The 52,576-nt window shown below is 31.7% G+C and overlaps 2 protein-coding genes across 2 annotated transcripts; one reads left to right on the top strand and one right to left on the bottom strand.

Moving 5' to 3' along the window:
• Positions 1 to 3,865: 3,865 nt before the first annotated feature.
• Positions 3,866 to 10,083, bottom strand: LOC143067730 (A-kinase anchor protein 14-like). Its single transcript, XM_076241215.1, has 5 exons — positions 9,977 to 10,083; positions 7,759 to 8,029; positions 7,000 to 7,179; positions 5,087 to 5,139; positions 3,866 to 4,270 (listed from the first exon to the last, which is right to left on the bottom strand). The coding sequence occupies exons 2-5, from the start codon at positions 8,017 to 8,019 to the stop codon at positions 4,186 to 4,188; spliced, it is 579 nt and encodes a 192-aa protein (XP_076097330.1). The 5' UTR covers positions 8,020 to 8,029; positions 9,977 to 10,083; the 3' UTR covers positions 3,866 to 4,185.
• A 68-nt stretch (positions 10,084 to 10,151) lies between these two features.
• Positions 10,152 to 41,204, top strand: LOC143067728 (cell division cycle protein 16 homolog). The gene is made up of 16 exons (XM_076241213.1): positions 10,152 to 10,294; positions 11,902 to 11,956; positions 18,654 to 18,751; positions 19,072 to 19,110; positions 23,046 to 23,162; positions 26,555 to 26,714; positions 27,327 to 27,421; positions 28,152 to 28,285; positions 28,702 to 28,781; positions 30,561 to 30,610; positions 31,207 to 31,277; positions 32,035 to 32,313; positions 32,817 to 32,942; positions 34,537 to 34,672; positions 34,875 to 34,965; positions 41,008 to 41,204. The coding sequence occupies exons 1-16, from the start codon at positions 10,190 to 10,192 to the stop codon at positions 41,148 to 41,150; spliced, it is 1,779 nt and encodes a 592-aa protein (XP_076097328.1). The 5' UTR covers positions 10,152 to 10,189; the 3' UTR covers positions 41,151 to 41,204.
• Positions 41,205 to 52,576: the final 11,372 nt, after the last annotated feature.

Below are 52,576 nucleotides of genomic sequence, written 5' to 3' on the forward strand. Positions count from 1 at the left end.
ATACAGGCATTTTCTATAAAATATTTCAGAAAAGATACAATTTTATCACAAGTTTCATAATTTGTAAAACTTGACAATAGTACTGTATTATATTTTTTTTTATAACAGTTTACTTTTTAAACACAAACAAATATAGAAATAAATTTAATATCTAGACTCAGACATTTTCTTCAGAAAATATGAAATTTGGACTTTGGTATGCATTTATTTTTCTGAATTTATTTATTTAAATATTTATTAATATATTATAGTTTTGTCATGGACTTGCACTTGTGATAAACAAACACTAGCCATAATAATAAGATTTTTTGTGAGTAGATTTTTTTCTTCAAATGATTTTTTGTACAAAAATAAAAATGAATTTATATTGTGGAATTAAGTATTATCTCAGCAAGTTGTTACCAAAAATAACTACTTATTTATAATTATATATATCATTCTCCAGTTATAACAGAATTATTTGTGTCTATCTTTGTTATACAACATGTCTGATACTCAGTAGTATGTATCATTGTGTGATATTGTCAACTGTAGGATGTTTTTTGGGAATACCTCTAACAACTTGAGGGTGTAGAATACTGCCAATACAGATGAACATATTGTTAAAAACATTTACCGGTAGCTTTGCTCACAACTCATACATGAATTTGATTTAGAAGTTACATAAAATAAAAATATTTTGTAATCTTTCCTATGTATATTATTATGAACTTTCGTCTTTCAAAATATTTATTTTTCATTTGTAATCATATATATTGGGAAGTGCTACAAAGATATGGAATGAGTTTAAAAGCACAAAATTAAAATCATTCAGCTGATATGCATTATGCTGTAGCCTATATTTATCAATCCATATCTGTGTTTTATTCTTTCATATGTTTGTCTTTATAAATTTTAATAAAACAAATTTTCTACATGTATTTTTCTCATTTTTTGTCTTCTTACATTGATGGAAAAAGTTTGGTATATATCTTTAAAGAAGAACCTTGCACAGAGTCCCTTCAAATTAACAACAACAAGATAGTTCATATCATGTATTAGTCACGGGATTATAGGTTGATAATACTATTGTAAATAAAAAGAACAATATCTCACTGTCCCTGCTGATGCACAAATTTTATCTGTAAAAGGGCAATAACTCTGATATAATTTTGTTTAGTTCATATAGAAATGTTCATGATCTTAAAAACATGTAGCCATGAAATTGCTTACATTTTCAATAATTTTCTTAAAATTTCTGTTTCTCAAACAGCACAACTCCTGCAAGTATAGTTGACCAAACTATTTATGGTACTGTTTTAAGACCTTCAGCAACCTTTGAAATGAATTTCACAAAAAATCTGACAAATAATGAGGTGTGTGGTATTCTTATAATACAATTACATTCCAAAAGAACAACATATTTGATGTGCACCAATTTTTGAGCTTGTCCAAGAAATTTCTGATAAAAATCTTAGTTGTTAAGCCTTTAGAAGACTAGGCAAAACAGTCCTATATAGAGGGGTGGATGTCTGGTATTTCTACAACATGCATTCTGAAAGTATATCAAGGGTTACTCATGTTCCCATTTTTACCATGCATAATTTTGTGAATAATTGATGGACAGAAAAGAATAATTTACTTGATCTGAAACTTATTAGCACATGTCTCACTATTATATAGAAAAAGAGGTCATTATGCTCACTACCGGTAGCTACAATAAGAGAAGGGGAACTTTTTTTCCAACAATTTATTTTGTCCCAAGTCAGGAGCCTGTAAATGAGTTTTTTGTGTTTTTTTTCTATAGTTGTAATGTTCTATGTCATTTGGTGTCTGGTGGAGTGTTGTCTCTTTGGCATCATACCACATCTTCTGTTATTTTAAATGTTATCCCAACAATCATTCATTAAACCAAATTCAACTGATACAGGGTAGCTGAAAATATTAAGACTTGGACAAATAGTTTACACCCTTGTTATCTCTAGGTCTTCCATTTTGAAACTTTTGGCGCAGTCAAGACAAAAGCCTAAGACAAGTGGCAGATAAAAAATATCAATAACTTGAAACTACAAAGGATGTACTTTTATTAACATTTATTTGATTTTGGTTTCTATGTTATTACTCAGTTATTTGTGACATAAAGAAGAACAAGTGCATGGTTCCAAGAAAAAAAGAAGAGCAAACAACTTGAATCCTATTAAGGGTATACGATACAGTTACAGGGGAGGTAATGATGTTGCTAACGTAAAATGTTATTTTCGCAACGTCAAACTATGACATATCGTGAAAAGATGCATTTTTCGACTTTTTTTTATCATTCAAACTGATTTAATTTGAAAACGAGTGCATGGACCCCTATTTTTTAAAACGATATTTTATTTCATTTTGCAGGGAGATTATGTGGACCAAATTTTATAAAACTGTAAATAGAGGATTTTTTTTAATTTTGATAAATATACAGCAAAAAAAACCGATTTTTTTCTTAATTCATAACCATTTGATAAATATGAGTTATTTCTGAATAAAAAAAATGCATAATTTTTTAGGATACTTATAAAATACAAAAAAATACAAATTATCTAACAGACAACAATTTGTGTTTATCTTTTTAAACAAAACAGTTATGGCTTTCTTTCGAAAGGAAAAATATGGCCACAAATTCGAATTTTGAGCAAATATACAAAATTTCGACCTCATTTAACTCAAAAAGTAGCACATGAAGGTATATTTTTGATTAAATATTTGATTTGAGCAGGCAAAAACTAGCCTATATGGAAATTTTCATCAAACTGTAAATACAGGATCAAAACTGTATGGTATGCCCTTAAGGGAAGTGACATGGCTTTTTATGGCCCTGCAACAAAGTTGTTAAAAAAGGGTTAAAAAATTCTTCATTCAAGGGCATTTCCAACTGTAAAGAGTGACAGTTTACCAACTATATCAGCAAACTTTAACTAGTTAATGAATGAATCTTGCCTTGCTTATCATTCGTCTTGATAAAAATGTAAAATATGCAAAAATGAGAAAATAGACCATCATACAACTCACTTAAGCAGAAAACTTAAAATTGAAAATTACTAATTTATTTTAGTATTCTTTTCTTTCATTTTTGCTTACGTGATTTGTCTATATGCCTTTTTGTGTTTCTTTGATGAATATGATGTGACTCTGTACTTCCTATCATTGTGTTATTGTCTTATTGTGCTATTGTATTTTTTTGAATTCCTGTCTTTCATTTTTGCTAATGTGCTTTGACTATATGCCTTTTTGTGCTTCTTTATTACATATGTGTTTGTTTTTATAGTGATTAAGATTATAAAAAAATGTTGACTGCTGTATCGCTATTTTGACATGTTTACCTATTATGTCCGTTTGTTTTGATCAAACGTTGTTGTCAATATAATAGATTTTGATGTGAATGTTATACCAGTGAGAGGTTTAGCTAGCTATAAAAACGAGGTTGAATCCACCATTTTCTACATTAAAAAATGCCTGTACCAAGTCAGGAATATGACATTTGTTATCCATTTGTTTGAAGAGTTTGAGCTTTTGATTTTGTCATTATATTATGGACTTTCTGTTTTGGATTTCCCTCTGAGTTCGGTATTTTTGTAATTTTACCTTTTGATAGTGATAGTAAAGAGATTGGTAGTTTTTAGTGTCAAAAGAAACACAACACTTCTGTCTATTTCCCATTCAATAAAAAATCAAAACCATCTGATGCTCCTTGGAAATGCCCAATTATTGAAAGATTTTGTAAATTACTTGCATACAGATTATTTCTGGTATTTTCAGAGCTTTGAGGTCCTAACATTAGAACTTCTATTCACTCTCAATATATACCAAATTATGAATCATCAGCAAACTTTCTAATTGATAAATCATGTTGTTTAAAAATAATTTATTTATTCAAATATCAATAAATACAATAAATATATCTTCCTTCATGATTGAGTGATATTGTGTTTTTTTCTTATCAAACCATCTGCTTCAAAAATTAAAATATGCTGCTTATGCACAGATATAAAAGAATAGCTTTAAAAATAAAATAAAAAAAACATAACATCCCAAATTATTTTTGACATGATTTATATAAAGATAAAAAGAAGATTCATCTTATCACAGACATTAGTTTTGTTGTTCATAACATTTATTTATCTGATCACTTGTAAATTGACTAAAGAACCGTCTCCTGACTGGAATGAATTAGAACTCCACCATCTGCATCATCATCACTTTGTTTTCTATAATATCTTTTAACCATTTCTCTCTAAATCGGGACTGTCCTGGTCTGAAATGTCAAGTTTATTATATTATTTCTAAATATTCTAAAAAACAAAGGTCAATTTTAGTTTTAAGTATAAAAGACTTATCAGTATTTCACTTACAATAGCAATATGCTTAAGTGAAGTGTCAAAGGCTTGTCAGTCCATATATGACATTTTGCTAATTGTATCAGATCACATTAAAAATCTATTTTGTTAGTTTCCTAACAATTGAAATACAAAAACAATTTTCAGACCTTGAATTCCCTCAATTTTTTAATCATTTATACATTTTATGCAAAAATGCATGACTTATGCCTATTGGTGTATTTTTTCCTCAAAATTTTAAGGTCCTTTATGAAAACAAATATAACAGGCTATTATTTGAACTTGGAATTATTTTAATTATGGAATTTGCATAATTTCTTGTGCTGGAAATTTTTTAATGAATTCCATGTTTATTCTGTACTGAAATGTTCTGTGCTGCGCACAACACTTTATATTACAAAGAAGATAGTACATTTTCAATAAAATGTACTGTGCCACGCACAACACTATCTATACAAAATACATTGTATGGAAAGTGTTGTGATCCGCTCAAAACATTATAATACATTTTTTTACCAAATAAACATGGAATTTATTCAAAAATTCAAGCACAAGAAATTATGCAAATTCCATAATTAGAAATAATTCCAAGTTCAAATAATAGCCTGTTATATGTTATTTGGTATTCAGTAGACTTGTGTCTTGTGGACATTTGAAATATGTTATTTTATAGCATTCAGAATTCAAGGGCCAAAAAAAGTTGGCTTTATCATAACTTTACAATTTATACTTACTTGTGAACTAACTTGTGTGTCTCATAAACATAGTATGTATCAACTGGGTAATGCTAGAAAAAGAAGATAATTTATCAATAAGAGCAAATAAAAGCTTTCTTAAATAGTCAGGGAAGAAAATAAATATAAAACATACATGATCAATAGGCAGGATTATAACATTTTACTTTATTCCAATGTTATTATCATAACTCTAAAATCTCTTACATTGATTTTTTTTAATGTTCTTAAAAGTAATGTCAGGTTCAATTTGCTAAAACTCTTTAGATTTTGCCAAGTTACACATAAAATAACCAAAACAAAAGCAGAAGAAAAACATTTGCCATCTCAACATACATGTAAGAATATTCTTTTATTAGTGTTCAAACTGTGTGCCTGAAATAATATGTTGACTGACAGACACTGAAATGGTGTTTGTGAATTGGCAATTATCTGAATCTGAATTACATTTTGACATGGGAGTATTATATTGACAGGAACTACAACGATTAATTAGCATTTATTTATAACCCGGGTAGCCCTGTAGAAAAGATATGGAAACTGTTTAATTAGTACGCTGTCATTAATTTTTTTTGTATTACCTGTCGGAAAACACCTTTACTTATTTCAATCACGTCGGTAGACCTATATTTGTGAACAACTTATTTAAACAAATCGACTGATGCATAAAAAATGAAAATCGGCCCAGAATGAATTTTTCTACAACGATTTGAAATAGTGAGTGACATTATTTTATTAGTTTGTGGGTGAAGTTTAAATCGTGATTAAGGTGTGTTCCGGTTACCGCAGGTTAACAATAAATATATTTGATAAATATTAAAACTGTAAAGTTTAGAGTAATATATATGTTTAAGTTACTAAATAATCCTGGAAAGTACAAATTTCCAGTTTAAAATACGAAAATTAATCGAAAATACCAATCAACTAAATAAGCAGAAGAAAACAGAGATCTAACTACGTTATATAGCTATATATATAATACATTTCTGTTCCCTAAAATATGTTATCACTATCCGACAAAATGAGACTGGTCAATATTATTGAACAGTCGCACAAGAATTTGTATAATGTCACTATACAAATCCTTGAGTCGCAGTACTAAAAAAAATTTCAACACATCAGGGTTCAGCTGAACATTCGTATATACCAACCAATGATCTTACCCTGGATTTAGAGCGAAGCTTAATAATTCCTACATTTATCTAAAATCTGTTTGATCTTTTGATTTTATCAGAACCATCATTAAAAATCGTCTTAAATATGCAGGAAATGTGTGCCACTCAGTGGAGTAAACAGTAGTTATTATATAATCACAACTTGCGATATATATTACATATAGTCCAATTTATAGACAATAGAAAAATAAATCATTAAAAATGGGGCATTTATTCAATAAATTTGGTACAAATTTCCATCGTTGATGTGTTTCTCTATAGAATTAATGAGCACTCGCATTAATCCATCAATTACTAAATCGGCACACATATGCAGATGTAAGGTAACGGAATCTGTCGAGGTTTGCCGATTGCTGTTTCCTAAGAATTTATCACAACTTTCGATTTCTTCTTTAATTTCCGTAATTCCAAAAGCTACCGAGAATGGCAATATTGTAGGGCACCACACGCTGGTATGTAATATTATAACGTGCCATGTTTCAAGCTAATTAACATGTCATTAAATTGCGCACGGCATTGCAGATGAAACGTTTGAAGTCGGGTCGTAGTAGTTCCTGTCAATATAATACTTCCATGATTTTAATAAGAAAATAACAATAACCTGTTTTTTCCAGAATTTAAAAACAAAATGAGTTTACATGTTTAACATACAGTTACATATTTAATTGTTAATTTATCAAATTATCTCCCTTATAATAAAATTCTAGATTGAAATGGTTATACAGATAGCTATTTTACCTTAGGTTTAATTTTTGATACAACAAATGAAAAATAAACTGAAGCTGTTGCTCTTGGAATTGGTTTTCTTCTTGTTGGTATGCTCCATCGTACTCTGAATCTGTATCGTGAATCAAAATCGTACTCTTCTGCTCCCAAAAAGTCTATACAATATAACCAACTTACATCATACTGCCATGTCTACAAAAATAATAACCCAAGAATGTAATACATATCAAAATGTAAGTTTACATCCAGGTAAACTATACTGTAGACTAATAAATATCAGAATGTATTTTGTTATCAAATGTCTCAATTGTTTCTTAATGGATAGATAGAGAAAAGTTAACTGGTTTTATTATTAACTATTAATAGAGGAATACATGTGCTTATCATACAAATGAGGGAAATTTAATTAAGAAATAATCCTTCCTGAATTGGATAAAAACCATACTGAAGTCATACTGAACTCTCAATTACATTAATAGAGACAACTTAACCTTCACCTAAATGTATTGAAGTATTTTTTCTACAAGTGAATGAAGTGATCAATTATTTTTTTGTCATTTGTGGTATTACTATATTATTCAAATTCTACTGGCTATACTGATCATACTCATACATTAGAAAAAATATTTTTCATGCAATTTTAGACTTAGTTTAACAGCAAAAAGTTGAATTAGAAAAATTTCGTTTTCAAAATTACACTTATAAGAGGAAATAATTACATGACAAAAAAACAATTATTCTAAAACGTTTGTTTACATCTACGGTTTCTACCTTTATATATTCATGCATTTTTTCTTCTGCTTTTGCAACAGAATAATCTCCTATGGTAAGCCATTTAATATTTTCTACAACAAAATTTTCATCCCTGACAAATGTATTTTCTGGACTTGTTTCAGATTGTTGTATAATTGATTCAAATGTCTTTTCTCTTTCTGTAAGAGCTATTCCAGTCTCTAGTCGTTTAATAGAAGCCTCTATTACATCATCAACCAACTTTTTTGCTTGATCGGCATATGCTTCTTCTGCGGACATGGTTTATGTACTACAAAAAAACAAAACAGTGTTATGTCCATGCATTGATACTGCAGCTGACTGAGTAACAATGAGTCAAAAATCTTTGAAAGTACTAGATCAAGATTATTGGGATCCAAATGAAACTTTTAAAACAGTCATCTCTTGGTCAAGGTATTTAAACTTTTGTCAGTTCAATTGTCGTGAATTGTGTGATAAGATTTGTATAGAAAATACTATACAAATCCTTAATTAAATACAATAGCTATTATTCTCTATGTAGTTAATTTACTGGAACCCATAAGGCTAATATGGCTGTATACAGTATTACACATCAAATTTTATTCTAGAGTACAGACAAAACATAAACTAGAAAAGTTTTAAAGCATGACAAGAACTAGATGATTTAATCTTAAATGGTTTTTGTGTTTCAGAAAATAATAAACTTTTCTGGATTTTAAGTTTTTTTTTTTTCATTTCCACAGAAAGAGCCAAAAATATTACGTTTGGAAACATATTTGGGATACTCCCAGATAAGGATTTAATCAACATACATGTGTAAGCCTTTAAGTGATAGACCAGGGTTTGGGCAAAATTACTGACAAATGTTACCATTCTTAATTCTAATGCAACATCATTTGTTACATTTAATTTGATTGGATGACCAATTCTCATGGCATCAATTCACAATTGATGTTGCGAAAATGTATGTGCAAGTGCAAAAGACGTATGGCAGCGTTTAAATATAAGAAGATGTGGTATGAGTTTTTTTGTCAATGGAACCATTTAAATGCATGATTTGAGGTTGTTTATTGTCAGTTTCATTAGAATAGAGATGACAATATTGTATTAAGCTAAATTTGCGACCATTAATCATGAATCTCTTCTTTATTTAATTCAAATCATAAACGAATATAAAGGACCGAGACGACAAAGGCCAAACTAGTTCATGGCTGAAACGTCTCCAAACCATGAAACGGCAACATTTAGATGAATCCGGGTACGTCCGCCCTGATTTCGGTTCGCCCTAGTTACTGTTCACCCTAGTTCCGTTTCGCCCTGAGACCGTTTGCCCTGATACCTGCTCACCCTGATTTTTATTTTTTATTATAGTGTTGTGTTGTGTGTATTTAATTGAATATGTTGAAGTCCGTCTACAATTTCACCGAATATTTACGATGTATTATGTTGTCTACAGCTAGCTGCTCAGTGGCGGATCCAGCCATTTTAAAAAGGGGGGGTTCCCAACACAAAGTAATGGGGGGGTTCCAACTATAAGCTCCCATTCAAATGCATTGATCGGCCAAAAAAAAGGGGGGGTTCCAACCCCTGGAACCCCACCCTGGATCCGCCACTGCTGCTACTAGGTTATAAGTTCCTGTAAATTTCAGGACTACAAGATATTGTGACTTCAAGGTATTGAGAACAAAGTTAGTATCTGTATGAAATTACGTTACTAGGAAATTAGTTTTTATGAATTTCGATCAAAATGTTATTTTTATTATTATTCCATCAAAGACAATTCATATACCAATCAGTGATATCAAAGATTTCAAATTATACCTAATCAGCAATCAAAATTCAATCAACAGTACTTAAAAGTAATTATAAAATAAAGTGTAACAATGCAGCCAAGAATTTTATTTAATTAATATTCTGTATTTAACTTTTAATAGATATACATAAATTTGAATATATATAAATATATATTTCTTTCATTAATGTAACATATAAATATCATAAATGAAAATAGGGCGAACGAACCCAGGGCTAACAGATTACCAGGGCGAACAAACTCAGTGCGAACGAACCTAGGGCGAACATGTAATCAGGGCAAACGGTCCCAAAACCCATTTAGATTTACCATTTTGAATGTGTTAAAACTGTTTTAAAACCTCATTTACAAACATCTTTCATTGGAAAACAAACTGATTGGTAGTTTTCATTAATATGATTGTTACATTCAAATGTACGCTACCTGGAAATTAAGAGTTTTCAATCTAAAAGGTTTAACAATTATTGACTTTTTTCACAAAATAGTGTCCTTCATATTGTTTACGTTTCCATGTAAAATCTAAAAATATTGACCAATTATTTTGAAGCTTTCAAAACTAGAAGTTGTAATTTCCGTCGTATCATTTAGACGTCTTTTTATTGGATTATTTGACCGGAAGTAAAACAGATAACAAGTATGGCGGGTGATGAAGTGAAAATTGAAACTTCAGAAAAGCAACCTCCACCTTGCAACTATAACCTCCCGAAGCTGAGAGAAAGAGTAAAACAGTATATCGACAAGGTACTGTTGAATATATCCATACATTTTTATTTTTACATTCATCATTGGCAGTGATTTTGTCCCCATTCAAATACTAAAGTTCGACAAAAATGTCTGTTTATGTTTACATCTCGAGAATTACTCTGATATATTACCCAACTATTTTTGTATAGATACCTTCTTACGACTATATCAAAGAAAAAAGTAAACATTTTAATTAAGGTTCATTTGAACCCTTTGTCTAAAATGGCCGTATTTTCACCTCAAAATTTACTCTGAGTACAGACAAACCTGTGCATCTGTAAAAAAATTCAGACATAGCATGCCCTAGATAATCAAATTTCAAATGTGTTTAATGCTTAAGAAAAATAAAAACTTACCAAGATTTTTGCAGTGCACTTTTTTTCATTCCCCCAGAAGGTGCCAAAATAAACTAAGTTGGGAAACAGGTTTGAGAACTTCTCCACAGGTAATAATTGAAGTGAGCGTTTTTAATTGACATGGACATTAGATGGACAATAGATACCTGACAATAATTGATGATTTAAACTGTGTACCTGAGTGGATCGTATCAAGAGAAACTCAACTGTTTGTTAATTTTATCATCTTCTGCAGGGACGAAAAAAAGTGCACGGAAAAATCCAGTTAAGTAATGAATTTTCTGAATCATACAATGTATTTGAATTCTATTTATCTAGGGCATGCACAGGTTTGTTTGTACACAGAGTAAATTTTGAGGTGAAAATACGGCCGTTTTAGCCATAGGGTCCACATGAACCTTAAGGAAAGTTCATAATCATATAAAAATCAAAATGTAGGTGTACAGGTTGGTCTGTACTGTAGCGTAAACAAAACATTTTTGAAAATAGGTTGTAATGAATCTTGATGTGCAAGAATGAAGTTTGAAGTGCTACATAATGGTAAAATCTTACTGCTCCACTGACAGTATCATGATGGTCCGTTCCAACCCCAATGCTCTGTCAATTCATTCCAACTATTAAAAGCACATCATTTAACCCAATGAACTATTACAATTACATTATTATGTTTATTTTAGTACTTTACACATATAAAATCATGATATATAAAATGTACAATAAATAAAAAAAAAGAAAATTATTTCTATGATTTATTATAAAAGATTTCTTTTTGGCCTGGACGGATTCTGACCATGATCTAAACAAAAACTTTAATATAAAGAGACATATTCATTAGAAAAAAAAAAAAAAACAGTAACAAAAATTGTTAAGTCCCAGTTATACATTGTAATAAACAAAATCAGGCAAACCAAATTGACTGACCTGAAACATGTGGAATAAATTGGCTTGGAATTATTGACTAGCATTCCCACTGATGCTACATGTAAGTACATGTAATCCCCCATAGACCATGCAGACTAATTCTACAAAAAAAAATGTCAAAGAAAAAGTAGGGGGTTTGTTCTCATTTGTCTAAATGCTTGTATCATAATTAATCATTATAGAAACTTAGATCTGGTATAAAGGGAGCATATTTTCATTGACACAAGTTTTTGTTGTCAAATAAATAAAAAAATTGCTAGAAAATTAAGGAAAAGATTTAGTTACATAAATTATTGTCAAATTCTAGATTGCAATTTATGTTTTCAGCATCATTATGACTCCGCTTTATTTTGGGCTGACAAGATTGTTTCCCTATCAAACGGTAAGGCATAATTAAAGATATTGGAAAATACATGTACATTTGTACATGCTAGTTTTTTTTTATTGATATCTAAAAATTTTCTCTGTCTGGTATTCTCCACAGAGGTTCTTATTTATGAATATTGCAAGATGCCACTAGAAATATTTCACAAAGCAGAAAAATAACACAGGTTTCTGGAAAAATTCAATGAGCATATATATAACAGATATATACTTAAGGCCTAAATTAAAATATTGTTCGTTTGCTGTCAGCCGACCGACCCAAAAAAATCGCCGCAACCCAAATAATTTTATTGCATTTTTGAAAACATTTTTTTTATTCCGGAATTTTGTCGGTTGTGGTTTAGAATCGTGTGCTGATTTCTGGGTTACATCATTTGGCAATCCTCAGTAGAATCCGCTACTCTCCTTCTATCTATGACCGAGTTCACTTGAAACTCTCGAGTTAACTTTACTTACTCGAGTTTCAACAAAACGATTTTACTTGAACCACTCGAGTTAACCCCTTGTACCCTGGTTCCAACCCTCACCGAGCAAGGGTTAAACTCGAGAAACTCTTGAATGACGTCAAACCAATGAGAATATTTTATTTTTTATGCTTGGTCAGGGCCTTATCCTAGAGTTACTTAGAGTTGTTCCTAATATCAACTCTGGTGCGTTCACGTGATAATCTATTAACTTTGAAGCCTATTGAGGAGTTCCAAGTGAACTCGGCCTATTAGATGAGGGTACAGAATCGGCCGAGTTGAGACGAATGGGGTTACATGCAGTTTTGATTTCCGATAGTACATTGAAATGTTTTTAAGGTATACAGTTTAATATTAATTTACAAATAGAACAACACGACATGGAGGTCAAGGCATGGAAATTGCATTATGTGCCAGTGTTGAGAGGAAAGAAATGGCACTTACTCAAAAACATTTATAAAAAACAAAATAATCAAATCATCAGTAGAACAGACATGGACGTCATTGACTGTGATAGGAACCACAGAAATTAGTGCAGAAGTTGATACCGCCATAGAAACAGGACATTTGACGCTCAAACTTCATTCAAATACAGGAACAGAAACATTTGAAGCCAACCCTGACGATTTTGTAGGGACTGCCTACGAATTTGACAAAAACTTAAAATATGTTAAATATTGTTGATGTACATGTAACTGAATCTAGTACATCTTCATCTTGTGTCCAAGAGTCAGATCGGTCTTCAATTGCAGGCCCTAGTGCATTTGACAGGTTGACAAATAGAAGCACCAAGCAGTCACAGAAAAAAACCCAGAGATTTACAAGTATTAAAATTTAATATATTTTTATACGACCGCAAAAATTTTAATTTTCGTCGTATATTGCTATCACGTTGGCGTCGTCGTCCTACGTCGTCGTCCTGCGTCGTCGTCGTCCGAATACTTTTAGTTTCCGCACTCTAACTTGAGTAAAAGTGAATAGAAATCTATGAAATTTTGACACAAGGTTTATGACCACAAAAGGAAGGTTGGGATTGATTTTGGGAGTTTTGGTTCCTACAGTTTAGGAATTAGGGGCCAAAAAAGGGCCCAAATAAGCATTATTCTTGGTTTTCGCACCATAACTTAAGTGTAAGTAAATAGAAATCTATGAAATTTAAACACAAGGTTTATGACCATAAATGGAAGGTTGGGTTTGATTTTGGGAGTTTTGGTCCCAACAGTTTAGGAATAAGGGGCCCAAAGGGTCCAAAATTGAACTTTGTTTGATTTCATCAAAAATTGAATAATTGGGGTTCTTTGATATGCCGAATCTAACTGGGTATGTAGATTCTTAATTTTTGGTCCCGTTTTCAAATTGGTCTACATTAAGGTCCAAAGGGTCCAAAATTAAACTTAGTTTGATTTTAACAAAAATTGAATCCTTGGGGTTCTTTGATATGCTGAATCTAAAAATGTGCTCAGATTTTTTATTATTGGCCCAGTTGTCAAGTTGGTCCAAATCGGGGTCCAAAATTAAACTTTGTTTGATTTCATCAAAAATTGAATAATTGGGGTTCTTTGATATGCCAAATCTAACTGTGTATGTAGATTCTTAATTTTTGGTCCCGTTATCAAATTGGTCTACATTAAAGTCCAAATGGTCCAAAATTAAACTAAGTTTGATTTTAACAAAAATTGAATTCTTGGGCTTTTTTGATATGCTGAATCTAAACATGTACTTAGATTTTTATACGCCGCAAAAATTTTAATTTTTTGTCGTATATTGCTATCACGTTGGCGTCGTCGTCGTCCAAATACTTTTAGTTTTCGTACTTTAACTTTAGTAAAAATGAATAGAAATTGATGAAATTTTGACACAAGGTTTATGACCACAAAAGGAAGGTTGGGATTGATTTTGGGAGTTTTGGTCCCAACATTTTAGGAATTAGAGGCCAAAAAGGGCCCAAATAAGCATTTTCTTGGTTTTCGCACTATAACTTTAGTTTAAGTGAATAGAAATCTATGAAATTTTGACATAAGGTTTATGACCACAAAAGGAAGGTTGGGATTGATTTTGGGAGTTTTGGTTCCAAATGTTTAGGAATTAGGGGCCAAAAAAGGGCCAAATAAGCATTATTCTTGGTTTTCGCACAATAACTTTAGTATAAGTAAATAGATATCAGTGAAATTTAAACACAAGGTTTATGACCACAAAAGGAAGGTTGGGATTGATTTTGGGAGTTGAGGTCCCAACAGTTTAGGAATTAGGGGCCAAAAAGGTGCCCAAATAAGCATTATTCTTGGTTTTCGCACCATAACTTAAGTATAAGTAAATAGAAATCTATGAAATTTAAACACAAGGTTTATGACCATAAAAGGAAGGTTGGGTTTGATTTTGGGAGTTTTGGTCCCAACAGTTTAGGAATAAGGGGCCCAAAGGGTCCAAAATTGAACTTTGTTTGATTTCATCAAAAATTGAATAATTGGGGTTCTTTGATATGCTAAATCTAACTGTGTATGTAGATTCTTAATTTTTGGTCCCGTTTTCAAATTGGTCTACATTAAGGTCCAAAGGGTCCAAAATTAAACTTAGTTTGATTTTAACAAAAATTGAATCCTTGGGGTTCTTTAATATGTTGAATCTAAAAATGAACTTAGATTTTGATTATTGGCCCAGTTTTCAAGTTGGTCCAAATCGGGGTCCAAAATTAAACTTTGTTTGATTTCATCAAAAATTGAATAATTGGGGTTCTTTGATATGCCAAATCTAACTGTGTATGTAGATTCTTAATTTTTGGTCCCGTTTTCAAATTGGTCTACATTAAAGTCCAAAGGGTCCAAAATTAAACTAAATTTGATTTTAACAAAAATTGAATTCTTGGGCTTTTTTGATGTGCTGAATCTAAACATGTACTTAGATTTTTGTTTATGGGCTGGTTCAAATCAGGATTCAAAATTATTATATTAAGTATTGTGCAATAGCAAGAAATTTTCAATTGCACAGTATTCAGCAATAGCAAGAAATCTTCAATTGCACTGTATTGTGCAATAGCAAGAAATTTTCAATCGCTCAGTATTGCGCAATAGCTAGAAATCTTCAATTGCACAGTATTGTGCAATAGCAAATATTTTCAATTGCACAGTATTGCGCAATAGCCAGAAATATCTAATTGCACAATATTGTGCAATAGCAAGAAATTTTCAATTGATTGGAGTTATCTTTCTTTGTCCACAATAGTAGTTGAGTCAACTTAAATCATTGTTTTATACAATATATATTCACTTTTACTACCAACTGATAAATTAAAACAATCTTTACCATTCAGTGATAACAAGCACCTTTTGTTACATTTTAATATTTTATGATGTATTTAAATGAGTAGTTATTGTTTCAAACTCCATTAGAAATTTGAATTGAGATCAGTTTTGGTAAAAGGGAAAGGGGGATGTGAAAAAAAAAATGGGGGGGGGGGGGGGGGGGTTAAATTTTTCTCATTTCAGATTTCATAAATAAAAAGAAAATTTCTTCAAACATTTTTTTGAGAGGATTAATATTCAACAGCATAGTGAATTGCTCAAAGGCAAAAAAAATTTTTTAAGTTCATTAGACCACATTCATTCTGTGTCAGAAACCTATGCTGTGTCAACTATTTAATCACAATCCAAATTTAGAGCTGTATCCAGCTTGAATGTTGTGTCCATACTTGCCCCAACCGTTCAGGGTTCAACCTCTGCGTTCGTATAAAGCTGTGCCCTGCGGAGCATCTGGTTGATTATGGGCCCAGTTTTCAAGTTGGTTCAAATCAGGATCAAAAATTATTATATTAAGTTTTGTGCAATAGCAAGAAATTTTCAATTGCACAGTATTCACCAATAGCAAGAAATCTTCAATTGCACAATATTGTGCAATAGCAAGAAATTTTCAATTGCACAGTATTGCGCAATAGCAAGAAATCTTCAATTGCACAGTATTGTGCAATAGCAAATATTTTCAATTACTCAGTATTGCGCAATAGCAAGAAATATCTAATTGCAATTTCAATTGGAGTTATCTTTCTTTGTCCAGAATAGTAGTTGAATCAACTTAAATCTTTGTTTTATACAATACAGATATATGATTAATATTTCAATTGGAGTTATCTTTCTTTGTCCAGAATAGTAGTTGAATCAACTTAAATCATTGTTTTATACAAAATACAATGTATATTCACTTTTTCTTCCAACTGATAAATTAAAACAATCTTTACCATTCAGTGATAACAAGCACTTTATTTTACATTTTAATATTTTATGATGTATTTAAATGAGTAGTTATTGTTGCAAACTCCATTAGAAATTTGAATTGAGATCAGTTTTGGAAAAAGGGAAAGGGGGATGTGAAAACAAATGGGGGTGGGGGGGTTAAATTTTTCTCATTTCAGGTTTCATAAATAAAAAGAAAATTTCTTCAAACATTTTTTTGAGAGGATTAATATTCAACAGCATAGTGAATTGCTCAAAGGCAAAAAAAATATTTTAAGTTCATTAGACCACATTCATTCTGTGTCAGAAACCTATGCTGTGTCAACTATTTAATCACAATCCAAATTTAGAGCTGAATCCAGCTTGAATGTTGTGTCCATACTTGCCCCAACCGTTCAGGGTTCAACCTCTGCGGTCGTATAAAGCTGCGCCCTGTGGAGCATCTGGTTTCACAATGGAGTATGTTCCTTTAGGATAAGGGGAACTGTCCAGCTTCATTGTTTCTATAAACCAGGCTGTAGTCTCCCTAAGTTGAGTCACTTTATATACCAAGGCTCCCACTTTCTATGGCATTTTATAGTGACACAGGGGCCAGTAACATGCAATGTTTTGTTTGGACAAGCCCTGAGAATGTATATTTTTAAAAGGATACATACTTAGGGATCGGTCCAAGAAAACGTTGTATGTAAATACCAGGCCCTGTGCATCTAGTCGCTTAATTCACATTTCCCTTTCCATAGTATGTTGGCAAGAAAGCAATTTTTGGCTATAAACAAATACTAGTACTTGTGAAGATTGCAAAAAATAAATTGTCTGACACCTTATATATTTTTGAATACACGTATGTATTCTATCAGTCCATTCAATAGCAAGTCTCGTAAAAGAAGACGTGTGTGTTCATGTTTTTCTGCAATGTTCATAAAAGGTTATTCAATATTTAATGTGCAAGTATACTAACTGGGAACCCCCAGTTTCTCTGGTGCTAAGAGTGACTGGTTAATGATCCATATGCATTCAATACACCAAGCACTCACCATGCAGTTGTATTACTAAGCCAGAAAGCACACTACAGAGGGTGATTAAGGATTAAAAGGTGCATATATGATAGCAGTGAATATATCTAGCAGAACACAATGAAGAAAAAAAAGAGCAGATATACACATATAAAAGAATATATAAGAGGTGAAGGTTATAGCAAGTGACACATAAATGCATGCATATGCAGAGATAAAAGATGTACGAGGCTCCCTACATTCATACTATTATATAAACATCCAAAATATTTTTCCAGAAAAAAAATAAAATAATTTACCTACCTACCTACCCACAAAAAAAATTCTGGGTAGGAGAATGGCAAACAAACAATATTTTAATTTAGGCCTAAAGATTTCTAAGCGACATTGGGTTACATTTTAATTTACAGTCATAATTTTGTTGATGCTGTGACTGCCTTTAACATACATGTATATACACTATTTTATTATACGTAATTTTGTTGATGCTGTGACTGCCTTTAACATACATGTATATACACTATTTTATTATACATAATTTTATTGTTATTTGCTAAATTTTGCTTTGGTCTTATTTTGTGGTACTTTTTCTTATAACACTATTTGAGTGAATTGGTTTTTTTCTCAGATTAGATTGAGGCGTATGACTTTATGAGCCTACTTTAATATTTGTTAGTATTTAATGTATGGTGTATGTTTGTTAGTAACAATTTTCTTTTGAACATGTTTTTGTACCATCACAAATTATTTGAATAATTAATATTACCAGCATTATTGATTGATTGTTGCTTGCTTACCATGCAGTATGATGCAGTGACGATGTAAAAATCTGTGCATTTCCATAACACTTTAGGATGTAAAGCAATAAATATTTAGTAATGTTAGAATAAACATCCCCAAACACACCTAAAAAATATGATGACCCTTCCAATAAAAGTCACACAAACATTTGTGAGGTCTTAAGTTTGTCAGTTGAAACACATTTTTTATTACAGGCAATGTTGATGATATATACTGGTATGCACAAACATTATACCTGACAGGACAGTATCACAGAGCTTCAAGATTACTCAGGAACAAAAAATTAGATAAGGTATTCATACTATTAGCTCATTCCTTTAGGTGATGGTAAATATATTTAAACTGAACAATCACGAGTTTAACTGGTGGCATGAAACTAAGTTAGCTTTTGAGAGCGCCTCACAATAAGAGTTATTTGTTCTCAGCAAGATACACTACCTATGCCCATGATGCCTTTCAGCATGACATACAATTAAAAAGGTTGTATACTTTATTTGAGTGATTTTGGATAATAGGACATCTTTATGAGAAGAATAGATCATTAAAGTATGTGTGATAAATTTAAATACCGGTACATACATTTAATACTGATATTGACTTTCTTTTTTTCAGACAAATACCTCATGTCGCCATTTAGCAGCCTTATGTCATGTAAGTCTATCTCAATAAACTTTTATATGCATTAATCATTTGTAAAATGGTTTTAAATGTCATTTTAATTTAATGGTATGCTCCATCTCAGAGAGCTCATTAATTACACATCCAACAGACTCCAACTTGTACCAATTTAACTTGAAAATACACCTTTGAACAAAGCACTTATTGATTTTGGAATAGAAGGACATTGTCACAGTGCAAATAAACAGACTGACAAATTTGAAAATATTCCTTTTTAGCTCACCTGGCCTGAAGGGCCAAGTGAGCTTTTCCCATCACTTGGCGTCCGGCGTCCGGCGTCCGTCGTCGTCCGTCGTCTGTCGTCCGTCGTCGTCCGTCGTCGTTAACTTTTACAAAAATCTTCTCCTCTGAAACTACTGGGCCAAATTAAACCAAACTTGGTTACAATCATCATTGGGGTATCTAGTTTAAAGAATGTGTGGCGTGACCCGGCCAACCAACCAAGATGGCCGCCATGGCTAAAAATAGAACATAGGGGTAAAATGCAGTTTTTGGCTTATAACTCAAAAACCAAAGCATTTAGAGCAAATCTGACATGGGGTAAAATTGTTTATCAGGTCAAGATCTATCTGCCCTCAAATTTTCAAATGAATGCAACAACCCGTTATTGGGTTGCTGCCCCTGAACTGGTAATTTTTGGGAATTTTTGCTGTTTTTGGCTATTATCTTGAATATTATTATAGATAGAGATAAACTGTAAACAGCAATAATGTTCAGCAAAATAAGATTTACAAATAAGTCAACATGACCAAAATGGTCAGTTGACCCCTTTAGGAGTTATTGACCTTTATAGTCAATTTTTAACCATTTTTCGTAAATCTTAGTAATCTTTTACAAAAATCTTCTCCTCTGAAACTACTGGGCCAAATTAATCCAAACTTGGCCATAATTATCTTTGGGATATCTAGTTTAAAAAATGTGTGGCGTGACCCGTCAAACCAACCAAGATGGCCGCCATGGCTAAAAATAGAACATAGGGGTAAAATGCAGTTTTTGGCTTATAACTCAAAAACCAAAGCATTTAGAGCAAATCTGACAATGGGTAAAATTGTTTATCAGGTCAAGATCTATCTGCCCTCAAATTTTCAGATGAATCGGACAACCTGTTGTTGGGTTGCTGCCCCTAAATTGGTAATTTTAAGGAAATTTTACTGTTTTGGGTTATTATCTTGAATATTATTATAGATAGAGATAAACTTTAAACAGCAATAATGTACAGCAAAGTAAGATTTACAAATAAGTCAACATGACTGAAATGGTCAATTGACCCCCTAAGGAGTTATTGTCCTTTATAGTCAATTTTTAACAATTTTCATAAAATTTGTAAATTTTTACAAACATTTTTTACTGAAACTACTGGGCCAAGTTCATTATAGATAGAGATAATTGTAAGCAGCAAGAATGTTCAGTAAAGTAAGATGTACAAACACATTATCATCACCAAAACACAATTTCGTCATGAATCCATCTTCTTCCTTTGAATAATATTCACATAGACCAAGGTGAGCGACACAGGCTCTTTAGAGCCTCTAGTTTGATGATACCTTTTGAGTTATAAATCACATCTTAACAAGTCTTTAGTCATTGTTGGTAGATAGTGTGCCTGGAAGATCATAACTATCTCTATTGTTTTAGCAAAGAAGCATTTAATAAACCGAAAATTGGACTAAAGGAGTAGGTTCATTAAGACCCCTTTTTGGTCCCAAAATATAGCAGTTTTAGAAAATTGTGAAAATGTTATCTTTAAGCTATATTTTGGAAAGTAAAATGCTTCTGCTACATAAATATGAGCTGTTATTGACAATAAAATGCACAAATATAGCGTTCTAGCATCATTAAATTGTGCTAAATTACTGAAACCTTCAAAATTTCAGCATTTTGGTTAATTTTTAGACGGTTTCCGTCTAAAATGAAAGTGGCCACATTCGTGTTCATTTATAATATTGAAATGTAAGTTGTATTTGATGATAATACAAAACATATATAAAGGTTGAGGATGAACACAAATGCGGCTACTTTCATTTTTGACAAAAAACATCTGAAAAGTGACGTTTCAAAAAACATCTAAAAAGTGACGTTTTTTGGCATATTCGATAGATTTTTCATATTTAAGCTTGAATCAGAGCGTTTTTGATGAAAGAAGACTTCAAGTCTTCTGAAGGCCAATGGTGCCGACTTTAAAATTATTGAATTCTCCATATGCCGCATTCGTTTCTGTGTATTACAATTTCATAACAACTTTTGATTCCTGATACCGATTTTTACACATGATTAAGCATCTGAATCATTTAATTTATAAATTAGGAAATCACTATCATTAATATATACCCTTTTATTTATGTAAATTATTAGATTTCATCTCATCTACATGAACGTTATTTGTTTACTTGTAACCGGATGTTTTTACTGTAGATATTTGAAGTATGCATGGGTGAATTTGGTATCGGGACAACTCGCCCTGTTTACATGTTCGCCCTTGAAGTTACGAATTTACAGACAAAAAGATTTTGTTTTTAATAAATAGAAAGGATCTATTTCTTATTAAATTGTTGTCTTTATTCATCGTTTTCCTTTGTCATGTGAATTAGATGCCCTTTTAATTCAAATGGTTTGAATCTATTTATAAAATTATTCAAGACTCAGTTGATAAGAGCAGTACGTTGCTGTTGGGAGAATTTTGATTACACTCTAAATGCTCATAGAATAAGAAATATAATCTAAACTGAATGTACCTCCTTCTGAATAATTTATTGCAATATAAATATAAATCCCTCTTGACAAGAGAAATCTGACTTTTGTCAGAAATATTTGTTTCAAATGTGCAAAGGTAATCACGTGTGGCGGCCATATTGGTTTGTTTACAAATATGTGAAGAAGCCTCTAGAACCATGACCTAAACATAAATAGTCTTCCGAAAACGTAAACTTTATGCAATACTATTTTATCAATCATGATTATTTTCATAAATTTAAATTTGATTATTTAAAGAAATAAAATTATAACAATTACGATTTTAGATTAGAGATTCTACACAGACATGCTTTGATCTATTTATAGCCAAATTAGTTTACCTGTGTTAAAATGTAAATAATGGTCTAAATGGATATTAATTTGTTTACTAAACAAGTAAAGACAAACTATGGATGGAAGATAATAATTCACATAAATATTTCAGGACATTTGATTTATTTTAATAAATTTTCAGTTATTTAGTATTTTGCAAAAAAGGGGGAGGATTTTTTTACATGTCAGGCCGTATCTCAAAAACAATTAATGATTATTGCTTAAAACTTTACACACTTCTTTGTTATATTAATCTAAAGATCTGTATACGTTTTGGTTTTGATTCAAAATTTTATTTTAGTGATATTTAGTTTTTTTGAAGAAAAAAAGAGGGGGGTTCATATGTCCCTCTGTATCTCAAAAACAATAAATGGAACAAAGCAGCCTGGGTTAGTGGGGCTGCTATTATGGTAATTCAAATTACCTTTCGTTCACCTTCTTCCACCTCAGAGTTATCAGCTCTTTGATTAATGACTAAATCAGTTAAAATCTTTCACATAAACTAATCGAATCAATTGAAATAGACACTAAAAGTGTCCAAAAACTTTTGTTAGATGAACCTGAAATTTGAGGCCAAAATCAGCCCATACCGGACCTTCTCCTTTTAGTTTCCTCATCATTTGACATTGTTCACAATGGTTTTAGTATACTTTCAACACCAAAACCAAAATATCAAGTACCTTACACTAAAACTATGTTTCTGTACAGCATGTCCATCAGCTGAAGTCCATACAGATCACAACTCATCTAAAGCACCCTTGAATGATGCTTCTTATTGTTATTGTGAAAATTTTATATTATTTGATGTTTTATGAAGTATGAAATAACTGTTTTTTATATTTCAGTATGAGTGTAAAGAATGGCAGGAAGCATTAAACATACTTGATTTGGTAGAAAACAACAATATGAGACAACTTACACAGAGTTTTAATGAGTCACATTTTGACTTGGTTATGAAAGAGGTAAAATTCTTATGCATAATTATATTTTGTTATGTTGACTTATTTATGAATTATATCAGGTATCTGTTTCAAAGTTTTGAGGATATAAAATGATTGTACATCATACATCTATTATTCAATTAACCCATATTCTCATAATTTATTGGTCAAAGTTTTCTTGAGTTCCTTTCTACAGACACCGTCTTCACGCTGAACTGCTAAATCTACAGGCCTGCAGCTCAATTTTTGAAAATTTTTAGTTAGATTCTGTTGGCCTGCAGGTCTGATTTTTACAGGCCCGAGAGCAATTTTACCAGCCTGGGCTGCCACTCGTCGTGAAGACTGCACCATATATATGTAAAAGGTAACCTATATTGGATGTAAAGGATGAAATGTAAGGTGTTCATGTCCATGTGACAGGATTCTTCTGACCTTTACCAAATTTCTATGGTTAATCGGTTAGCATTAGGTTTTCATGAATAGATCGATTTCTCAGATTATACTACAAGTTAAGATAAGATAAATTTTGTTTCCAATAGAGGACCCATTATGGGCATAGGCAGTATACTGATTTTTATATTAAACAATTGCAATACATGTATAGACAATACACAAGAAAAAAAAACATGAAAAACATGAAATATAAATTGAGTAAATACTACATGTAGTCCTGTAAACCACTATGTTTAGTGTTTAGTAACCATACACCAGAAGCGTCATCACATCCATTATAAAAATAGCTTTTTTGAGTTAAGTCCTTCCCTGTGGCTGATTTGTTCATCGAACAAATACATGTAGTATTGGTGTTCATATATGCAAGAGTCACCAAGGGCAGGTGCTAAAAGGACACTCAGGCCAATACACAGAAATATGAATATTTAAACAATTTACAACTCAAGCATAAACTAATACTCAAATCTGGATTACTATAAAATAATCCTTCTCGTGGCTATTGCACTTAAATAAGATTAATATGCAGCTAACCAATGTAGGAGTCACCAAGTGCAGGTGCTTAAAGGACATAGTAATTTGTTATGTAGAATTTGTGTGCCAAAATTATATGGATTTTGATGCAGCTCCTAGCACAACTTGTCCATATGTGAATAAGAAAGAAAAAAAATACACATAAAACACAAACAATGGTATAAATTATGAGTATTTTTTATTCTGTTTTATGAAAGCACACATTTTGTACAAAATATCCTTGTTTTTATTATTCATTAACCAAATAAACTGATCTTTAGTTAAGTATAAGTAATAAGTCAACTATATATGGTGTGTCGTAATTTTTGCTTCTCGATATGTTTTGATATAGTTATAAAGCCAGCAAATACGAATATCTCATAAAACTAGTAAATGCACGGGGTAATAAATAAATATGGACGTCAAATCTGTTGTCTGTTCTCTCTTGGTAGCGTGAATAAATAATCAATAGTAAAAATGATACGTTTATTAAACATCTAGAACTGCCGATATATTTCCATACAAGTACAATATTCCAACAATAATATATGATAAACATATACGGGGCGAAGATACTTAAATAATATTCTTACTTGTATTTTCGTACGGGTCAAACGGGATTATCTTAAATATAACAATGACAATATAAATAAAATGCAAGGCATACAGCTATCTGCGCTGCTTCTTACCTCTAAATTATAACCCTTACTTGTAATATAAAATGCGAGGCATACAGCTAATGTGCTGCTTCTTACCTCTAGGAACCCCCGGGATGAGCCTTGCTGCAAGCCAAATATAAACACAGCAAAGACTGACGAACGTGACGTTGCACTGGTATTTATTTCAAATTACCGGAAGTAAATATTCTAAGCAGGAAGAAAAACATAACGTAACATAACGTAAAACGCTTCCATAAAATATAGGAGTCCTCGACTCAAAATGCTTATAATAATACAATCTTATGAATAATCAAATATAGACATACTAATTCTTCCAGTTAAGAACACTTATTAAATGAACACTTTTGGGTTCACGCTTAAAATATTGACCCAACGGTAACGTTCTGAACAATACATGACAAAGTTGCGCCATATACGACGTTATCGATACAGCTAATAACATAAAGTAAAACGGACGTAAATTACTCATTCAATATACTAAATACTAGAAATAACTTCTGACAACTCATATAAACTCTCATAATACAATAATAATAATATTTCTGTACTTGGAAATAACCAATACACACATTTACAACATGGTGTAAAGACTGAATGTATAGTTTATATGCCTGTCTAACAGGTTTTATCTAAGTTGACATTGTTTTCATAGATCATTAATAATGTAAAGTTTATGTTATACCTGTAGTAAGACCTGGATCTTCAAGATTATCAAAATAAAATTCTATCAAAATCAGTAGGAAAGGCATGTCAACATGTGCAGTCTTAATGTTTTATTGGCTGAAAACTGTTATAAAGCTCCTGTCAGTTCAATCTTATTGTATTAACCAGGGTTGGCAAAAACCCGGGTTTTATGAGTATTGCCCAGCCCAGTGGGAAATACTGGGAAAACCCGGGTTTTACTGGGTTTTACTGGGTAATACTGGGCAATACTGGGTAATATAAGATACTGGCCTGAATTTTAAAGAGGATTCAGTAATCAAACACAAATACACTACATTTAAGATATTTTTATTTATAAATAATTAGTTTACTTGTTTGAGAGTCTTATGATACATATATGTACAAAAGTACAAGTGTATACATCTGAGAAAGAATTATTCTTACAACTCTGATAAAAAATATTTTTTCAATTATATATAACTAGTATAAAGAATTGAAGGACTACATATATATGTAAGAAAAATTACTTTGAAATAATTTATATATATGTACAAATGTACAAAACTAATTAATAAGTAATTATTCAGATTAGAACAAAGATATGTTTATATAACAATAATCAGTCTTTTCATTTCTATAAGAGTTAATGATAAGACCCTGTAGGGTGTTTATTTAGCAATCATGATTGCATATATAGCAATTTAATTTACAATTCACATAAACACTGCAATAAGGTGTTAAGATTATTGAAACAATGCTTGGAAATTAACAAGGAATCCTAAAATGTGCAAATCTTGTATTTTGCCTACATAGAATTTATGTGGAGAAGAGAATGAAATTGAATATTTAATCTTCTAGAAATGACTCTCAATGGTTATCTGTATAAAATGTATATATTTAGCTATAGTACTATGAAACTACAACAAGTCTTTACTATTTTGTGTTGAAATAAGCTTAAAAAATCATATTGCCCAGTATTCCCCAGTATTCCCCGTTTCAGGGAGTATTGCCCGGCCCGGGAAAACCCGGGCGGGTAGTACTTTGCCAACCCTGGTATTAACCTATCTTTTTCTAGATATTTGTAATCATCTTTTGTAATTTTTTCAGACAGAACATTCAATAAATTTGTTACGAGGGAAGATTTATGAAGCTATGGACAATAGAAACTTAGCTGTAGAATGTTACAGAGAGGCTCTGCGTCAGGATGTTTATTGTTTTGAAGCATTTGATTTGCTGGTCAATCATCATATGCTTACAGCTCAAGAAGGTTGTTATCAAAAGAATATTATTTTTTAAGCACCTTTATTAAACTAATTTTCATCAACACCATCGCTTTATGATCCTATCTTTGAGTTTTTACCTGAATATTTTTTAGGAATATTTCAATATAAACAGGCTTTATCATCATCAATTTGTCTTTGGGCAGATTACAAATGGCAAACTTCACAAAGACTCATATTAAAATAAGAAGTATAGATTTGAATGTGCACCTCAATCTAGACAAAATAGATGGATAGAACAGTTCCTGATGCAATTTTATGAACAGTATTACATTGTATTTACGATTGTAATTTGAAGACCTGTTACATATATCAATGGGTTATAAATTTCAGATTAAAATGGAATTTAGAGATTTAGACTTAAGTGCTTTTTTTTTATTTTTCGCTAAAATATCTTCCATCATGGAAATCCTAGACATAGAACATGTATCACAAATAATACTGAAGAGTAGATATTGAATATAACTCTCTCTAAGCTGGAATACAATAATATAATTATATTGAAAATAATGTTTGAAAAGCGTGTAGTTTTCCTTCACTGACCTCATGGACTTTGTAATGATTAAATTGATTATAATAAATTAATCTGTATTTTACAGAACGAGAACTAATGGATTCCCTTCCATTATCATCACAGTGTCCAGAAGATGAAATAGAACTGGTCAGATTTTTATATGAAAATAGATTAAAAAAGGTAATATGAAGATGATGGGTATGAATTACATATATATAATATAAGAAATTGGAATAAATGAATTAGCACTGTCTAGTGCCTGCCATGCATGAAGAACTTGAATTTAAAAACAAGGTATAAAGGTGATACTACCAAGAGAAAATCTGGAATAAACTCTAATGAGGCAGAGGTCCTACACACTAACCACATATAAACATCATGAGACCATAAAACACATGTTTACTACAAATTAAACATTAAGAGAACCTGCAACACTTATATAAAATAAATGTAACATCTAGAGATCCAAAAACACTTATTTAACTAAAAAATACATCTAGAAATACTGCTATTCTGATTTACCTCAAAATATTGATTTGGAGATCAAAATATCCATAATGGACAAAAACTGGTTCAAATTGAAACAAAAACGAAAGACAATGACAGAGATTCCTTTCTTAAAACAGATGTAAAACATTAGTTCTTATGGAGGTTGGAATTCTGCTACAAATCAACAGTTTTTTTTCTGAATTAGTACAATAACTTATAACCTGATATTTAAATTTTACATGGCTTGATATATAGAAGGTTGAAAAACAAAAACTAAACAGAAATAATAGATCAAACTACAGGGAATAAAACTTTCAATCACAGAAAAATCTGCTGTTAGAAGATTGGGAAAAGTTATTTGATATGGATTTATGAGTTATATGTATGACAGTGTGTACTAAAGATGTATTGTTTATTTCAGTATAACAAGCCAAAAGATTTTAAATTACCAGATTCATTAAATATTTTGAAAGACAATATGGATGTGATAGTGAATTTATCAGAAAGACATTATTATAACTGTGATTTTAGAGAATGTTTTAAAATAACTTCAATGTAAGTAGTAGTTTACATCAGATATACAGAAATGGTACATCAGTGTGGGTATATGTCAATGTGACAGCAACGTAGCAACACAAAATGACTTCGAGAGGTGAACTTATATTCATTTAAAACACAGGTTATAGAGTCTAAAAATTGTTTTGAGATATTTTTTTATCTGCTTAATCAGTGAAGCTGAGATTTGAGCTAATTCAAGGGAGATAATAATGCAATTCAATTAACCAACAAAAATAGAATATTCTTAAATATATATGTTATAAGTTGTCTTTCTCATATTTTTCATAATATTTTATGCAAGACTGTTTCAACATTCAAGTAAACAGAATATTTATTATTTGTTGTTGCTGATATGAGTTGAAATTGTATGATACTTAAATACTGTACAAACATAATTATATCTTTTTTTTCAGGGTATTACTAAAAGACCCCTATAATAGTCAATGTTTACCATTACATATAGCTGTTTTGGTAGAACTGAAGAAAACAAAAGGTACATTAAAATCATTAATTATACAAACTTAGGTTGAAAGTGTTTCTATATGACATATCTCAACATAAACTTTTGATAAACTCTGATATATTTATCGTTATGCTTAACATAGGGTGATTTATAAGCAAATCAATGAAAAATCTGTATTAAAGTACATTTAAATGGGCATTAAAAGTGGAGCAGTTTGCTGTTCATTAAAACCAACTACATGTGTACATCTGTATATTTTGTGAATATAAAATTCTTGTCAGAATTTTGGGATTGATATTCCTGATCCTAATTAGTCCTCTCAACATTAAATAAAGGGCATACCACATCAAAATAATTACATAAGGGGAAAATTAAAAAATTTGTAGGGCATTGGAAATATCTTCAAAATATACAAACTACCGTAATAAAAAAGGATGAAGATATCAGGGAAGATTAGTTTGTTGTAACTAAACTGTGTTTACCCTCTTTAGATACAGAATTTATTATTTTATTATTATTATTATTTTTGTCGAGCATGCAACTTTTGTTGCAGAAAGCTCGACATAGGGATAGTGATCCGGCGGCGGCTACGGTGGCGGCGGCGGCGTTAGCTCACTTCTTAAAAGCTTTGTATTTTAGAAGGTGGAAGACCTGGATGCTTCATACTTTGTATATAGATGCTTCATGTTACGAAGTTTCCGTCAGTCACATGTCCAATAACCTTGACCTCATTTTCATGGTTCAGTGACTACTTGAAAAAAAAATTCAAATTTTTTGTAATGTTGAATTCTCTCTTATTATAAGTAATAAGATAACTATATTTAATATGTGCGTACCTTTCAAGGTCCTCATGTCTGTCAGACAGTTTTCACTTGACCTCGACCTCATTTCATGGATCAGTGAACAAGGTTAAGTTTTGGTGGTCAAGTCCATATCTCAGATACTATAAGCAATAGGGCTAGCATATTCAGTGTATGGAAGGACTGTAAGGTGTACATGTCCAACTGGCAGGTGTCATCTGACCTTGACCTCATTTTCATGGTTCAGTGGTTATAGTTAAATTTTTGTGTTTTGGTCTGTTTTTCTCATACTATATGCAATAGGTCTACTATATTTGTTGTATGGAATGATTGTAAGCTGTACATGTCTAGCGGGCAGATGTCATATGACCTTGACCTCATTTTCATGGTTCAGTGGTCAAAGTTAAGTTTTTGAGTTTTGGTCTTTTTATCTAATACTATATGCCATAGGTCAACTATATTTGGTGTATGGAAATATTTTATGATCTTTATGTCAGTCGCGCAGGTTTTATTTGACCGTGACCTCATTTTCATGGTTCATTGCACAGTGTTAAGTTTTTGTGTTTTGGTCTATTTTTCTTAAACTATAAGTAATGGGTCAACTATATATATATTGTATAGAAGCATTGTTAGCTGTACTTGTCTGCCTGGCATGGTTCATCCGACCTTGACTTCATTTTCAAGGTTCATTGGTCTTTGTTTAGTTATCTTGGTTAATGTTAAGTTTATGTGACAGTTGTAATAAAGCTTAGCTTTATACTTAGGACTATCAACATAATATCAATGATTAGTATAGAAGGCGAGACATTTCAGCGTGTGCACTCTTGTTACTATTATGGTATTAGAAATTTAGATATAAAGTATTTAATTAAAAGCAGAATTTCCAAAATGGCGACAAGTGAAATAAGAAAATTGTTTTAATCCTAGATTTATGTTTATACAAAAGTATATATTAGATATAGGATAACGGGATAGCTTGATATACATATCTTTTATTTTTGTATTTCAGAATTATTTTATTTAGCACATAAACTAGTAGACTTGTATCCTAATAAACCAGTAAGTACAATTACATTTTACATCACTGTGGTACATCAGAAAATGAAAGAGGTGGTATGACTGTCAACGAGACAGTTATCAACCAAATTTGTGTATTTCCTCATGTGCAGTTATACCTTTTCACATTTTGTAATGAAACTATGTACTAATCTAGACTTTTTGCTTAAAACAAGCACAGAAAGTATCTTGTATAGATAGTCACTGTAAAGGAATAACGATTACTGTCAATGTATTGTGAAACATTCAATAACTATATTTCATGAAAGAGGTCAAATTGTATTTGTTGACCGTTTGTAAATGATTCTTTTTGCTCTGGATATATATATTATCAGTAGGTTTGCTATTTAAATGTACACAATAAAGACCAAGAGTTTTGATGGTGTGCAAGATCAGTCTTTTTAAATTTTTCCAAAATATATTCTTCATGACTTGTCTGTTCTATTTTGGAAATTCATTAGTTTATTTTAAGACAACATGTTATTGATTAAGGAGAATGATCTTAACTTGCATAATAAAACAGCTATAATATATTGATAATAATATCATTATAAATAATTAAATTGAAATATTCATTCAAATAAATAATATGTTTCCAGGTATCATGGTTTGCTGTGGGATGTTATTATTTATTAATAGAGAAAAGTGAACCTGCAAGAAGATACCTGTGGTAAATATTTTCATCTTTCATTTTGACTTATTTATGCTGTAGATCTCTAGTGTTGTGAAAGGTGGGCAAGAGACATATTTGCTTTCCTAAAAAAAACATATACATAAGAGGTCTGCTCTTATTCAGATCTGCATTTACACACAAAACAGGCAGTCAACATCATATTTTAACTTAATTAAAAATACACTAATGTAATCATTTGCATTTATAGCCAAAAGAAGATATCACAGAAGGTTTCCAATGACTTAATATATTTAGAAGTTTGAGTTAAATCCCTTGGTCACCAATTTGAGGTTTAAACAGTTGTTTTTATTTAGGACAGGTCCTTGAAAACATGCATGGTACCCAGGGAAGGCACTTTCATAATTGGGTAACCACCTTTAGAGGCAAATTTAGAATTTCAACAAAATTTTCACTGTACTTTACACTTACTCTTAGAAGAGATTTTTAAATGCTTTCCCTGGGTCCTATGTATGTTATATAGATCAGCCCTTATTTGACTAACCAAATCAAAACATGCAATCCATCCAAGTCTTATGAGAGATCCTTACAAGATCATAGTGATGAAAATTAGAAAGTCTAAAAGAAATAAAAATTGTTAAAAAAAATAAGTTTTTTCTTAAAGTCTAGCGGTCTGTGTAACAAGTTGGAACATTTAGAATTTAGACCTCCAATATGGAAACAAAAGGAAAATAACTCTTTCATAAATTGTTTCATTTAAAACATGTCAGATTCTAGTATTATTTATATATTCCAGTAAAGCTACGACATTAGACAGAGTATACGGACCGGCATGGTTAGCATTTGGACATTCTTTTGCCTCAGACAATGAACATGATCAAGCAATGGCTGCATACTTCACAGCTTCACAGTTAATGAAGGGTTGTCATCTACCTATCTTATATATAGGACTGGAATATGGACTTACAAACAATGCCAAATTAGCAGAAAGATTCTTCAGTCAGGCCCTTAGTATTGCTCCTGAGGATCCATTTGTTTTACATGAGATGGGTGTGATAGCATTTCAGAACCAAGAGTAAGTTGTATGTACATTGCTTGATGACATGCTTTGCTATTGCAGGTTAAATTTGGTCATGAAAAGGCTTTTGATTTAGGAAAATAGAGCTTTATGTTGAGAAGCATAGGAAAGGGTATAAAGAAAGAAGAACTAATTTTTCTATTCAGATGTCCATGCATAGGAATACCTACTTAGGTTTTGTGAACATATCTTTTAAATCAAGAATGGTCCATGAAAATGTGATCAATATTGACTACTTTTACGTTCTCCAGTTATGTCCCTTTATAAATAAAAAAATATCCAAATTTAATGTTTGTACATTAATACTTTAATTTGCCTCAACCAATTGTTATGAAACTTAACACAATGCTTATTGTCACAAAACTGAGATCAAGTGTGAATTTGGTTTCATTTTCACCATTCTCAAGTGATGTCACTTTGAAAATAGATAATCAATGAATTTACTGTATATTTTCAAGTGTTCTGTTGAATCCATAGTTCAATGTTGTTTTACTTTTTAGCTACCTTGCAGCAGAGAGATACTTTAAAGAAGCATTACAGAAAGTTCAGTGTGTTGGTGAACAAGTGTTAGTGGAGAAATGGGAACCTTTACTTAATAACTTAGGTCATACGTGTAGAAAACTCCAGTAAGTTGGTAGTGAAATGAGAAACTTTACTTAATAACTTGGGTCATACATGTAGAAAGCTGCAGTAAGTTGGTAGTGAAATGAGAAACTTTACTTAATAACTTGGGTCATACGTGTAGAAAGCTGCAGTAAGTTGGAGAGTGTAATACTGTCAACTGAACAGTCCCACTGAATTCTTGCAGGGAATAAAAATTCTGGGCATCTGTCTGTCTGTCCGTTCTAGTAATCACTATCTCATGGACAATTCTTATCTGGTTAAATTTACTACTTATCTCAGCGTTCTCACTAAGCCAAATCCTGGACTCATGAAAATCTGTCTGTAATTTTCAAATCTGGTGAGTCCAAAGATGCACCAAGATTGAAATATTTTGTATAAACTGAACACACATATCATTATTTTATAGCAAAAGCTTAAAATAATTCTGAATTTATTGTCATTTCATTGGGCTATAAGGTCATTGAGACTAAAATACTAAATTATATCACAATGAATATCTCCTTCTTACTGTAAGACTCACCATGGCCAAAAATGATGAGTCCCTTGACTCGCCTTAAAAAATCCTTAGCGAACACCCTGCTATCTTCTGTAAAACTTTCTTTTTTTATTTAATATTTCAACATTATATTTCAGTATTAAAACATGCCCTCTGAATAGGATTTATTCCTAAATTTGTAGTTAATCATTTAAGGCCATTTAATTTCTGGGAAACTGTCAAAGGGGCATTAGCTGTCAAATTCATGTTCACTGATTTTACTCAAATTCTCATATTTGATTTTTACAATGTAAAACATTTATACAAACTATTAAAAGTCTAAAATAAACAATTTACAGGGCATGGGCTCTTTGATATGTAGTTTCGTTTTGTGCATATTTTAGTCTAGACACCATCTTATTTACTATCGAGTTGACCTCTGAAGTCCTCCGATGGTCATATAAGGGTAATAAACATAAATATAGATATAAATATATTGCAAACTCATGCAATTGGATTTTTATAGGTCTGTTTATTTTCACATTATAGATTTAAAAATATATATGTTAATCATCGTTTTTACCTGTATAAGAATGATTTTTTGTGAATTAAATCTGTCAAACCAATGATTTACCTTGTTCAATATTGACATTCTTTTCCTTTAATTAACTCAACCTGCACAATTCATGCATTATTCATCATTATGGAAATGGGGCATGTGTCAAAAAGACAAAAACCCAATCAAACAGCTGAAGGCCACCAGTGGGTCTTCAACACAGCGAGAAAATCCTGCAACCGGAGGCATGCTTCAGCTGGTCCCTAAACAAAAATATGTTCTAGTTCAGTGACAATGGACGACATACTAAACTCTGAAGTATCGTAATGAACTAAAATTAAAAAGAATATCAACTTTGTAAATGAAAACCAAACATTCAAACCCTTGGATAAACGTATTTTCTATATGATATATATAGTTTGTTATAAAAGGCTTTTTTAAGGTGAATTAGACTTAATATGTTTTATGAGACTATGAAATATTTTTCAACATTTGATTTACAAGAAAATTGCCATCTTTGAGCCATAAATATAGTTTTAAAGTAACATTCCTTTAATTTTTTCAGGAAGTATGAAGAATCCTTAGAATATCATAGAAGAGCACAAATCATTTCACCTCAATGTCCTTCTACATTTTCTGCTATTGGTTACTGTTATGTACTTATGGGTAACAACATGATGGCTGTAGACTATTTCCATAAGGTATTGTTTACCTAAACTTATACATTATTTAGAACTCACATTTTAGATTTACAAAGTATTATTTGTGTATGCAGAATTTCCAGATATTGCATTAATTAATCTGACACATTTTTGTTGATCAAATGCATGTAATGATTTACGATTTAACAGTTAATAATCTTTTTCATTTTAATACGATTTAATCATGTTATTTGATTTTCAGGCCTTAGGGATTAGAAGAGATGATACGTTCTCTACAACCATGTTAACTAATGTAATGGAAGCTTTGATGAGTGAAATGGCACCTAATGATGGTTAGTTATTTAACATCATCTTTAAATAATTGATAGATTTGGGTTTAATTTACAGTCTTCACGCTGAACTGCTAAATCTACAGGCCTGCAGCTCAATTTTTGAAAATTTTTAGTTAGATTCTGTTGGCCTGTAGGTCTGATTTTTACGGACCCGAGAGCAATTTTACCTGCCTGGGCTGCCACTCGGCGTGAAGACTGAATTGAGTATGTGATGTAAATATTATATTTATTAGCAAAACATTTTGTCGAGCCTGTGACTTTTGTTGCAGAATGTTTGACATAGGGATAGTGATGCGGTGGCTGCTTTAGCCAACTTCTTAAAAGCTATATTTGAGAAGCTAGAAGACCTGGATGCTTCATTCTTTTTATATAGATGCCTTATGTAATGAAGTTTCTGTCTGTCATATGTCCATTGTCCTTGACCTCATTTTCATGGTTCAGTGACTACTTGAAAAAAAGTCAACATTTTTTGTAATGTTAATTGCTTTCTTATTATGAGTAATAGGATAATTATATTTAGCATGTGTGTACCTTGCAATGTCCTCATGCCCATCAGACAATTTTCATTTGACCTGTACCTCATTTCATGGATCAGTGAACAAGGTTAAGTTTTCTTGGTCAAGTCCATATATCAGATACTATAAGCAGTAGGTCTACTATATTTGGTATATGGAATGATTGTATGGTGAACATGTCCAACTGGTAGCTATCATCTGACCTTGACCTCATTTTCAGGGTTCAGTGGTCAAAGCTAAGTTTTGGAGTGTTGGTCTTTTTTTCTAATACTATATGCAATAGGTCAACTGTATGGAATTATTTTATGATGTACATGTTAGTCTCCCAGGTTTTATTTGACCTTGACCTAATTTTCATGGTTAATTTCTCAGTGTTAAGTTTTCATGGTTAAGACTATTTCTCAGAAATTATAAGCTATAGGTCAACTATGTTTGGTTTATTGAATGATTGTAAGGTGTACATGTATTTCTCCTTTGGTTTATCTGACTTGACCTCATTTTCTTGGACCATGTTAAGTTTGTGTAATACTTGTAGTAAAGCTTTATATTTAGGACTATCAACATAAAATCAATTGTTAGCAAAGAAGGTGAGAAATGTCAGCCTGTGCACTCTTGTTAAAACCTTTGATATTACAATTGTTTCCAGCAACCACAAACAACCTTTACAATTATATGATCTTGAAAACTCAAATTAGGCTTCTATCTGTGCAAATTTGTTCGACATTCTATAACAATTCTTATTTCTTATTATTTTATTCTAATAAATTTCCAGTTTTTATACGACCGCAAAAATTTTAATTTTTCGTCGTATATTGCTATCACGTTGGCGTCGTCGTCCGAATACTTTTAGTTTTCGCACTCTAACTTTGGTAAAAGTGAATAGAAATCGATGAAATTTTGACACAAGGTCTATGACCACAAAAGGAAGGTTGGGATTGATTTTGGGAGTTTTGGTCCCAACATTTTAGGAATTAGGGGCCAAAAAGGGCCCAAATAAGCATTTTCTTGGTTTTCGCACTATAACTTTAGTTTAAGTGAATAGAAATCTATGAAATTTTGACACAAGGTTTATGACTACAAAAGGAAGGTTGGGATTGATTTTGGGAGTTTTGGTTCCAACAGTTTAGGAATTAGGGGCCAAAAAAGGGCCCAAATAAGCATTATTCTTGGTTTTCGCACAATAACTTTAGTATAAGTAAATAGAAATCAGTGAAATTTAAACACAAGGTTTATGACCACAAAAGGAAGGTTGGGATTGATTTTGGGAGTTGAGGTCCCAACAGTTTAGGAATTAGGGGCCAAAAAGGGGCCCAAATAAGCATTATTCTTGGTTTTCGCACCATAACTTTAGTATAAGTAAATAGAAATCTATGAAATTTAAACACAAGGTTTATAACCATAAAAAGAAGGTTGGCTTTGATTTTGGGAGTTTTGGTCCCAATAGTCTAGGAATAAAGGGTCCAAAATTTAACTTTGTTTGATTTCATCAAAAATTGAATAATTGGGGTTCTTTGATATGCTGAATCTAACTGTGTATGTAGATTCTTAATTTTTGGTCCCGTTTTCAAATTGGTCTACATTAAGGTCCAAAGGGTCCAAAATGAAACTTAGTTTGATTTTAACAAAAATTGAATCCTTGGGGTTCTTTAATATGTTGAATCTGAAAATGTACTTAGATTTTTGATTATTGGCCCAGTTTTCAAGTTGGTCCAAATCGGGGTCCAAAATTAAACTTTGTTTGATTTCATCAAAAATTGAATAATTGGGGTTCTTTGATATGCCAAATCTATCTGTGTATGTAGATTCTTTATTTTTGGTCCCGTTTTCAAATTGGTCTACATTAAAGTCCAAAGGGTCCAAAATTAAACTAAGTTTGATTTTAACAAAAATTGAATTCTTGGGCTTTTTTGATATGCTGAATCTAAACATGTACTTAGATTTTTGATTATGGGCCCAGTTTTCAAGTTGGTTCAAATCAGGATCCAAAATTATTATATTAAGTATTGTGCAATAGCAAGAAATTTTCAATTGCACAGTATTCAGCAATAGCAAGAAATCTTCAATTGCACAGTATTGTGCAGTAGCAAGAAATTTTCAATTGCACAGTATTGCGCAATAGCAAGAAATCTTCAATTGCACAGTATTGTGCAATAGCAAATATTTTCAATTGCACAGTATTGTACAATAGCAAGAAATATCTAATTGCACAATATTGTGCAATAGCAAGATATTTTCAATTGGAGTTATCTTTCTTTGTCCAGAATTGAATCAACTTAAATCATTGTTTTATACAATATACAATGTATATTCACTTTTACTACCAACTGATAAATTAAAACAATCTTTACTATTCAGTGATAACAAGCACTTTATTTTACATTTTAATATTTTATGATGTATTTAAATGAGTAGTTATTGTTGCAAACTCCATTAGAAATTTAAATTGAGATCAGTTTTGGAAAAAGGGAAAGGGGGATGTGAAAAAAAAATGGGGGGGGGGGGGGGGGGGGTTAAATTTTTCTCATTTCAGATTTCATAAATAAAAAGAAAATTTCTTCAAACATTTTTTTGAGAGGATTAACATTCAACAGCATAGTGAATTGCTCAAAGGCAAAAAAATTTTTTTAAGTTCATTAGACCAGATTCATTCTGTGTCAGAAACCTATGCTGTGTCAACTATTTAATCACAATCCAAATTTAGAGCTGAATCCAGCTTGAATGTTGTGTCCATACTTGCCCCAACCGTTCAGGGTTCAACCTCTGCGGTCGTATAAAGCTGCGCCCTGCGGAGCATCTGGTTACATATAACTTAAGTAATATTGTGATGCAAATGTTGAAGTTTATCACCAAACCCTACAGTCTGAGTGCTCATAAAAAAAAAGACAACTAGTATCTCAATTGTTTGTAAAACAATTGAAAGGTCTTTCCTGTAAAATTGATGTGTTCGTAATGTACTTTGTACGACCTTTCGTTTGATATACGACAAGCATACCTTCGGAAACTTTTCTCTTTTAACACTTAATGACCTCATCCGGCTACATTTTTGAGACGGGAAGTATGATATATGTAACATAGAGTAGATGAGCTTTCATTTGATATGCGACAACGCCTTGTTCTAGAAAGTTTGATTTTTGCACTTAATAACCCTATCCAACTGATTTTTGGAGGTCGGGAATTTGATATTTCAAATGTTCACATCATGACCTTTCATTTGATATACAACAACCCTATCTTAAAAGAAAATCTATTTTTTGCACTCAATAACCCCATCCAACCCATTTTTGGGAGACGTCAATTTGAAATTTGAAATGTACGCTTTATGTTCTTTCATTTGATATGCGACAACCTTACCATCTGAGAAATTTGAATTTTTGCACTAAATGACCCCACCCTTCCACTTGGGATGAAAAAGAGGTTTAAAATTTTCATTTTTAAGTAGAGTTTATTAAGACCTTCAATTTGATATATCAGATGACCCCATTTGACAAAGTTAAAAAAATGATGCAATATCAACGATATAAATAGAAGTTATGAAACTTACAAAGTCAATGCAAAACATGCAAATTTCAAAATGATTTTTTGGTGTTTTTTTCAATGGAATGTTTTTGGTATTTGTTCAAACATATAACTATGTTAACCTCTTCAATTTCTTAAACATTTTAAGTGGTAAGCTGTTGTTGATTCAGAAATACATGCCGCCGCTCGCAAAATTTCAAACTGCATTATCTCTAAAACAAAAATAGATATCTCAAATCTGTTAAATGGTAAATGATCTACATTTAAAGGACAACATTATAGAAAAAGAATTGGGACAATTTCAAAGTTCACCAAGGTCACATTTAATCATCAAATATATGATGCAATACCAAACTTGAGAACCGGAAGTCGTGGAGACATGGGACTACCACCATTCAACTCAGGACCACTTGACCTTTAAAATATCATAAGGTCAAGGTCATAGTATAATGTGAAGGTCAAGGTGAAATTTCATCATGACCTGACATTGACCTCAAATTGAAGGTCTTGAATTACTGATCATCTTTGCAGTTTATAGTAGGTTGATATATGTGACCTTTAAAAAGATATACACAAAATACTATACTTTTAAGAATCATCCCGTTGTAACTTTTGAACAGACGGTCGGACATTTTTGGGCTTATTGTATAAAATGTAGAGCTCGTCGAGAGGAACATTTTATACGCTGTATGTATGCAGCAAAGTCTTATCGTTTTCCTAATATGTAAGCTTGAAATTGCAGCGTAATTTTATTTTGCACTCTGTGACCTTTGACCTTGGGTGCATATTAAAGGTCACATGAATTAAAGATTATTGGTGAAGGTCCCAAGTCTCTACAACTTCCGGTTCTGGAAATACAATTTTTCTAAATTGTACATAATTTTTCAAGGGGAATAACTCCTTATAAGGGTTAATAACAAAATGATTGTATATGTTCATTAACATTGCCATCTGTTCCTGTACATGTTGCCGTTTTCAAATCAATTCTATCTCTTATACTTTTTGAGAAAAATGCAAAGGAAAGAAATTGTTTTAAGGGGATATAACTCTCATAGGGGACAATGAAATCCTATTCAACCTCATATGGTAATATATCATAATGAGATCTACCTATTGTCCAAATAATGTCATGATATCTTTAAAAACAACGAGGGGATGCCGTGTTGAAAAAAATCAATAAAAGGGAGATAACTTCTAAAGAGGATGATGAAATCCTTAACAGGGTCATTTGGTAAAACTGCATGATGAGGTCTATCAATGGTCCATATTTGGTCTTGGTAACTTTAACAGAAAGAAGGGGCGGGCATGTCAAAAAAATGTTGGAAGAAAAAAAAGAAAAAAAAGAAAAAAAAAAAACATTAGAAAAACAATAAGGTCTTTCCTCGCGGAGAGGAAAGACCTTAAAAACAAAAAAAACCCAAACTAATAAACAAAACAACAACAATAAAAAACAATAAAAAACAAAAAAACAACAGACTCCTTAAAAAAAGATGTACAAACAACAGCAAAGATTACACAGTTTAGAAAACCTCCATGTCTGATATTCAATATCATTGATATACAACACCTTCTGTAAATTATATGTTTAAGATTGGTTTAGCACAATTTTGGAAATTTACTGTATTTAATGGTGTTCATGTTTTACTTATAGTATTATTTCATATGTATTTATTATAGTGATACTGAGTAAGGACCTGAGTATTGATTGGTTGATTTTACTTGTTCTTCAGAATTGGTTGTGACTGTATTGACATTAATAGTTCAAAAAAATACCACTGTATTTTGTGTAGTTAACAAGGTATTAGGGTCCAATATCCCTCATCACCTAAAATATCAATTTTCTTTTGTTCATAACAGATATTATTTTCTTTCATAAAAGGGGCTCAGAGAACCAAAAATTGCGTTATTGCACCAAAAATAAGTTGTATAGATCATACAAAGGTATTTTTCAAAGATTTCATAAAGTTGACTTTATATCAAATGGCTGACTTAATATTTCATATTGTTTCAGATGATGATATCCCAGAGTTTACAATCCCAGGAAAGTTAGAGATATCACAAACAGGAAGTGAAAAAGAGATTTTAGAGGAATCAGAGCTTGCTGATAGTAGTAGTATGGCTATAGAAGAAGTAGATATGGATAATAGTGACTAGACATATTTTATACCATTGTTTTTATTTATAAGGGAATAAAATGATTTTAAAACACTAATTGTCATTGTTGGTATCAAAAGTTTTAAATAGCTTGTTCACACAAACAATTGAACCAATGTACTTTAAGTTCATATATAATATTTACCATATTTTATCAAGCCTGCAATAAAATTTTGTTTGCTTGTTGTTGCTGCCAGAAGCACAGTTTTTGTTTCAACTTAGATTTTTAACAGATAGAAAGCATTTTGAAGGTATATATTAACCTATCAGGCCCAATAATGTGTCTGCAATTGTGTAAGTGAGTTAGTTTGTTAGTCCTGTTCTAACTGGCTAAATAACTAGTTTAAACCTTTTTTTTATAGTGGATTGGGAAACAAGTAATTGCAACTTATATTAATCCCTTTCCACTTTGCGGGCAAGAGTGCTGCCTTGTAGCGGCATTAGCCTGCTCTTCTTCAGATTCTTCAAGGGTGTCTTTTACGTGCATGAGATATGGCTATCTCTTAACACAGATCAGCCATTTATCGCCCCCTTTAGACAGACTATCATCATTTCTCAATACCATACTCGCAAATGGTGTGAAGAATAATCGGATCATAAGGGTATGCCTATCTGGAGTGCTCCCTATTTACTGGACGTATCAGGATATACAATTGTCCGTCTGTTCATCCATATGTCTGACAAAAACTCAAACGCTTTAATTTGATGAAATGTTTTATATCTATTGATGTCAGCTGGCTTTTGATTTTTTTATAAATTTTAGATTATACATTTCCCCAGTTATGGCATGAGGGATTTTACAGTTTTCGACTGTGACTCAAAAATGCTTGAACAATTTTAATGAAATATAGGTGAATTGTATATATATTGACATTATTTCCTTATTTGGAAAGTTTGCTATAGCTTGCTATGTATAATTAACAATGTGTCGTACTAAGACTGATGCAATGATTACTAGTATATCAAATAAATGGCTTAAAACAAAATTTTCAAATAACATTGCCTCAAAGGTAATAACACAGCAGCAACTAAAATGTGTTGTAGGGTTATAAGCACCTCAGATCAACATTGTATGAATCTAGTGTATATAAACTTTTTATTCCTGAGTTCATACTACTATTGTTATGCCCCCCCCCCCCCCCACCCCAACCATAGTGAGTTTTATCCTTGTTTTTTAGCTCACCTGGCCCGAAGGGCCAAGTGAGCTTTTCTCATCACTTGGCGTCCGTCGTCCGTCGTCCGTCGTCCGTCGTCCGTCGTCGTCGTCGTCCGTCGTCGTTAACTTTTACAAAAATCTTCTCCTCTGAAACTACTGGGCCAAATCAAACCAAACTTGGCCACAATCATCATTGGGGTATCTAGTTTAAAAAATGTGTGGCGTGACCCGGTCAACCAACCAAGATGGCCGCCACGGCTAAAAATAGAACATAGGGGTAAAATGCAGTTTTTGGCTTATAACTCAAAAACCAAAGCATTTAGAGCAAATCTGACATGGGGTAAAAATGTTTATCAGGTCAAGATCTATCTGCCCTGAAATTTTCAGATGAATAGGTCAATCGGTTGTTGGGTTGCTGCCCCTGAATTGGTAATTTTGAGGAAATTTTGCTGTTTTTGGTTATTATCTTGAATATTATTATAGATAGAGATAAACTGTAAACAGCAATAATGTTCAGCAAAGTAAGATCTACAAATAAGTCAACATGACCAAAATGGTCAGTTGACCCGTTTAGGAGTTATTGCCCTTTATAGTCAATTTTTAACCATTTTTCGTTAATTAAAGTAATCTTTTACAAAAATCTTCTCCACTGAAACTACTGGGCCAAATTAATCCAAACTTGGCCACAATCATCTTTGGGGTATCTAGTTTAAAAAATGTGTGGCGTGACCTGGTCAACCAACCAAGATGGCTGCCACGGCTAAAAATAGAACAAAGGGGTAAAATGCAGTTTTTGGCTTATAACTCAAAAACCAAAGCATTTTGAGGAAATCTGACGGGATAAAAATGTTTATCAGGTCAAGATCTTTCTGCCCTGAAATTTTCAGATGAATCAGTCAATCGGTTGTTGGGTTGCTGCCCCTGAATTGGTAATTTTGAGGAAATTTTGCTGTTTTTGGTTATTATCTTGAATATTATTATAGATAGAGATAACCTGTAAACAGCAATAATGTTCAGCAAAGTAAGATCTACAAATAAGTCAACATGACCAAAATGGTCAGTTGACCCGTTTAGGAGTTATTGCCCTTTATAGTCAATTTTAACCATTTTTCATAAATTAAATTAATCTTTTACAAAAATCTTCTCCTCTGAAACTACTGGGCCAAATTAATCCAAACTTGGCCACAATCATCTTTGGGGTATCTAGTTTAAAAAATGTGTGGCGTGACCTGGTCAACCAACCAAGATGGCCGCCACCGCTAAAAATAGAACATAGGGGTAAAATGCAGTTTTTGGCTTATAACTCAAAAACCAAAGCATTTTGAGGAAATCTGACAGGGATAAATATGTTTATCAGGTCAAGATCTATCTGCCCTGAAATTTTCAGATGAATCGGTCAATCGGTTGTTGGGTTGCTGCCCCTGAATTGGTAATTTTGAGGAAATTTTGCTGTTTTTGGTTATTATCTTGAATATTATTATAGATAGAGATAAATTGTAAACAGCAATAATGTTCAGCAAAGTAAGATCTACAAATAAGTCAACATGACCAAAATGGTCAGTTGACCCGTTTAGGAGTTATTGCCCTTTATAGTCAATCTTTAACCATTTTTCATAAATCTAAGTAATCTTTTACAAAATCTCCACTGAAACTACTAGGCCACAATCATCTTTGGGGTATCTAGTTTGAAAAATGTGTCCGATGACCTGGCCATTCAACTAAGATGGCCGCCACGGCTAAAAATAGAACATAGGGGTAAAATGCAGTTTTTGGCTTATAACTATGAATTCAAAGCATCTAGAGCAAATCTGACAAGAAGTTAAATTGTTAATCAAGTCAATATCTATCTGCCCTGAATTTTTCAGATGAATTGGACAACTGGTTGTTGGGTTGCTGCCCTCCAATTGGTAATTTTTAAAGAAATTTTGCCGTTTTTGGTTATCTTGAATACTATTATAGATAGCGATAAACTGTAAACAGCAATAATGTTCAGCAAAGTAAGATCTACAAATAAGTCAACATGACCTAAATGGTCAATTGACCCCTTAAGGAGTTATTGCCCTTTATAGTCAATTTTTAACAATTTTCATTAATTTGGTAAATATATGTAAATTTTTACCAAATATAGTTCTCTGTTACTAATGGGCAAAGTTCATTATAGATATAATTGTAAGAAGCAAAATCGTTCAGTAAAGTAAGAACTTCAAACACATCACCATCACCAAAATACAATTTTGTCATGAATCCATTTGTGTCCTTTGTTTAATATGCACATAGACCAAGGTGAGCGACACAGGCTCTTTAGAGCCTCTAGTTTTCTGTAAGTATGTACATTCATCCATACATCCCAAAATTGATTTCTGTTCTCTTACTTTAGTTTGCCTGAACCAAATTTTATGAAACTTATACGCAATGCTTATAACAGTGGCGGATCCAGGGGGTTCCAGGGGTTGGAACTATTTAAAGACCTCATTTTGTGTGTCGCTTCTCTTCCTTCCACGATAAATCAATCATCACGCCTCTGTGTCCTATAGGCAACATGCATAGTCGCATTTGTCATCCATTCTTATGATATTCAGATTGAGTTATTTTGGGAGAAAAACGACAAAAAGGAGTCCGGATATGATTCCGTCATCAGACTGAATTTTAGTCATAGATAAGACTTCCGGTTTGAAACATGCACAAATACAACCAATCGTATGATAGATAACAAAAATAAAAAATAAATAAGCCAATCACAGCGTTTTCCATAACATGGTGTTTAGATCGCAAGAACGACAACTATTATACCTCCTTATAGAGGACAGTTATTTTTCGCGTTTATCTACATGTAAACTACGATTATACTACTTCAATATATAGAGACTCTCTGTATTCTATCTTCTGTTTTCTTTGACATGTTAACGTTTACTATCTAAGGGGTCATACCAGTTGCATATATATTAAAATAAGTAAAACATGTGACACAAGTACAACAAATCGTATGATGGATAACAAAAATGAAAAATAAATAAGCCATTCAGAGAGTTCTCCATATCATGGTGTTTAGATCGCAAGAATCACAACTATTACATGTAAACTACGATTATACTACTTTAATATATAGAGACTCTGTTAGTATCGAAAGTAACTGATTCTGTCTACTGGTTTCTTTGAAATGTTTACTATTTAAGGGGTCGTACCACTTGCATATATATAAATAAGTAATACATGCTCAACTACCTCGACCAAAAACTTTAACCTGAAGCGGGACAGACGGACGGACGACCGAACGAACGCACGGTCGGATGCACCGACTAGAAAACATAATGCCCATAAATGGGGTATAAAAATTTATGGTTGAAAGGGAAAATAGTGATTTGGCAAAAATGAAAGTAAGGTCGAGATTAGAGGGAGGCAGGACCTTTTTCGGGGCGTCGGGATTTGGGGATTGATCCTTACGGAATCCGGGAATATATTTTTCGATTTCGGGATTTCGGGATATGAATTTCTTTAAATTCTGCATCTCGGGATTTCATGATTTTAAGCCCGGGATTTCGGGATCAGGATCCCTCCGACAACCCCTCAAATAAGCCTAAGTCGGGTCTTAGTCATTTGTACATGATTCATATCCTACCATTGGTATGTTAATAAGGCTTTCAAAAGAAAAGGCACTGATGGATTGTCCTAGAAACATATTTTATTAGACTAATAATGGTCTATATATAAGCAGTTACATTTTTTTCATGTTTGAAACAGTGCAAATTTTTAATTTGATTTGACTTTTACCAAAAGAAGCATTGTAGCAAAGGAGAAGAATAATGGTGGTCTGAGGCCAGAAACACGAAAATAATTGAATTTAACAGAAAGGAAACAAATATCAGACTTTGGAAAAAGGGAGAGAGCTTTTGATACCTTTTATGAAATTCTCCATACATTAATCTTTTACAAAAAATCATCCTACAACAGTTCACAAGCTGTATATGCCCGCGATTTCGCGGGTGTGTTCTAGTTTGGCATTTAAATTAGAAAGATTAAATCATAGGGAACATCTATTATACTAAAATAACGAGGTCCAATTTGTCAGCAGTAATTAATATTACCAATAATTGATAAGTTCCAGGTCGACGGGTTCAGACAGAAAGATTTTGAAAGCAGAGAAAACTGTGCATCCTATAATCGGCATGACTTATCAGATGACAATCCTCTACAATACTAAAATAACTAGGTCCAATTTGTCAGCCGTCATGGGATAAAAATGACATATCAAGGAATTCAATTTTATATATACACATGGAAAAAAGTATTGCAACACCTTGATTTTTTAAAACTTGAAAAATCAGCCTCTTTTTTTTGGATGAAATATAATAAAATATGTGTATAATATTATTGAAACATAGTTTATGATAACATTGGCATTGAAACGAACAAAAAATGTTTAAAAAAAATGATTTATATAACCACAATTTTAATAACAAAATGAAGTGTTTTTTGTACAAAAAAATGCATTTTACAACTTTTACTGTAGTCGAACTTTACAATGTCAGACATTTCAAAATTTAATCTTCAGATGACTGTTCACATCATGGTTGATCGTTAAACGCCAAATAACTAGTCCTTTGTGCGCAGCCTCCATTCAAACGGATAACCGCATCTTAACGTCTTCTGATTCCTGCCATAAATCGACTAATTTGTTGCTAAGGTAGCAGCAACCATTTCTGATGAAGGGCATCGTTTATTTCATGATGTGTTTGAACTGGGGTGTCCTTTCCCGCACTATCCGCCCAATATTGTCCCATATATGCTCGATATGGTTCAAAGCCGGGCTACGATCGGGCCAAGGAAGATGAACCAAATTCCATTAGAACATTGGATCTTCCTCCACGATGCTAATTTCCAACTTTGGCGAGCTCTGCACTACATTGGATACGGAAAACTGTGTGTCTGTTCGTTAGCAAAGGTCTCCGAAATGGTCTTATAACAAGATAACCAGTAGCGATGAGTTGATCTCGAACAGTTCTTGTTAAAAGGCTCCTGTATGGCCACCACTCTCTTTTTAGGATTGTCTTGTATGCAATGGGTTTCCTTCTGACCAACCTTCATTATGCTTGATTTTCTCTAGCAAATGGTATAGAGGGTCTTCATTATCTCGGAAGGTCTTCAACAGCGTCTGTTGCCTGATTTTTATTCTCAAAACGACTTATAGTGGAATGGTGATGACCAACAATACGTGCAGCTGTTACAGCGACATCCCTGCTTCTATTATGCTGATAATCTGCCATCTTGCTGCAGTTAAGAGTTGTCAAAGACCCATTACAAGGTGTCAATCACATAACTTTAAAAACTTTGTTATTTAAAGTGTTAAAAACAATGAGGATAAAAACATCTGTTTTGCTGTTTACGGGTACAGTAGCTGCATGTGCAGATAAAAAGTTAACGAGTCGATATTTATTGATTAAACTCTGGTGATACTTGAATAATGTTTAACTTGTTCTATTTTACCAAAGTATATCACAAAAAAATAAAGAGTGTTTTTTAATTTCAATTTCAATACTTTTTTCCATGTGTATATATCCAATATAGGACAATGGTGTTGATTAAAAATTACACCACTCCAGACCCTTTTGTTTTCCACATAATTTATATTGCCAATAATTACCAAGTTCCGGGTCGAACCCGATACCGATACCAATAGTATATTCACCTGTTACCTATTACATTATCTGTACGTTTCTCATCTGAAAGGCACACCACCAAACGGTGTATTTCGGATTTTGCTATACACACGGGTTATAATCACAAGGTTGAAACTACTAAATTCATTCATTGTCAAATTGTTCCCTATTGTAGTATTTTAAGCAGTAAGACTTCTAAGATGACAATACGAATACTAAAAATCTGGATTTAAAATAAGGCGTATAGGTACAGTTTTCAATTTGTTATCGGGCATGACATAAAACAGCGAAATTAAAGAATTCAACTTTATTTATAACTAAATTAATAAATATAGAAAAAATGCTGTTGATTAAAAAATACTCAATTCCAGGATCTTTTGTTTTCCAAATAATTAATATTACTAATAATTGGTAAGTTCCAGGTTGACGGATTCAAACAGAAAGATTTTGAAAGCAGAGAAAACTGTGCATCATATATTCGGCATGACTTTATCAGATGACAATCCCAATATTACTACAATAAGGCTTACGCATAGTGATTGAAAGATGTCTTGAACATGCATGAAATAGTTGCCACTGAACGTTAAGTAACCATAAATCGATCGTTAACATATATACTTTAATTTAGTCACGGGTGTGTACTAAGTTTCAAATCGATTGGACTTCAACTTCACTCAAAAACTACTTCGACCAAAAACTTTAACCTGAATGGGACAGACAGATGAATGGACGGAGGGACGGACGGACGAACGGACGCACAGACCAGAAAACATAATGCCCATAAATTGGGCATAAAAAGTGAATTTTGGAAATTGCTGGCAAGACAATGGTTTAGTTTGAAAAATCAAAACTGTGATTAAATACATATTTGAAATAATACACGTCTATAACCTGCATGACCTATTTAAAATTAAATACACATATACAGTTGCAAACGTTTGTTAAAGTTTTTGAAATTCAATAACTTTCTTAAACTATCCTGGAGACAGGGTTTCCCCTGGGTATTTTTTTTCACCACCATTTTCGCCATTTTATTATATGTTTCGCCAAGTAACATAAATATATTTTTCGTTTAAAATTTTCCTTTTTTATTTCTACCAAAAAATCAATAAAATTTTAACACAATGTTTATAACGACATAAGGAAGGTTGGGATTGATTTTGGAGGTTATGGTCCCATCGGTTTAGGAATTAAGGGCCAAAATTTTTCTCATTTCAGATTTCAGAAATTAAAAAGAATTTTTCTTCAAATATTTTATTTTGAGGGGATTTATATTCGACAGGTATACGATTGCCCCATGGAATCAATACTTCGGTTTTTAGTGTACCCACATACTTAGTATCAGCCTTTGTCTAAAGATAAAGGGAATATTGTACAACCTTTCTTCAAAAGGAAGGACGAAAATATATTAATGGAACGTAAGAGGAATAATAACAAATGCAACACTAGGGATAAATAGTATAATCTCCCTTCAAAGCAGAGACAATGATGACATTTAAGCTGAGTTTTGTGTAAATGGCAGTGATTGAAAGATGTCTTGAACATGCATGAAATATTTGCCACTGAACGTTAAGCAACCATAAATCGATCGTTAACATGTGCATACTTACTGTATAAGGATAAAAAAAAATGCCACAAAACGACCTTTACTCTAAAGGAATTCTCATTTTAAAAATCTTTTTTTTTTAATTTGACACATCAAAGTCTTGATGATTCACCCCTTTTGTTTGGTCTTTCGGGATGAATGGCAACTGTACCATATATTTCAAGTTTAAAATTTAAGATAAATTTTTAAAAGAAAACAAAGCCTAAATTGTAAAAAAAAAAAAAAAAAAAAAAAAAAAAAAAAAAATTCGGCCCTTCAGTGTACAAAAACTAATCTATTATTTGGTATGAAATATAAAGAGATTTTTTTAGACTAAAAAAGGTAATACCATGAGCATGACGAATGGGCTTCAAAATTTACAGAAGAAAAGACGAAAAGGGTAATAAGGAGGAAGAAAACAGAAGGAAATTAAAACTTGATCTTGATGAAGCATATGTTTTAGATAAGATATCATATATTTGGAGACGACCAAGAATTAAAGGAGCTCGGTCTCTTAATTTAAGAAGACAACAAACTGAAGATAATCAATACAGTAAAAAAAAATGATAGTGACGACGTTTAAACCTCCAGATGCAGATTAAAAATAAATACAAATGTTTAGTGACGATCATTTACTGTCATTGGCTGTTAACATTCGAACAGTGACACAGAGAAATATTGAAATAATTGAAGATATGTCAAACACACAGACAATATAGGTTATTACGATATATCTATATATCTATATTATCACAAAGATGTGAAACCGGTTGGAGAAAAATGTAGAGAATTCAAGGACTTTAAGAGGATTTTGAAATTTAATTTTATTTATATTTCTACTAGTGTGGACACAGAATTCAATTTTTAGTATATGTATATATATAAGATAAGATAAGATAAGATATTTTATTTTCCAATTATGGGCCCCAAAGGGCATAAACATTACAACATCAATATTTTTTTTCATAATACAATACAAACAATGAGATAAAAAAATAAAAAAAGTTAAACGAGAACTATTTAAGTTCTTAAAGAATACGTAGATAAAGAATCTATAGTATGTTTTTTTTTTTAATACTAATGCATTTTATTGCAAGTGTGGTTGATATAGATAACAAACAAGTAGCCCAAAAAGAAAAAAAGAAAAATAGATATCCACATATGTATAGTACACAAAAAGTTGGATCAATTAAATATATAATAATTAGCCAAAAAGAAAGTAGAAATTAAACATGTCCATGACTCATCCTGTGTCAGCAGCAAATAGGAAAGCATTATGGTTTCCTAAAGGCAGCTGACACCAGGGGGCGATACCTTATGGGCCATAGGCATGTAAAATGTGTGTAAATGTCTCTTTCCTACCTGTATCAAAAGCAAACAAGGAAGCATCATAGGTAACTTGAATGCAGTTGATACCAGGGGACGATGCCTCAAGGATATAAGAGAACATTTGAATAAATAATATATCTTAACAATTTATTTTTTTTTTTAATCGGCTAGTATGTTTGTGATATTCAGATGAATATAATTTTCTATGTCCAATCAAATGTATATACACACATAGATCTCCTTTAACTTATCTTCACTAAGGAAGATGTTTGTATATAAAATTACATATTATTTTAAGTAACTCAACATTTTCTACACTAAATAACCAGATAATTTTGCTTTGACTGTTCATATGATTAAAATAAGAATTATATTGTGCAATACTAGCTAACATACAATTTCTATCATCCTCAAATTTGTTACAATCAAATAGAAAATGAGCCTCATCTTCGACAGTATTGGAAGAACATTTATTACATATTCTGTTAATTCGGGGAATACCCTGATATCTACCTAATTCTATTTGTAATCTATGAGAAGATACACGTAATTTAGTAAAACTTCTTCTAAGTTCAAAATTCTTGATCAATGTTAGATATTTTTCAAAACCAAAATTTGTTTTATATAAAAGGTAGGTTTTCAGTTTACTGTCTGAAAATTTATCTATTTGTTTTTTCCAACAGCTAATAAACAATATTGATAGCTTGGTTTGTATATATTTCTTAAATTTGTATAAGGATTCACAAAATGGAGCATTTATGGCATTTGTATAGTCAATACCAAGTATTTTAAAAACAACATTTATTGAACCATACCATGATGTTATATTCATGTGATGTAGTGTCTTTGATTGTGTATATGCCTCTTTTAATAGAGGAAAATTATCACCTAAATTCTCTAATCTATACCAGTACAATAACATTCCTTTTATAATATTAAAATATATTGGAAATCTTCCAAGTTCAGATAACACTGCAGCATTTGTTGTTTTCTTGTGTACCCCAAGTATAAATTTACAAAATTTTATATGAAGTTTCTCACAGGGTAAACCTGAATATAATTTTTCAAAAGATATATCTTCCTTCTTACATTTAGAGGAAAGAGAATTAAACATCCCCCATATTTCGCTACCATATAATAAAATAGGTTTTACAGTGTGGTCAAAAACATGAATACTTGTTTTTACATCAGGATTAAGTGATAAAAGATCTTTCCTTAATTTGAAATGAGCTTTCAGGGATTTTTTGTATAGTTCATTTTGAGCATAACTGAATGAACCAGATGAGCTTAAATATAAACCTAGGTATTTGTATTTTGAAACACATTCCAGATTTATATTCTGAAATGTGAATATCTGTTTTACATGTCTGCCTGCCTTGTTGAAAATCAGCACCTTTGTCTTATTAGTATTCACATTGAGACACCAATCTTTGCAAAATTTATCAAGCATTCCCAGCTTTCCTCGTAGTCCTTCAGCTGATGTAGATAATAAAACAATATCATCAGCATACATTAAACAATGTAGATCTTTGTCATTGACATTAACTGGGTCTCTAGTATCTGACAAATATCTGGGCAAATCATTTATGAATATCTTGAATAAATTCGGACTGAGGTTGTCACCTTGTTTGACTCCAATATCTAATGGGAAAAAATCACTTACTTGATTTTGAATTTTGACACATGATTTGCTTATTTCATA

The sequence above is a fragment of the Mytilus galloprovincialis genome, chromosome 3 (assembly GCF_965363235.1).
Source record: "Mytilus galloprovincialis chromosome 3, xbMytGall1.hap1.1, whole genome shotgun sequence".
Taxonomy (NCBI): domain Eukaryota; kingdom Metazoa; phylum Mollusca; class Bivalvia; order Mytilida; family Mytilidae; genus Mytilus; species Mytilus galloprovincialis.

Bases quoted from the DNA above. Each gene is read 5' to 3' on its own strand.
- LOC143067730 (XM_076241215.1), bottom strand. From the start codon at position 8,019: ATGTCCGCAGAAGAAGCATATGCCGATCAAGCAAAAAAGTTGGTTGAT. The intron at 5,140-6,999 runs GTAAAATAGCTA...TTCTTTTTCTAG, and splicing joins TATCAAAAATTAAACCTAAG to CATTACCCAGTTGATACATA. The intron at 4,271-5,086 runs GTAAGTATAAAT...TTGACATTTCAG, and splicing joins ACACACAAGTTAGTTCACAA to ACCAGGACAGTCCCGATTTA.
- LOC143067728 (XM_076241213.1), top strand. From the start codon at position 10,190: ATGGCGGGTGATGAAGTGAAAATTGAAACTTCAGAAAAGCAACCTCCA. The intron at 10,295-11,901 runs GTACTGTTGAAT...TTATGTTTTCAG, and splicing joins TAAAACAGTATATCGACAAG to CATCATTATGACTCCGCTTT. The intron at 11,957-18,653 runs GTAAGGCATAAT...TTTTTATTACAG, and splicing joins GATTGTTTCCCTATCAAACG to GCAATGTTGATGATATATAC.